Genomic DNA, 53,984 nt, shown 5'->3' with positions numbered 1-53,984 from the left:
GTCGGATAAGATCGAATAATGGAACCCCGTTACCTTATCCTAAAGGTATCAAATACTTTGCTGGCGCACATGTCGCTGTGTCTGCTGCCGGCCGTGATGCCCAAACGCCGAATGCACATGCTCTGCTCGTATGTTCCACCGAACCCGCCCCTTCTCGCCGTCTCGCGGAAATGCAAGTTCAGACGAAGTCGCCAGCCCTATACGGGGTCCGCTTGCGGATTGCCGTCTTGTGTCGGTGTCGCCCATGACCCCGAAGCAGGACTGAAGGCCGCAACTCTCAGAGCTGAACGCCGCCCCCTAATATCCGTGTAAAGCCCCCCCTCGTTGCGTCTATTGCCTTCGTCGTCTCAACATAGGAAATAGCTGGGTATCAATATCGACGCACTGTTCCTATCTGGAGTCTTGATTCACCGGCTTGTATGCCGGTTGCTGCTTCTTCCTCTTGTTGTCCAGTTCTGCCTTGCTGTATATGCCAGCGCCAATCATGGTCACGGCCATGCCCGCTCCGTTCAAAAGATCGACCGTGACGTTAAACAAGAAAATGCCGATTAGGACTGTCAGGCACTGTTTCAAGTTGCCACAGACAGTCATCGTCAGGGCGCCCGCCAGCTTGTTCGTTTGAAATGACGAGACGTTGAGGAGGAATGCGAGGAAACCGTTGCCCGTAAGCGACGCGATGGCCGGAGGCAGCGAGATGTCGCCCGATGCGATGAGGTCACGGAATCCGCCGATCTCGCCCGTGGCGGCGGCGCACGCGAAGGCTTGCAGAGCAGCCAGCGGGGACATGCGCATCACGAACTCGAGAGGTGGCAGCGCGAGCGATCCCGTCATAAATCGGTTCGTGACCACAGTCTGTGTGACAGATGTCAGCGAGGGTCCTCAATCGATTCGTCAGCAGTTCCGAGACATACCTTGACCGCGGCCAGAACAACGCCGAAAATGGTGAGCAGGAAGCCGGCATCGGTGAACGTCATCTCACCAGCCGTCGTCATGGCGGCGCCGATAATGAGGGGGATGAGAGAGAGGTATGTGAGAGTGCTGTACGTGCGGCCATACCACACCCGATAGATAAGAATGGTGAAGATGGGGCACAACATGCGCATCGTCTGATAAAACGGAACTGACACCATGGCGAGAGAGAGGTTGGAGAGAGCGATGTTGGCGGTAAAAAGGGCGCTAAAGGCGACGAGCGCGAGATTCTCGCGACGGCCGAGGCGCGTGAGCTTGAAGTAGCCCATGTGCAGCATGGCATATGTGCCCATGCTCGCAAAGGAGGCGTGCAGACACGTCAGGAGCCACGGGAACGCAAACTGAAGAGAGCCGCGATCGTTAGCACTCATCCACCTCGGGGCCTTCCAAGGGGGAACCAACCATGCCCAAGACGAGCTTGTTGTAGAGAGTTAGGCATAGAGAGAAGAAGAAGTAGGTGCCCAGCCACGTGAACTTTACGGTGCTGGCGATGGAGTACTCGTGGTCGAGGTTCTCGTCCTTCGGGGGTTCCGCCTGGCCGGCGCCGCCCTCGACATCGTGGCCCTCGAGCTTGGAGTCACGATCTTGCTCTTCCGGCGTCAGCAAGGCCACGGGCTCATCACTGTTGCGACGAGCCATTGTGAGCTTGTGAGGCGAAGCCGCGTTCGGAGTCAAGGTCGAGTGCTGCCGGTGATGCCGTCACGGTTGGATGCGGGATGCGGGATGGGTCCGGGCTGCTATGTCGCCGTTCGCGCAAATGTCATATTCCACCGTGCAATGGCGCAACAAATGGGGCGACTGGATGACTCCCGCGAACAGACAGACAAGCCGAGAAGACTGATCTGAGAGGTGAATTTGACGAGGTTGCGGGCCAAGGCGGTCTGTTGCGGTGCACCGTGGAATGGCGGCGTCTCCTCGGACAGGGGCGTGACGCTTCGGATGGCGGCGGGCGGACGCAGCGGACTTTTGCAGGCGAACCAACGGAGGCAACGAGAGGCAGGCGAAGAGTCAGAAGTTTTAACGAAAGACGGTATTCGAAAGCAGACCGGAAGGAGAAATGATTCGCACGAGAACCTGTCGTCGAGAAACCAAGGCGATGAACGAGGTAGGAGAGAAGGTCGATGTGGACGGCGGGCGGACGGAGCGAAGAACGAGTAGTTTGAGCGCGGGCAGGGGCAAGACGACGGGATGTCGACACCTACTTGAATGGGCGAGGCCAGCCATAAGGTACCTCACGGGGGTGTGGCCGGCGACTTGTCAGCGGGTGTGCCGGGCAGGCAAGGTCCAAGGCTAGGGACGATGGGGGAGCCGGAGCAGCAGGGGAGAGACGGCGAGGGTGGAGGGTGGAGGGTGGAGGAGTGTGGCGGCGGGGGGGTCCCGGGGCGTTGGCACTCTCTCAACGATGAACGGCAATGCGCGCGGTCACTCGTACAGTGTGAGGAGGTCCTCCGGGCGGGGGGAGTCTAGGGGTGTGGGAAGGGCCAGCTGGCGCTGATGACGGCTGGATGTGTGCACACGGAGTACCACGAGCACGGCGGGAGTGCTGGCAGAGCCGTTGCGAGACGACCACCCACAGACAGACTCGCCTGGAAGCCACCTGCAATGGATCCCAGTGCGTCGGCTGGCAGGCGGTTGGGCGCCAAGACTAGCGCTGGAGCGGCGCGTCTTGGCGCTGATCGGCCACTGCAGCATCCGATGTCCGTGGTGACCAGGAGGTGAGGTGCGCCGCCGACGCCGCCGCCCGCCATCGAGCAATGGAAGGGAGCGAGCGGCACAATGTACAAGTGCCTCGTGTTCCGACTGGAGCTGGTTGCATCCAGACAGGCATCCAGGCCAGTGGGCTGTCCTGCCCTGCCCTGCCCTGGGCCCGGTCGCTCCCCCCCCAAGTGGCCGCGCGCCACGAATACCGGCTGAATTGAGCTGTGGCCACTGCAGAAGCGTTCCCGGTGCAGTTTGATTTGGGACGAGCGGATAGTGGGGGACGGGGAGTCTTGGCATGCCTTTCAGGTCCCGTTGGGCCCGTTGGGGCTGTTGCAGGCCCCGGACCGGTTCACCTTGGCCCGTTGTTGGCCATTCAGGGGTTGCGCCAGGGAAAGCAAGGAAGACGAGACGGGGCGTCGAAGCGCAGGAATCGCACGACGACTGGAGGCACCAACACCCGACACACGCAAGCACTTGGTACTTTGTACGCCCTCGGCCCTGGTAGTGGTAATAAGAATGAATGATGAATCGCATTTGGATTCCAATGCGAACCAGCACCGCAGTGATCGCACATATGCGGTGCGATTGCGGCTGCGATGGCGTGGCGGGACATGTTCCATTGTCACCGTCTTCAAGCTGAGCCGCCGCCATCGAACGCCTGCTGCTCCTGCGCGTCTACAGTGCTCGTCACGGGGCATCCAGTCGACAGCGGGCTGGGGTCAGCTGCGGCCTGGAAGCAAGTCAGGTGGCAGTTGGTCCAACGTGGTGCAACACGCAGCGCCGCGCCGCGCAGATCTGCGGTCGATACGGAGCCGAACGTGGCTCAGTCCCGCCTCTCAAAGGTTGTCCATGTGCCCGCGACCCCGTTTCGACGTGTTGACGCGAGCGAGCCTCACCTTCCAGCCGTCCGAACCGGTACCTTGACAGTTATGCGAACCAACGAGGAGGGACAATGGGTAAGTTGGGGACCTGGACGTCCACGAGCCCTGTCAGGCTGTGCGGCCGTCGGTCGCTCGACGGACCCAACTTGCATTTGCGGGAGCAGATGAGTAGTACTTTGTAATCACTTGCGTTTTATAGCGCTCTAAACGACGCTGGCAGTACTCGGTATGGAGCTGCAGCTGCCGCGCGCGGACCGGCGTTGGAAGCTTGGAAGCTTGGAAGCTTCGAGGGAAGCCGCGATGGTGACGGGGCCGTGACCGCTCCGCGCATGCACTGTGTCCGCTACTTCCTTCGCGCCTGCTTTCTCCCTCCCGTCCAACCTCGAGTCCGAATATAGCGGAAGATAGGGGAGGCGCGAGAGCTGAGCTCAGCACTGGGCAGCCAAGGCCGGAGCCGGGATGGGTCGCCCCACTCGGCTGGGCCCAGTGCTGATTCAGGCCTTGGCAAGTTCCAGGTTCCCACTTCAGGGCAAGAGCAAGTGCTGAGCGGAAAGTGTCATTCATCTCTCGCAAGCTGCGCTGCGATTGCTTGTGGGTTAGCGACCAGGCACTACTCCCGTTCCACCTCTTGTTTCCATTGCCGCTCAAACTCTGGCCCCGAACGCGGCGGCTCCGAATTCGCTTTGGCCGACTATTTGCCTTGCATTGACTGGCTACCGTACCCGGACATTTTGATGCCCTCAACGTCGCGCGACTTCTTGGCACTATCTTCCCAATGGCGATGGGGTCACCTTTTTTCGATGGAGACACGGAGTTTTTTTTTGGTCAGGCGTCCACGCCCACGGGATCCAAAAACCCCGGTTCGCGGGGAGCCCGGGATTCCATTCAATGTTGTTGATTCATGCACGGCAGGCAGGTCGAGATTTCTTCTTTCCCATGGCACAGGACGTGCACATCTTCTCTTGTCCACCTCATCTGCTCCCGCCTGAGACACGGCCCACGACTCGACGCACTGTGCCCCGCGGCGGTAGTGCGTTGCAGTGTGCAAATGTGAATTAATTTAAAGCTGCCTGCTAATACTGCGCGGTGAGCGGAGTGCCGAGGAGCTTATTGCTGACGAGACATCGAACACGACGAATTTTGGTCGCCCTTGCTGAGCCAAGCCGAGCCAAGCGACCAGCGGGTGGCGCCAGCCATGCGGGTTGGGATTCGGATCCATGACGAAAGCCGCCGTCGTGACGGCACCGTCCGGGGCAAACCCGCCTCCGCCGCGCCCGAACCTTGGAACCTTCCGGCCGGATTTAGGGGCGGTGACGGCACCGACAGGCTCGTGTGCGCAAACGGCCGCTTGTCTCTCGAGCTGTGGACTGAATACGCGTACGACCTAGATGCACGAATGTTCATGGCTTGATATCGCGGAGCTGCCGGTCACCAGCCCCGATCGCTCAGTCGGTGTCAATGTGATGCCCGGACGCTGGTGCGACCTTTGCCCGCTGACGGATGCTGCCGAGAAACGGGCGCCACACCACGGTGTCGTGTGCTCTCGGCGCCACCTCCGGTCCTCAGCACACAGGCCGAAGCTTGAGCAAGCGAGTTGCAGACAAGGCGATGACGGCGACAGCACCGCTAATCGCGCAGCGTACCGGGGCTCGATTGGTTTCACAGCCTGTGAGATCTAGCAGCAGAAGACCGGACAGCCAAGCCAAGGAGCCCAGTCGCAAGCATGCATGCATGTGTTCTTGTCGACCACGGCACGGCCACACTTGGCAGCGCGGAACTGTCGGTCAAGGCGCATGCGAATCCATATGTTTGGCATTGGGGCGCGTATTCCCGGGCTGCCGAAGCCCTTGTACCGGCTGTCTCATACACGTCCCCAAGTTCACTTTCTGTTCCACTCCCGCTGCGACATGTCTCTCGACTCCCGCATTCCGGTCCTCCATCGGCGCTGTCTGGCGGCGGAGTGCCACACGAGGCTGGTTTGTGGCCTGTCGTTGGCTCCTGCAGCCGAGCGTCGGTGCCGGTGGCACAGGTTCCGTCGCCCAGGCACATCGAGGAGTCCGTCTTGTGCCCAGCTGCCAGGGAAACGGTAGCGGCAGTGCTGCCAAGCTGTGCCAGTGCTTGGTACCTCCTTCGTACAGCACCACCTGGCTGGGCTTCTGAACACGGCCGACGTCACTGGCCAAGGAAACGTAACGTCCTCTCATGATCCAGGAATGCCAAGGGCAGCAAGTTGCGCCAGACGAAACTGCCCTGGGCTTGGCTCTCGCGGGGCTAATTTGGTCTCCAGTATATTCCTCATCCGGGGATGCAGGTACTGTGTACTGCAACGCGTCTGTCGGCTTTCGTCTGCCACCCAAACACTCGACCGGGTCGAAGCGCGGCACACAGTGGACGAATGACTGGCGGTAGAATGCCAACGGAAGCAGCGGGGTGGTGACGGCCTTGCGGTGGAAGGACGGTCACGGTATGTGAGAGACGGGCCAGTCAGCCAGTCACTTTCTGTGGCTGCCGGCTGTGGCAGCTGAGGCTGTGATATCGCGCAGATCTGGGCGGCGGCAGCGGGCTACCGGCCAGATCTGGCAGTCGATCTGTAACGCGAGACGGTTGTAGCAATGATGGGATGTCGCGATGCTGCCCTCTGACGGGTGTTGTGGCGCCGGGCCCGGGGCACGCAATCATTGGCTTGCCCATATCGGCAGCTCGAAGACGAGGCCTGACCCCTGATCGGCGGAGACGGTTCGGCCGGAGAGCGGAGGCGTCGATGGCCAGGGCATCATGCCAGCCGGAGTGGCGGCCACGAGCTTTGGACGCAGGGAGGGAGCTGAATGCGTTTGTGCCTTTTTACCGGCGCCGTCGGCTCCGCCTGAGTTCATCCATCGGCCCCTCCATCCATTCATGTGCTCGTTGAACGTGTGGGCTCTCCCCCCTCGGGGCGCCAGGATTTTTACTGTATTTTAGACTTAATATTGCAGGCCTTTGTCAAGGCGTGCTAAAGAATGCGGGTCTGGTCGCGGGCGCATTGGCCGACCTGGAAGCGCATGGCGCCCTGGCAGGCCCCCGGTTATTTCGCACGGGTGGCCGTTGCACGCATCTGATCCACTCACAACCTCCGCCGTCGGTGCCGGGGGCGTTCTTGGCAGCTTCAACGTGCCCCTTGGCGACCTTGACCGAGGCAGAAGAGGTGATCGTCCCCCGGGGATGACTACTATGGCCGGGGGGAGAGAGGCCCTCCCCTTATCTCTTTGGCCAGGCCGGCCGTTTGAGCGCCGCGCCGATCAAGGAGCGTCCGTCACGGGTCCGTCCCGCGAGCGTGCAAGCGAGGGCTCTGGCCAGCCGGGGTGCGACGCTGGGGGGGGATCTGTGGAGGGCAACAAAGGGTCCCTGGGGGAGTACGCAGCGCAACGCAGGCGATGGCTGCTGCAATAGGCAGCTGCGGCTGATCGCCCGTCGAGCCGGTGTATCGGGGCTTTGCTTGTTTGAGTTGACGACGATTGATTGTCTATGGATGGGGCGGCAGAGCATCTCTCTCTCTCTCTCTCTCTCTCTCTCTCTCTCCATCTCTCTCTCCATCTCTCAAGCAAGTGAGCCGACGAGGAACTTCCAGGTTGGAAGACTTGTGGGCACCGGTGGAGGAGGCTGCTGCTCCTGGCCTTGCATAGGGGAGTTTGCTAAGGTACGGGGTCGGCGATTTACAGGCACAGATGCCCAAATTGAGAGGGCCCACCGAGCGGATGCCCGTAGGTCGTTGCAGCTTTATCACCACGCGACCACCAATGTTGGCGCCGGACTCCCGGCATGCCTGCAAACTTGCTACGGCTGCGGAAGGCGCGTTTGTGCGTGCGCTGGGTGGCTTCCTGGCTTGCTTGCTGGCTGGGTGGCTGCGGGGGGAAGGAATGATGGACACCGCCTGCCTGCCTGCCTTTGTCGTGGCACAACGGATAGATCAGTACTGTGTCGTACGAGGGCAACCTCTAGCTGGCTGGGCGCCGTTCCATAAGGTACCGACCTCTACCTAATGTTGAGGTGGATTACTTCGTACATCAACTGCGGCTCAGCATCAGCCGCGCGCCGCCCGGAACGCGAGCTGTTCATGCTGTTCATGCTGTTCATCTCGACAAGGCACGCGAGATGTAGAGTGCGTGCCGCCTCGGCCCTACTGCCTCTGCGCATTCATCCCGCCTCCCGCTCTGCCAGCCAGGCACGCACCGAACAAAATGAATTGACCTTGGCAGCGTCCTCGTCCTGTGCCACCGCATCCCAAGGCCCGGTCAGCCAAGGGAAAATGGCCCCACTGGGGGAACAAGGCCGTCGTTACACACACACGCACACATTCTGCTCTCCCCGACTTGACTGCCTACCTACTACCTACGTACCTCCATATCACTCCTCTGCTCTCCTCTCCCCTCCTCTCTCCAGAGTCCCTTACGAGCATGTTACCGTTACCGTCGCCCATCCATCTCTGTCAAGACTTTCCTTCTCCTGCCATGATCATCGTCCGGCTCCTGCACTGATACCCTCGGGCCTGTGTGTTTGTGCTCTTGTTGCCTGCACGCCTCGCCACCAGGCCGAGTCCCTGCGGTCACCAAGTGGCCTCGTCTGAACTAGGCGTCTCATCGCCGCCGTCTGTCCTTACCTCTCCGTCGCCTTCGTTTGCACATATCTTCTCCTGTTCTTTTCTTGTCTGCTCTCGTCCGCCTCGCAAGCATCCTTTTCCTCCATCATGGCATTATTCACATTTATGCGCCGCAACTTGGCGCTCTCCACATGTATCGCCCTGCTTCTTGTGATATTCCTATTCAGCCATCCGAGGGTGGATGCGGTACGTCGTCTCTGGTAGATGCGAGCGAACCTGGTCCGCTAATATGTGTGCTGTTCAGGAGCGGCTGCGCAGTATGATTCCACATCGACAGAGCGCGTCAGGACAGTCCGAGCGGAACGCTACCAACCCTGAGCATGCTCTCGCGCAGCCGACGGCACTGCATTCAGCACCCACGGGATCGCCCAAAGTTGAAGCAAACGACCCGGGGCCCAAGCCAAAGCTGGGTCACGAAGGCGCCAAGAAAGTCCAAATGTCGCGGCTGCACTACCTGATTCCGGCCAGCAAAGCAAACGTCCAGTTCTGCTACAACATCGTCTCATCGGCCGTCAACAGATACCCTGTCCCCACGCTGCTTGGCTGGAACGGCACCAACGAGTTTGATGCCGCCGTGACACACCTGGCCAAGCTGCGTGCCATGCAACGATATCTCCGCGCCTTGCCCCCGCAGGATGACAAGGATCTCGTGCTCATAGTCGACGGCTACGACATCATCCAGCAGCTACCGCCCGAAGTCATCATCCAGCGATACTTTGAGATTGCGGCCAAGGCCGACGCCCAGCTCGCCCAAAGGTTCAACATCTCAGTCGAGGAGGCCAGGAGGCGCAACCTCCGCCAGACCATATTCTGGGGTCCCGACAAGGTCTGCTTCCCCTTGGACAACCGGGCGGCTCGCTGCTGGGCGGCGCCGCCCTCGACGTTGGGACCGCAGGCCTTTGGGCCGGCTTCGTGGAACGGAGATTTCTACTTTGCGGATCCGCGCTGGTTGAACTCGGGCACCGTCATCGCCCCCATCGACGACATGAGGAAACTCATCGACGCCGCCATGGACGAGATCGACGCCACGCACGACCCCGAGTACCAGTTCCGCGAGTCGGACCAGTACTACGTCTCAAACGTCTGGGGGCTGCAAGAGTACTGGCGATCCAAGGCGGCCGTCAACGGCGGCGAGGTGCCAGGCGGACCCCCGGACCGCGTCATTCCGCCCAAGCGGTCCGAGGGCCAAGACACGGAGTTTCACGTGGCTATCGAGTACGAGTCGGCTCTGTTCCAGACAAGGGCTGGATACGAACCCTTTATCGGGTACTTGCAGTTCAACGAGAGCGGGCTCGCGGCCAACATGAACGTCGACATGTTTGGTCTGGGCGAGAAATTCGTGCCGTACACCATACCCATGCCCGAAAACGTGCACTCTGCCCTCACGAAGCTCTACGATTCGATACCCGACGCACACCCCGGGCAGCTCTCGAGCGACTGGATCCGCACGGTCAACCTCGGGGTAAACTACATCACCAAACACATCTACGGTCTTTGGCACTGCACCGGGCCAAAGGAGTTCATCGACATGGAGTATCCCACGTTTTGGTGGTACCCCTTTGTCAAGTCATTGCTGAAGGCGGCGGTCAAGTCGTCCCAGGCGCATGACCTAATCTCTTTACTGCCCATCGACGGGCGGATGTGGACGGCCAAGACGGAATACCCAGATCGCGATAGCTTGCGCGGAGAATACGGAGGTGCATGGTCGGATGAGGTTCCCGGAGGCAAGTATGTGCCCTGGAGCGAGCTATGCGGCGCACACGAGGAGCTTCTCTTTCGAGGCGAACAGGGGCGAATGCCGCCGCCGCCACCACCACCACCACCACCACCACCACCTGGTCCGCTGGTGAAGCGGGTGGAAGTCAGGCGGCAATGGTGAATTCAGACATGGCTGATGGTGGGTCGTTTCGAACAAGTCATTTGATATACCCAGGAGGATTCATTTGTTATACCCAGAGGTCTGAGGACAGGGCTCGATGCCCGCTCCCTGAACAGCAACAGCAAACTAGAAGGAAGAATGGGTCTTGGCATTATCATGTATATGAGTAGGGCGTTTGGGTAGAGGGGGGCTTATGTTTCTCGGCTCGTTGTCAGTCGGCTGCCGGGCAAGGATGTACATACATGGAATTGGCCTTGGCAGAAGAGAAGAGAGAGTGCGGAAGTGAAGCAGGGACTGGGTTTTTGCCATGAAGGGTTCCTCATACGCATATTATGGTTCCCGCACCTGATTTCGGCAGTGTCCGTGGAAACAAAAAGCGAGTCATGGACAGGGCTGCGACATGTCGTGGTCCAACCCCTCGTTGGAGATTCGTTGATGTAACATTGCGCCACCAGGATGATGCCGGACGTCTGGCGCGAACGAATCCCCACTGCCGCGTCCCGCATCTGCTCCTAATTTACGTCCTGGCCGTCTCTGTCTGCCGGCCGGCAGCAGCCATCGCGATGACGGCCCGTCACAGCCGCGACGGAACGGCCACAAGTGCCGCAGCCCATGCCCCAACCCGGCGCGATGTAAGCGCCACCGGGGCTGCCCGCAGCGTGGGGGAAGGGGGGAAACGATCGCGAACGATGCTAACCGTCAGCTTCATCTCGCCATTTCTCGAAACGGCCTTGCCAGCTTGTATGTAAACAAGTAACTAACGTTAAGTGAGTGAGTGAAACAAGTTAGCAAGCAAGCGAGAGCTGGGGCAGCGAACAGCCCACGTGCGGTCCTTGGCCGGTCGTGATTCGGCGGCGGCGGCGGCGTGACGATCGATGGAGCGAGACACCGGGGCGGAGTAGTGGGCGAGCCAGGACAAGGACATTTGCGAGGCACACACGCTCTGTTTCCTGTATAGTGCCGGACCTAGAACGTAACGCACAGTACAAAGTTTAGCAATAAGTGAACAGGCGGGGGACGGTACGGTCACGGTATGGTGTGCAGACAGAACCCCCCCCCCACCCCGCGGCGGCCCCCGGGGTGCCCTTTTCTCTCTCTTCGTACATACGTATGTACACGTATTAGAGAAGCCTCTTGCTGGGCAGGGCACGGGTTACTGGGTAAGTAGATAAAGGTAGATAAGCAAGACGATGAGGCAGGCCAGGTTGGAGGAGAGAAGGTGGCGCGTGAGTGTAGGCGACCGAGAGTATGCCGACGTAGATATCCTGTGAGGGGCGCGTTGTCCTGCCAGCAGCTTTTTTACCTGATTCTCGGGAAGACGAGATGTCCTTCTTTGCGTGGGAGCTCGTCCAGCAGGTGACAGCAGGCCGGCGCAGACGGTGTTCGCCGGCAGTGGGATGGGACGGAGCGTGAGCAAAACAGCACATCGATCTGAGCAGGTAAATTGGTTTGAAATGGATGGATATTGCTGGTTGATATGGGAAAAGATTCGCTATGCTTTCAGACAAACGACAGCGGGCTCTCGCTCGCAGCGGTCGATACATGGCCACTAATATCGTCGTCTCTTGTGGATATCAAAGTCACGGCGAGGAGACAACAGACACTCGTCGTCACCACCGCCGCTGCCACTACGTCCCCCGCAGCTACGACTCCAGGTTCTGCAGCGGCACGTACCCCTCCTCGCCCTTTCGTCTCTTCCTCATGGACAACATCTCCCTCGCCCAGCCGACGATGCCGCTGCCCGTCGCCCACCGCAGGCGCGTCCCCTTTTGCTCCGCCTCGGCCTCCTCCATCCACCGCGGCCTCCGCCAGAGCTTCAGCAACAGGCTGCTTACCACGACGCTCACGCTGCTGCAGGCCATGGCGAACCCGGCCATCATCGGGTGCATGTGGAATCCCAGCGGCAAGAAGAAACCCATGGCCACGGGCAACCCGACGAGATTGTACAGGCACGCCCACGCCAGGTTCATCTTGATGCGCCGGAAGATGGTCCGCGTCAGGTGCAGCGCCGCGGGGATCCCCATCAGGTCCGTGGGCCGCATCAGCACCACGTCGGCGGCCTCCATGGCAACGTCCGTACCGCTGGACATGGCGATGCCCACGTCTGCCGTCGCGAGCGCGGGCGAGTCGTTGATGCCGTCGCCCACCATGGCCACGATCTCGCCCTGAGACTGCATCTGCTTGATGATGGCCTGCTTCTGGTCCGGGCTGACGCCGGCGAAGACGTCGTCTGAAGAGATGCCCACGGCCGCAGCCACGGCGAGCGCTGTCGAGCGCTGGTCGCCAGTCACAATGGCCGTCTTGACTCCCATGCGGTGCAGCACAGCGATGGCCCCAGCTGCCCCGTCCTTGATGACGTCTGAGAGGCACAGGTGTCCCGCGTACTTGCCGTCGATGGCCACAAAGATGTTGGTCGTCCCCGCAGTCGATGACTTGGCCAGGTGCTTCTTGGCAGCAGCGTTGAGCTCCTCGGACGCCTCAATGGCATTCTCGGGTATCTCAACACCGTTCTCCTGAAGATGACGGACGTTGCCGGCCAGGACTCGATACCGGACTCGCTCGGCCGAAGAGTGCGGCTCCACGAGGGCCTTGACTCCCTTGCCAACCATGACTTTGAACTCGCCTACGCTTCCCGCGATGGCTCCCTCAGCCTCGATGCCCAGCTCGTCCTTGGCAGCACCCAGGACGGCCTTGCCCACGGGGTGTTCGCTGCCCATCTCGGCCAGGCCGACGATGCTCCACCAGAGACGGCGCCGCCAATCATTGTCTTTCCATAGAGGCACCGCCGTCATCTTGGCGACGCTCATCTTGCCGTGAGTAATGGTTCCCGTCTTGTCAAGAACGACTTTGGTAACCTTGGTGGTTCTCTCCAGAGCACCACCTCCCTTGATCAGAATGCCGTTCTCGGCACCGATGCCGGTCCCCACCATCACGGCCGTAGGGGTCGCGAGGCCGAGAGCGCAGGGGCACGCAAACACGATGACCGAGATGCAAAGCTTCACGCACACCATGATCTTGCCGCCGCTAGCGTCCTGAAGGAAGATCTGTGGCGGGTTCGGCAGCACGTGGCTCAACACCATCCAAGACAGGAACGTGATGAGACCCAGGATCAGGATTGTAGGGACAAAGTAGCCGGCCAGCGTGTCGGCCAGTTGCTGAATGGGCGCCCTCGTCGTCTGCGCCTCCTGGACAAGTTTGACGATCTGACTGAGCTGGGTGTCCCTGCCGGCACGCGTGACGCGGAAGTCGACCCGACCGTTGCCATTGACGGTCCCACCAATGACATTGTCACCCAGACGCTTCTGCACGGGCATTGCTTCTCCTGTGACCATGCTCTCGTCGACGTACGTCTCTCCACGGACCATGACACCATCGGCGGGAATCTTGTCGCCGGGCCGGATGATGACGATGTCGCCGACCTGGAGAAGCTCCGTCGGGACAACCCGCTCCTCGTAGGCAGATCCCGCGGGCTCGGTGGGAAGAGGCGTCCTGGGTGTCCGCTGGTGGCTCTCGGGGGACTTAGCCCAGGCCTCGGCGGCCTTCTCAGCGGCAATGGGGTCCGCATAGATGGTCGCCATGGATGGGGCGAGCGACATGAGACGCGACAGCGCCTTGGATGTCTGGCCCTTGGCACGGTTCTCCAAGTACCGCCCAAAGGTGATGAAGGTGATGAGCATGGTGCTCGTGTCAAAGATGGTGCTTGGCCTCGTGTGCGGAGGCACGAGCAGCGAGACCGTCATCGCAAAGACGCTAAAGAAGAAGGCGCACGACGTGCCCAAGATGACGAGAACGTCCATGGTGGGCGCACCGTGTTTGACCGACTTGTACGCAGAAACGTAAAAACGCTTGCCAATGCCGAACTGCACGGGTATCGTAAGGACCAAACATGTCACGTCGCCGAGGAAGAGGCCGGGGATGAGCTCCAGCTTGCCAAAGTCCAACGAGGGGATGCCCATGGGCAACACCATGCCGATAATGAAGACGGGAATGGCAAAGGCGAGCGAAGTCCTAAACGCCGTGCGCCATTCGCCGATCTCCCGCGTCTTTGCGAGCGACTCGAGCTGCGCATTGTTGTCTTGGCTGTCCGCGACCAGCGCGTTGAGACCTTCTGCCTCGATGGCCTCGACGATGCCACGCAGCCCGATGACGGCGGGCTGATGGTTCACCGTGAGGCGCTCCGTTGCTAGGCTAAGGGTCGCGGAGTTGACACCGGGAAGGGCACGCAGCTTCTCCTCGAGGGCCTTTGCCGTGGCTGCATCGGGGCTGCCGTAAATTCGGAACTGGGCAGCGGAGGAAGAGGGGCTGTGGTCGCCCGTGTCGAACTGAGTGGAGAGGACTGTGGCGTCGAAGCCCCTGTCGTCGATGATTTCCGCAATCTTTTCTGGAGAAAGTTTGGTGACGTCGTGCGTTATGACGGCCCGCTCGGCCAGCAGGCTTATGTTGAACTTGAGGACGCCGCCGACGCCCTTGAATCCACCCTCAACGGCCGAGGTGCATGCGCCGCACGTCATGCCTTCAATGGCGACCGTCGTCGTCGCAACGTCGCTCGACGCATCGCCTCCCTTGGCGGCCTTGGCGTCGGGTTTTGCCTGCTCCGTGTCGACAATCTCGGCGCCGAAGCCCCTGTCCTCGATGATTTCGGCAATCTGGGCAGGCGTGAGCAGCGTCGGGTCGTGCTTGATGACGGCGCGTTCGGCGAGCAGGGAGATGCTGAAGTGCTCGACACCGGGCACGTCCTTGAAGCCGCCCTCGACGGCAGAGGTGCACGCGCCGCAGGTCATGCCCTCGATGGCCACCGTCGTGGTCGCAAAGCCGGGCGTCGGCTCGTGGTCATCGTCGCCGAAGCGGCTCGCAGCCGGGCTCGGCAGGTCGGTGGACAGGACTTCGGCGTCGAAGCCGCGGTCCTCGATGATCTCGGAAATGTCGTCGGCGGAGATGATCTTGGGGTCGTGCATGACGACGGCGCGCTCCATGACGAGGCTGACGGAGACACTCCCGACACCATCGACGCCCTTGAAGCCAGCTTCAACGGCCGATGTGCAGGCGCCGCAGCTGGACGGGCGCGCATTAGTAACGATGTTCGGAGGCACCGGAGCTGGTGTCACTCACGTCATGCCGCCCACGCGCAACGTCGTGGTGGCCATGTGCGATGTCTTTGGTGCAAGGAGAGCGGTTGCGCCGGAGTCCCTCGGTGGGACAGCGATGGGAGAGGGAGCCATGGCGGCCGTTGGGCCCTTTATCTGGGAAATTTCTTTGTCCACTGGCCGTCGCGCGGGCGCGGGCGTGCTCGCCGGTGGTTACGAAACGGCCTGCAGTCGGTGCCGTCCGCTGCAGGAGACGCGGGCCGTCTTTCTGTCACTGTCGTCGTTGTCGGGGCTGAAGGCTAGCGCTGTGCCGGCATGGGCATCTCGGAGTTGATCGGCGGCCGAACGCAACTTGATAATCAGATGTCGTGATCCTGCCACAGCAGCCCAGAAGCCCGGCTCCCAGGGTTTTGTTTAATTACGGCTTGCTTCTTCTGCCGGCGCTAAGCAGCAGCAAAGCCGAGAGGCAAGAGAGGAGCAGAAGGAAGGGGAGGGAGGGGAGGGGAGGATCGGGAGGACGAAGAGAGCAAGGGCCTCAGGTGGGAGAAGATGGCTTTTGTGGTGGACGCAACGGCGGGCAACAGTGGAGGGATGAATAGGATCGGGATGGATGGATGGATTGACGGATGGATGGGGACAGCCGGGGGGGTCTGGGACTCTGGCCTGGGTAGGGTCTCTACTTTCTAGGGCGGGCGGGCGGTGGTCACCCGCCGGCTACTGTTGGAAGCGACCTGGAACCTGGAAGAGCCGTGTGAGATCCGGACAGGGCAGGTGCACTGTAGCATTTCGCCTGCGGGCGGGCCTGCCGGTCGGAATGGACGGAGCCGGGTGGCTGCGCGCGCAGGGACAGCGCTCGACAGGGCTCGAGCCGCGGGAGATGCAGGGCTCCCTAGGTGGGGTCTGGACCAAAGACACACCCGGCGACGACACCTTCAGTGGTGATGGCGGTGGAGGACGATGGGTGAAGATTTGAGAGTGAGTAAGCGGATGCACGGCTCTTGCGTTCGGCACACACGCTCGAGGGCCGGGTGGTCGGTGCGATGCGATAATTCGGCGCCGTCCCAACATTCCCTCGACGTTGCGACAGAGTATTTTCGCCTGTCTTTTTTCAACACGCAGTCCCGGTGTTCTAGGTATGGCACAGCTATGCGACCCCGTCCACTGATGGATAATCTGATCAATCGACCATCGGCTCAAAGTCAATCGCCCCAACCAAGTGCCGGCCAGTGACATCCTCCCCTCCCCTCTTGCCACCTTCTCTCGAGGTATTAGGCGGGGGTCAAGCAAAAGGCCACCGTCACTCTCACTGCATGCAGTCTCAATCCTTCGAGACAATAGCAGCCATCCGGCCAGCCACTCAGCAACCTGCTGGCCGCGCCTATGCAACGTACCGCTGACCACGAAAGTCACCTTGCTTGGCTGGGGCCAAACAAAAGCCCTTCTTCTTGGGCCGACTGTTGCAATCTCGTCGCACCTCTTGGCGACCCTCGGCCCTCTGTTTCACATCCAGGACAAGCGGCGCGGCACCACCGCCCACCGCGAACCCTAATCGACAAAGGACGGGGAAGCCCGCTCGGCGCGCTCAAGCCCCTTGGCCGTTTCACCAACGACCTTGTCCGTACTTTGCACCGCACCCCGTAGCTTCGCAGGGACGACTAGTAGTCTGTGTTGGTGAAGAGGGCTGTGAGCCTCGGATCCATTTGACAGCGTGTGCTCAGCAGTCAGACAACAGAAATAGCAACTCAACTGACAGGGCCACCGATACTTTGCGCTCCACCAGCTTACCGTGCCGCTGCGCATACATACGTATCCGTGCCGTAGCCGTGCGGAGTCCACAACCTGGGGGACTAACAGTAGTTCCAAGCATGTCTCGCGTGCTACAGCACCCACGTCGTACCAAGTCTTATCCGCGCCGCCGCCGTGCCTCGTCCGAGGGCCGCTTAGAGCTCACGCTGCAAGCTGACTTGTGCAGCAAGCCCGCGGCCATTGCACAATGCGTCACTTCCGAGACTATATCAGTCACCATGCAAGCGCCTCTGCGCTGCCGTGTTCCGTGTTGTCCGCCCTTCAACAGAGCCGGCCCGCGTATCACCCCGACATGCATTACAGCCCGTCGTCGTGATGGTCCCCCCCACTTCGTAAAGCTTCAATGCTCAAGGCGCCTCGTACTTGACATGTAGGAAATGAGTCTCTGACATTTCGCGAAAGACTCCGAGTACAGGCTGAAGTAAGGCACGGCGCGCGTGGCTTGCCCCGTTTCAGCACTGTTGCAGGCCGGACGGCCGTCGTCGACTGGCCGGCCCCTCGAAACATCGCCAGCGCGCCGTAAACGTCCCAGGTGGCGGCTACTGGGACCCGTTTCAACGGCGAGGCGCTGGCAGTTGCAGCGCCTGGCGGGCAGTCGCGCCTGCGGGAGGATGTGAGCAGATACGTACCAACCTTCCCGCTGATCCCCCGTCCCCTCTCCACCACGGCAGCTGCCCCACAGCGCCAATGCAAATTTGGCGAGGTCGGACCCCGTTCTCAGCCGAGACAGGTGCTGTAGCCCCGCGGGCCGTCCAGCGGGCTTGCAGGCAACACCTGCACCACCTCCAATCCCCCCAGCTCCCACTGCCCGCACCAGAGGCCCGAGCCAGCTTCACCACCACTCAAACACGCCTGACACATCGACTATCACCCACCACCAAGCCAGCCCGTCCTTACCGCTCGCCCCCCAGCCTAGCAGACGAAGGCTCGGTCTCATCGCCCATACGACGTCTTCACCGCTCTACGGTTTTCCCACGCGTGCCAGGGCCAGCAGACGAGTCGAGTCCCTGCGCGCGGCCAGCCCAGCAGGCCAAGGCGAGGCTGCAGCCTGCTCCCCAGCCTGCCACCACCACCCCACCTCGTGCCATCGCCGCCATGGAGCAGACCAAGGCTCTCAACGCCCTCGAGGTACGTCCCCTGCTCCCCTAGTGATATCGTGAATGCCTCACTGTGGCGTGTCTAACCGTGTCTGCTCGTAGCCGTTCCTCGCTCTCTCCAAGTCGGCCACCTCCCCCCGCGCCGCCGCCGACCTCGTCACGCGCGCCACCTCGGCCCCAAACACCTTCGTCTTCGCCGAGCTCCTCCAGACGCCCCAGGTCCAAGCCCTCTCTAGCTCTCCCGAGTACGCCTCGCACCTCGCCCTCCTCCAGACTTTCTCCTACGGCACGTATCAGTCATACCGCGCCGAGTCCTCCAAACTTCCACCCCTCAACGATGCCCAGAACCGCAAGCTGCGCCAACTGTCCCTCCTGACCTTGGCGCGCGACCGGTCAAACCTTACCTACGATGCGCTACAGGATGCCCTAGGCTTGTCATCGGCTCGCGAGCTCGAGGACCTTGTTGTCAAGGCCGTGTACGATGGCCTCCTGCACGCCACGCTCGATCCTGTCCGGCAGGCCGTCGAGGTGACGAGTATAGCTCCCCTGCGGGATCTGCAACCTGGTGCCATCCCTGGCCTGGTTGCCGCCCTCAGCACGTGGTCCGACCGTTGCACCACCACACTTGATGACATCGATGCTCAAATCAATGCCATCCGCGCCAATGCCGTTGCACGCGCAAAGGAGAAGCGTGCCACAGACGACAAGATGCAACGGCTCCTCGGCGAGGTCGAGAAGAAAGGTGACCAGCACGGCCGCGACGGCCTGCCCAGACGAGCGTTGAACAAGCGGTCCATGCTTGAAACAGGCAACCTGGAGGGTGACGAAACTATGGAGCTCGACGAGCCCACGGGAGAAGAGCAGAAGAAGCGGGTTAGTAAACGGAAGATTTAGTATGGGTGGCGCGACTCTTGGGCGATGAGGCTCATGAATAGATCTTTGGGGGCCAGACAGCATGACTGATCACGACGCAGACGAAATATTAGACACAACATGACCATTCACGTGGTGTAATAGTCACTACACTACCCTCCTTTGCTTGCCCATCGCGTGTCAAGGAGATTTTTGAAAGTGAAAAAAGGTCAGCCCTTTACTCCGTGACAGACGCGCAAATATCCGTCGAATGCGAATTACACAGCGTCATGCTGCAAGCGAAACAAGCGATACAATAGCAAGGAAATATGCTCAATGAGGGAACAGCCAGACGCCCGCAGCCTGGCATTCGGTGCACAGGGGAAACTTGAAAACGCTCATGACGGTCGTAAATGGGGTATGAACCCCGGCGCCATCTTCCAGAGATGGCTTCGCGAGAAGGCCGGTGCAACGCCCGGTATAGCAATCGAAGACGGGCAACGGCTCAGAGACGCTTGCCCGGGACGAGAATGAAGAGAACGCAAAGTGCCGCATCGATGAGAGCCGTGACGGCCAAAACCATGACGGCGCGCTTGGCCAGGAGCTGGCGGACGTAAGGCTCGCGGACCCGCGAAAAGTTGAAAGGCGTGTACTCGCTGAGGCCGACCAACGCCATGATTGGATCCAAGGAATACTGATACGACGCCAGGAAATAGACGCCAACGGAGAATGGCAGGATGAGCTGCGAAGATGTCAGCGAGCCAGCTCAGCATACAGTGAAAAGGGAAACTCACCCAGCACTTCGTTGCGCGCGACTTGTCGAGGAAGATGAGAATGAAAGCCGCCCAGAAAGCACCAAACATGGAGACCAAGCCGATTATCAAGCGCATGACCAGTGTCGGCGGAATCAGGTTGCCCAGTGCCTTCATGCGCAGGAAGCCCGGGAAGGCGTCGCGCTCCATGGCCTGGAAGACGTAGTCTTTGGCGACGTCGAAAACTTCTGGGTCGTCGCGGCCCTGCTCCTCAATCGCGGTCGTCACGTCATGCGTGATGGAGCCCGGGAGCGTGATCTCTCGCTCGGCTCCAGGGAGGAGGAACGTGTACAGGATCTTCTCCGCGGACGCTCTGATATCCTGACGATTTACAGTGTGAGAGGGCGAGTTCGAGTCGGTCACGTCGCGCGGACTGCTGAATTTGGGGCTTGGTCGCATGGGGCCGGAGCCGCTCTGGGGCGAGTCGTGGCTTTGGTCCTCACGCAGGAACGCCGACATCTGCGCATCCTGGTTTCGCTCCTTTTCCGTTGAGAACATGGACGGACCGGCTGCGCGCGGCTCCAGGTCGCCCATCTGTTCGAGGATCATGGACGACCGCTTGGAGCCGTTCTTCTCCATGTCGGGCGTAGCGACGAGAACAGAACGTCGAAGTTCGCGCACATAATGACGACACAACGACATGTGTTGCGCTACGTCCAACCTGAGGCACGGTCAGCAAAGGGCCACATCGGACTGTCATCGGCGCCGACTCACCAGAAATCCAGGTAGTCCACCGACCGCTGCTGGTCTCGCATGTAGATGTAAAACGAAAACAAGTCGACGGGCGGAAGCGTGCGCCGGCTGAGCACCTCGAAAAGCGTCGGCAGCCTGTTCCTCGTGAGGTCGGGCTGCGGCGACGGCGCCGCCATGTCGCGAGTATCCGCCATTTCGTCGTCGAGAAATTATCGCCGGTTTCGGTAGGTTTTGTTTGTTGACGTCAGGAAGGATGCAAGCGAAGGCCGGCTGGTTGCTCGATTGATGATGAGGAAAACACGGTGGCTGTCGGGCGGGCGGTCCCACGTTTCACGATGCCTCCTGATAATGGCTCTCGCAATTTGCCGCCTCCTTGGTCGTACCACGCGGCGACGGACAGCCCGGTCCTGCGTGAGAGTTGGCTGTGATGATGCAAAAACGAGCGGCAGCGCTGCGCAGGAGCTTGGTAGCACCGGGTCGTCCGCAGCAGCGGTTGGAATGCAGTCGGCTGTTTCTGAGACCCAGAGGCAGTCGGTCGTAAACAGATTGGGCGGCGTCAAGCGTGGATCGAGCTGCCAGCTGCCGGGACCCCAGTTGAACGAATTGGGTCCAGTCTTGCCAGTCTTGCGGGTACGTACCGATAGCACGTGACTCGATGAACAGTTGGGGGTCCACCTTCGCCTCATTGGCTCGCTACATCCCCACCACCACAATTCGAGCCTGCCCTACGCACAAAGAATTTGCGGAATTTGGCACTCCGACATCACAACTCCTCATCGCCAACCGTGACCAGAGACGATCCGCAGGTACGAGCCGCTCGCCCTCAAACGCCTTTCTCCCTTCGCCGCACGAGTCGTAAAGGTTTCTTGACCTTTGCAATACTCTCTTCGAACAGCACAATACCGCCGCGCCGCAGATCGAGAGACTGACAGAAGCCCAATCCAGAAATGTCGTCCACGACGAAGGGAAAGAAGCCTGCCGGCAAGCCTCAGCGCTCCGCCATTGCGGACGTTGTCGCCCGCGAGTACACCATCCACATGCACAAGAGAGTACGTTCTGGCCTGCGATTGACGACGGACCAGCGACGAGTTGGGACGCATCGAGGCGGCAGCAAAGGATTATGGGCTAACTGCTTCGATCAACAGTTACATGGTGTCTCCTTCAAGAAGCGCGCTCCTCGTGCCATCAAGGAGATCAAGGCTTTCGCCACTCAGGCTATGGTACGACTACCCGACGAGATCCCAACCTCTTGCCCGATTGGCGCCGGCCCAATCCATGGGAGAGGGCACACAAGGAACCCAGAGCCATAATGCTGACCTTGCTCTTCAGGGCACCACCGACGTCCGCCTGGACCCCCAGCTCAACAAGAAGGTCTGGGAGTGCGGCATCAAGGGCGTTGCCTACAGACTGCGCATCCGAATTTCCCGACGACGAAACGACGAGGAGGACGCCAAGGAGAAGCTGTACAGCTACGTGCAGGCGGTGAACGTCAAGAACCCCAAGGGCCTCCCCACGGTTGTCGTTGAGGAATAGAGCAAAAAGACGTTTCTCTGTTGGGACTGGTTCTTCGGGTGTGGCATGGCATTTTGGAGTTGCAACCGGCTGTTCTAGCTTTTCACGCTGAAAATACAGAGGGAAATGTGATCAAGGCTTTGAACCCGAACCACTCTCGCTGGCTCTGTTGCCGATGCGAGCGATGCACCCGACGGCGCTGATGTCAGGACACTACGAGGGCTGGGATTGAAACGGGGGCCGGGGTTATTGGCGAGGGAAAAGAGTAAATGCTTTCTGGCTTGCTTTGAATCTATTGTGATGGGGAACGCCTTCCATCGTCAATAGACTTCGCTTGATGACTGCCACCTGTCTCATGCCCGCGGGAGACAAGAACCCTTTCCAGCTCGTGCGGAACGCCCAAAGCGCAATCCCGAGGCGTGACAGTAAACGACCAAATGGTATACAACCCGAGGACTCCAATTCTCCTAGTGGAACAACAAATGCAATGCCTGACCCCGTCACATCCCGCTACTCGTCCTCAACATCCCGGTGTCGCGCCAGGACCTTGGTCTTGAACTCTTGAGGGTCCTTGTCCCAGAGCTCAGCAGCCTCGCCATTCAAGGGAGACGCGCTGTCGCGGAGAGTCAGCAAACAGGTTCACGCAAGGGCCAACGCGGGTCTTTTGCAGGGACTCACTTGTTGGGCTCGCCGAGCAAGCTCTGCAAGCTCAGCAGCACCGTCTGGATGTTGTAGGCGGCCGTCCACTTGTCCTTGAGGATGTCTAGGCAGATGCGGCCGGAAAAGTCCACGTTGGGGTGGTAGATGGGCGTCTTGAAGAGGACGGTGGGAGCCGCGTATGGGTAGTTGGAGGGGAAGGCGAAGCTCAGCTTGAAGGTCAAGCCGGCGTACGGGGTATCGTCGGGACCTTCAATGGTGGCGGTCCAAGAGAGCAGGTTTCCGTCCGCCGAAGGGAACGCGGAGACGCCGGGCGCAGGCGAGGTCATGAGCGTCATCAGCTCGGTTTGCAACCTATCGCGAGGGCGCGGGTTAGACAACATTTCCGGTACAGGATGGATGAGAGGGGAGTTAGACATGGCCCGGCGGACGGACGAACCTCTTGGTGACGCTCTGGGAGTCGGGGCCCTTGCGGGAGCCATTGAGCTTGGCGGCCTGGACGCTGCCGGGAGCGGAATTTTGGCTGTCCATGGCGTAATCCATAGCTATGCGGCAAGAGGCTGCTCTGTGAGGCAGGGGACGGGGGTTTAAACAAGGACGACGCCGGGATGCAGTCGAGAGAGGACACGGCAGACGAAGCGACGAGTGCCAGGAATTGCCAAGGACGACAGGAGCGGCCGAGACAGCAGGCTGAGCTGAGGAAAGGCGCAGGGCGGAGATGTGGAAGAGCAAGGCAGCTGGCTGGCTGATGGTGGTGGTGATGGGGACGAGGACGGACGGATTGGTAACAAGGGAGAGGAATGCACCGGGGGTGGTCTAGGAAACTCTGTTTTGGGGCGGCGGCGTTGCGGGAGAGGCTCGCTAGGGAAGGCCTGCGTGCGAGTGCGTGCGTCTTGTTTTTGTAGCGTCTGTCCGTCGACAGGTTTCCCTCTCGCTGTTCTCCCTCAGGTCCGGCAGTCTGCCAGGCGAAGGGGCCGGCGTGCTGGTCGCGGCGCATTCGGCGTCGCTGTGTTTTGTTTGCCGCAGCAACGGGACGGGGCAGCGACACGGCCGGGCCAATGAATGGCGGCGGCTGGCCAGGACGTTGAAACCAGGGCCACCTCCCGACTGCGTCAAATCGCCATCCACCCAGTCACAGGGAGCCATCACCCAGTGCGCGGCGGCACGCGTAGGCGGGTTTCGCGGGCACGCGTGGGGCTGGGCTGGGCTGCTGGCTGCCCACAGGTAGGGGCCCGGTGGAGATGGGGTGGCGCTTGGGAGGTGGCGATGGGGCGCTGTAGGCGATGCAGGCACCCGCACGACGTGCTCCATGGCGACGGCCGGCCAACCAACCATTGCGTGTGAGAGCACGACGCCTTGGTGTTAGTGCTGCTCCCTTGTGGACGGCCACACAAGCCACGGCCACCACCAAAAGCAACCCGACACACCACGCCATACACGTCCGGTTGCAGCTTTACGCGGTCGGACGCGCCCCGACGCGACCTCCGTTCACGGTCGAATCACCACGAGATTTCGTTGCAGACGCCAGCTTTGTTGTTTGTACGCGCGCACAGCACGACGTCTCCCCTTATTGGCGGCGCTCCGCTCTCTTCACTGTGTAAGCCTCACACGCGCGCGGGGAGCAGAGGCAAAGGCGTTCGAAGGGCGGGTTGGAAGCGTGAAAGTGAGAGGAGCGAGTTGCCCAGCCAAGATGGTGAGTAACAAACATTCCGTGTGTTTTCACAGCCATTGATGGACGGCTGCCACACCCTTCGGACCGTGCCGGCGGTAATTGTCCTTGGGAGCTGATCTCAGGGTCCGATGGTGCCCATGGTCAGACCCCGCCATGCGCTTCTGGTCCAAGGTGGTGATGCTGCTGCTGCCTGGAAAAAGGACCGCAAGCGACATCCCGGACTTGTCCTCCCATGATCTCACTTGTCAATGACCACTACTGACATCTCGGCACGATGCAGTCTCAACTGGATCCCTTACCACGGGACCTGCCCTTTCGCATCGTCTCCAAGACCGTCGGGCGTGGCGCCTATGCCTCGTGAGTTCTCTCCATGCCCATCCCTCGAGACGCCGCTGCGGACTGACATGTGCAAAACCCCAGCATCAAGAAAGCCATCCCCCTCGACTCGCCGACGCCCGTCTTCGCCGTCAAGCTCATCCACAAGGGCTATGCGACCAAGCAGGGCCGCATCTCGGCCAAGCAGCTGGCCATGGAGGTATCGCTCCACTCCCACATCGGCCAGCACCCCAACGTCATCGAGTGGTTCGCCTCGGGCGAGGACCCCGTCTGGCGCTGGATCGCCATGGAGTTTGCCGAGGGCGGCGACCTCTTCGACAAGATCGAGGCCGACGTTGGCGTCCGCCAGGACATTGCCCAGCTCTACTTCATCCAGCTCGTCGGCGGCGTCAGCTTCATGCACTCCAAGGGCGTCGCCCACCGCGACCTGAAGCCCGAGAACATCCTCCTCTCGGCCGAGGGCAGCCTCAAGCTCGCCGACTTTGGCATGGCCACCATGTTCGAGTACAAGGGCCAGCGCAAGACCAGCTCCACCTTGTGTGGGAGCCCTCCCTACATCGCCCCCGAGATCCTCGCCTGCGGCAGGGCGCCCGACAGGAAAGCACCCGGTGCCAGCAAATACTCGCCTGACCTGGCCGACCTGTGGTCCTGCGGCGTCATCCTCTTCGTGCTGCTCGTCGGCAACACGCCCTGGGATGAACCATCGCCCAGCAGCTGGGAGTTTAGCGAGTACACGCGGAATCACGGCCATAGCACCGACGCGCTGTGGGAACGGGCACCGCCGGAGGCTCTCTCCCTATTGCGAGGCATGATGTCTATCGATCCCGCGAAGCGATTCAGTTTCCAACAGGTGCGCCAGCACCCTTGGTATACTAGACACAACCCGCTCCTCACTGCCGACGGCAAGGTCTCCGACCCCATCCACCTCGCCACACAGATGCTCGAGAACCTTCGCGTCGACTTCAGCCAACGGCCTTCGGCTTCACAAAGACAAGCACCGAGCGTCGATGATATGGATGTCGACACCGGCTTGAATGCCGGCAAGTTTTCATCGACACAACCCGAGACCCCTATAACCGACAAGGACTGGGACTGGGAGCAGCCGGTCCTCCGATCCATGGCCATGCCAGCCTCCTCCCTTCCCTCGCGTGCCTCCGACGCCCGCCGCATGGTGCTCAGCACCCTCGCAGACGAACCCTCGATGTCGCAATTCTCTCACACACCGGGACCGTCCATGTCGTTGACGCAGCAGGCTCGTCGCTTCCGCGACATCTGCCCTCCAGAGTCCCTGACGCGTTTCTTCTCCCACGTGCCTCCTACGCACCTTGTGCAGATGCTCGGGGGCGCGTTGCATCAGCTCAACGTGCCGCTCGGCCCCGTCTCGCCGAACCTTCACGGCAGCCCCATCGCCCAGATCAAGGTCAAGGCTGTCGACGGGCGCCAGCAGAGCCTGCACGGCGAGATCAACATCGACAAGCAGCCGCTGCCCGATGGCACCGAGGTCCTCGACGTGCGGTTCGTAAAGATAAAAGGAGATCCGCTGGAGTGGCGGCGGTTCTTCAAAAAGGTGGTGGTACTGTGCAAGGATGGCGTTTACGTCCCAGAGTCCTAGACGGCCGCTGGGGCTTTTCGTTGCAAGACACACGTCGAAAATGAGGCCATGATGTCGGAAAGGATAGAGTGTAATGAATAGGTAGAACGACGAGACGGCTTTACGAATGCATCGAAAGTTGCGCCTCTATCGTGTCGCTGCGCTATGAGTTGTTCATGAAGTGCATAAGAGAACTCCTGCAGGGCGTAGGTCGCGTTTACTCTTGCCCAGATGTCGTTGACTCATTAGCCTGGTCGGCCCATTCGAACGCTGCGAGCAACAGGTTAGGTTCAAGGACAGCTCGTGTTGAAGAAGTGAAGTCGTCTTACGTTGTCGGCACATGGGGCACTGGCCGCGGGCAGAGTCTTGTTTTATCCACTCCATGATGCAGTGCTGCGGTAGAGACGGTTGTCAACAAGGCCCTTTGCGCGATCGCGATTCAGGGGACGGCATACCATATGAAAGTTGTGGCCGCACTTGCCAGACACTGAGGGAAGCACGGGTCAGCGCGGGGACAGATCGAAGCATGTGAAGACGGCGTGGCTCACGCAGGCTGCAGTCGTCGCCAGGGTATTTGCAGGTCGGACACGTCCCATCAAAGTGGACCTGGCAGATGCCGCAGACGTCGTCTTCCGGGATGTCCCATCGCCAGGTGGCGACGGCGTTCCACTCCTTGATGGTGACCTTCATGAGGGGGACGGGCTGGCGGCGTGATGCTGCCGGTGCCGCTCTGCTGTTGTTGTCGTTGTTGCTGTGTTGACGTCTCCAGTGTGTGTAGGTTAAGTTTACAGCGGTTTCGACAGGCGGCGCTCCACTCGCGACTCACCCTGGAAGCTCCGTGTCGCTCCGCAGTGGGCCCCAGGGTCCCTGGCGTGTGGGCGGGATGATTGGTCACAGCTCCCCTGGAGCTCGCTGGCTTTTGGAGAGGAGAGGTTCCAGCCATCCAGTTCATCCCACCCAAGCCACCCACCGCCGCGTGCTCACCCCGTCAGCACCGATAGCGCCCCCCCCAAAAAGGTGACGAGCGCCAGAAGCTCTCTTTCCTGCCCTGGCAAGTGGTGGTGTCAAACTCAGGTCACGAAGCAAACCTCCAAACTCACCCTTCGCTCCACCACCTCGACACGCCCCGAGGGCTGGCTCTTAGCTCGGTTTTTACCGTCCATACCCCGCATCCCATATTACTGACGGCCGAGCTTTCTTGCGCCCGCGGTGCGTAGGGACGACCCGGATTGGGACCGCCCGTCTCGCCATCACCGAGCTCTCCGTCGTCGGCGCCACCACCGCTGCTTGGACCTGTGCATCATCCTGCAGGTCCGCCGCTGGCCGAGGCGCGAACGACTCTCTACCACGCAGCGCAATGGCATTCGTCGCTGTCGGCCGTACCACGCGAGTAGGCCTCGCCCACTGGGGGCCGTCACGGGCGTTCCGCGCAACCATGGCTTCCCGCCGGAACTTGTCGAGCTACCTGGTTTCCCCCAAGGAGCTGCAAGATGCCCTCAAGAAGAACCCGCCCTCCCCCATCAGCCCGGACCCCCGCGTCATTCCTCTGTGCGCCTCCTGGTTCCTGCCCAACGATGAGCGGACCGGTATCCAGACCTTCCGGGAGCAGCGCATCCCCAAGGCCCGCTTCTTCGACCTCGACAAGGTCATTGATAAGCGCAGCCCCTATCCTCACATGCTGCCCGACGCCAAGCGCTTCGCCGCCGCCATGAGCGAGCTCGGCATCCGCAAGGAGGACGTCGTCGTTGTCTACGACACCAAGGAGCTCGGCATCTTCAGTGCGCCCCGCGTCGGTTGGACGCTCAAGGTCTTTGGCCACCAGAACGTCCACATCCTCAACAACTTCAGGCTATGGGTGGAGGAGGGCCTGCCCACCGAGTCCGGAGAGCTGTACAGCGTCGAGTGCTGCCCCTATCCCATCCCTGAGTTTGACGCATCCAAGGTGGCAAGCTTCGAAGATGTCAAGGAGGTGGCCCAGGACCACAACAAGGAGGGTGCCGAGGGCATCCAGGTCCTTGATGCCCGGCCTAACGGCCGCTTCACGGGCAAGGACCCTGAGCCTCGGGAGGGTCTGTCCTCTGGACACTTGCCGGGATCCATCAGTGTCCCCTTCAGTGTCGTGCTGGACCCCCAAACGAAGGCTTTCCTCCCCGCTGATAAGCTGCGGACCGTCTTCAAGGAGAAGGGCGTGGACCCGGAGAAGCCCATCATCTCCAGCTGCGGCACGGGCGTAACCGCGTGTGTCATCGAGACTGGCCTGGAGGTTGCGGGATACGGTTCTCCTGAGAAGCGACGGGTCTATGATGGAAGCTGGACGTGAGCGCACACCTCGAATCCAATCCAATACCGAAGATGCTAACCATGAGTAGGGAGTGGGCTCAGCGAGTCCGACCGTCGGACAACCTGATCTGGAAGACGGAGTGAGCTGGCGGAGATGGTGGCAGCATGTTTGCGTTCGCAAACCGGGCTATGCGATTGTAATTCAAGTCACGATACCCTCTCCCCTATCCTTGAACTTCTTCTGCGCTTTCGGTCATGAAACCTCTGTCCGTAACCTCCGTTTCATGACCATGGCATCTCGCCTCCTGTTCCCCTGCTTCATTCTCGAACACGCGATCTGTGTATGAAACCGCCGCAGTAGTAAAGAGCATTTTGTTTGCACTCATTGCGCGGTATATGGTACCACCTTGAAAATCGGTCCAATCTGTGACATTGCGCCCAAGTGAAGCGTCCTGTGATATCATAGGCTCACCGAAACCACACCGAGATGCAAGATGACCCACCTCGCTGACCTAGGTGAGGTGGACGTTGACCCGCTTTTCTTTGTGCGTGGTTCGCCAATGAGGCGGCCACAGAAATTCCAGCCACACGAAAAGCCATTAGGGCTCGTCTAACCCAAGCGCACCCGAAAAATTCCCCCAGTGCAGAGAGCGAGTCGAATCCACCCCGCCAGCGCAAAAAGTTACCACCACGCTCCGGATCCCTCCAACCCGCACAACAACTAACACCCGCAGCGCCGCGCCGAATCTCCCCCTTCGACGACGACACTACACACATCAATCAACATGGCTGACCGTGGAGCTCGTGGCGGCGGTTTCGGATCCCGAGGTGGTGACCGCGGTCGTGGCCGTGGCCGTGGTCGTGGCCGTCGCGGCGGCAAGTCCGAGGAGAAGGAGTGGCAGCCCGTCACCAAGCTCGGCCGCCTGGTCAAGGCCGGCAAGATCAACAGCATGGAGGAGATCTACCTGCACTCCCTGCCCATCAAGGAGTTCCAGATCGTCGACAACTTCCTGCCCAAGCTCAAGGACGAGGTCATGAAGGTGCGAACGCGAAGCCCGTGAACCCATCACACACACACGACGGTGGAATATTGGACGCACATGGGTTTACTGCAAGAATTGCGACGCGACGTCCGGGAAGGGGACGAGGAAAAGAGGAGGGTGGAATTACGACGGAACTGGAGGAATTGTCAGAGTTGGAGCGATCGCAATTCTTGCAGTGGCCATGGCGTTCCAACCACCGGAAAGGGAGAGAAAGAACCCGCGCTGACACGGCATTTTGCCATCTACAGATCAAGCCCGTCCAGAAGCAGACCCGTGCCGGTCAGCGCACACGCTTCAAGGCCGTCGTCATCATCGGCGACTCTGAGGGCCACGTCGGCCTCGGCATCAAGACCTCCAAGGAAGTCGCGACCGCTATCCGCGCCGCCATCATCATCGCCAAGCTTTCCGTCATCCCCGTCCGCCGCGGCTACTGGGGCACCAACCTCGGTCAGCCTCACTCTCTGCCCTGCAAGCAGAGCGGCAAGTGCGGTTCCGTCACCGTTCGCGTACGTCTTATCCTTCCCGTCTCTGCACGGTAGCCGGTCGTCTTGGGGTGGTCGAATACACCACCCAAGATCAGGGCAGCAGACCTGTGTGGTTTCCCAGCGGCAAGGCTAACATGTGTTCCAGCTGATCCCTGCCCCCCGTGGTACTGGCCTCGTTGCCTCCCCCGCCGTCAAGCGCTTCCTCCAGCTCGCTGGTGTCGAGGACGCCTACACGTCGTCCGCCGGCTCCACCAAGACCCTCGAGAACACCCTCAAGGCCGTCTTCGTCGCCGTCTCCAACACCTACGGCTTCCTGACCCCCAACCTGTGGAAGGAGACCAAGCTGCTGCGGAGTCCCCTGGAGGAGTTTGCCGACACCCTGCGCGACGGCAAGCGGTACTAGAGGAGAGGAGAGAAGAGCGTGTGGGTGGGACGTTTTTGACGAAACCCGGTGCGCGGAGTCACGATTCATTGTGTTTCATTGCATGGTCGGTTGGCCGGTGGGGGCAACCGATCCTGGCCTTCGAGATATAATGGTCACGGTCTAAATGATTACCAAAGTTCATTCCACCTCTGCTTCTATAATGACAGCCTGACTGACCCCCTTTGAACTCGATGTGATACGCCTCCTTTGCAGTAATATCCTCTCACTCCATCGCCCGATAGGCGGCACCCATGCGGTTTACACTGTTAGCTCCCCGTCCCGTCCCATTCACCAGAAACTCTCCCCGTCGTCCGGCGGCATAACATGCAAGTTCAGCTTCTCCGACCGCACCGTCTTTCCCCCACCGAACCAGCCCCGTTTCGCCGGCCGCGTGGGCCGAGGTGACGGCGGGTCTTTCCTCTTCCTGGCGGCTCCGTCTCGTCGGGCCTGACCTTCAGTCTCGGACTGGGAGAGGTCGCTGTCGCCGCGGTGGCGGTCGAGGAAAGTGGGCTCTCGAGCAAACGACACCGCCTTGCCCTTGCCCTTGCCCTTGTCCTTGGCCCGAGATCCTTGTCTAGGTGAGGCTCGTGTCAGCTTTTCTTTGCACTCTGATCGTGAAGTGGTGCCGGCCTTGAGCCACAAGAAAGGGACCAAGAGCGAATCGAAAGCACACATCCGTCTGACGGCTTTGCAGAAACGTCGGCCCCTAGAAGGCGGGTTGGGCGGGCAAGACTCACCTCCTGATTCCCTGTGTGGGCAGCTGTTCATGCATCCCCTCGCTGCCCTCGACACGACGCCGCTTCGGCGGGCTCTCGGTATCAGACATGCAGCTGGAAGTCGGGCTCGGGGGGAACCGCGCCCTTGCTTCCTCTTCATCGTCACCGTCACCCTGCTTCCCTCGTCCAAACATGCCGCGCAGCCTCGCGCCCCACGACCGCTTCCTTCCGCGATTCGCAAAGTCAGGGTCCAGCTCTGCTCCAGCAGCGTTAGCAACCCGGTCCGTGTGTCTCCAAACAGCAAGTAACCGCAAAAGAAGAGGGGGAGTATAAGAGATGGGAGAGGGAGGGAACTCACGAGATTGAAGCCGCTGCTCGATGCGCTTCCTCTGCAGCGGCGTGTCGCCGAGCCAGAACTCGGCCGGCCCGGGCTGGAACTTGCGCCGCTGCATCGCCCTCTCCGCGTACGACACGCCGGACTCCTCCGGATGGCTCGCCTGGCTACCACCGGCCTTGACTCCGAGCAGTTCCTGCAACGCGAACCGCTTCGTCGCGTGCGCGTCCTGCACGGCGCGCAGCGAGCTGCCCAGGCGGTAGGCGAGCTGCGAGAAGAGCTTCTCGGTCCGCGCCTGGTCGGCCTTGACCTCGCGTGGCTTCTTGGTGCAGGAGGCGAGCGAGCGGAGGTTGCTGCGGGTCGGCAGCTCCTTGACGTACGACGCATCGCCGCCGCCCTTGGCGGGGGCGGCATCGTCCACGCCTGTATCGAAGATCTTGGTGCTGTCCCACAGTTTGATGAGCGCCTCGAGTTCCTCGGCGTTGGCGCCTTCCGCGTCGGCCTTGGCCGCGTTGCCGGAGTCATCCCAGCGGATGCGTTGCTCGGGATGGACCGTGTGCTCTGGCCGGCCGAGCATGGGCGTCTTCTTGTCCTTGACATACGTGCTATACATATCTGGCGTCAGCACCAGCACTTCTTTCTAATCAGTCAAAGCGGCACGCCAAATTGGACAACTGACCGTATGATATTCATCTTGTCCAGCTTCGGAACAAACTCCGCCAGCTCCTTCACTGTAAACGGCTTCTGCCGAAGCGTCGGCGCGCAGTTCAGCGCCTCGAGGAACGGGCCGGCCATCTTGGGGGCCATGTCGCAGAAAAAGGACGACGCGCTGGGGTCGTCGAGCATGGCCTGGACGCTGTCCACGAAGAGCTTCTCGCGCTCGCCCTGGCGCTTCTTGGACGCCCGCGTGTCGGTGGCGGAGGGCAGGCAGAGGAACTCGAGCCAGCGTGCCTCGAGGGGCCGGAGAGCAGGTAGGCTTCCTGTCGAGACGTTCGCGTTGCCGGGCTTTGATCCTACCACGCCGGCTCGTACGTCCTTGATGACGCTCGTTATCAGTGGCCGTGGTGCTCGTCTTGCTGCCTGGAGGAGGATGTCATAGAGGGTGCGGTACTTGACGAGCGCGTTCCACAACTTGCCCAGCTCCAGCATCATCTCATCCGCCTTGGACCAGTCTGCGGCTTGGTCTAGGCCTCCATCCTGATCCTGATTTGGGCCCTTGTCCGCGGCGGCAGGGGCTTTCGTGCGCGACGTGTCCAGGCGCGACGGCTTCACGGGATACTTGCGACCGGCAGCCAGCTCGTCCTTGCGAGACTTCGCAACGTCAGGCAGCAGCGTCTGCCAGGGGTTCGCCCCGACGACGCGATTCTCATACGAGTCAAACAAGTTGAGGCTCTGCTGCAGCGCCGCGCGCTGGTACCCCTTCAGGCGGGCCAAGCTCTCGAACTGGTCGTCGCTGAGCTCCTTGGCAGCCGAGGGCAACTTCGTGCTGCGGTCCTGAGCCTTTCGCAGCACCTTTGCCGTGTGAGCCGGGCCCTTCCTCATGCACTCTTCAAAGTACTTGCTCTCGCACTGCACGACGTTGAGCCTCTTGCCCTTGGACGAGCCTCCCCACAAGCCGGACTTGGACTTGTCGATAGTTTGGCTCTTGGACCAGAACGAGCGGGCGTCGCGGTGATGTCTCTGGCGGTACAGCTCCTCGATGGTGTCGCTGACAGACGCAGAGTCGCTGTCGCGTTTGGCGTCCTTGTAGGTCCACCTCCCGGCCCTCTTGCTCGTCTCGCCAGCGTCGTGGAGACTCAGGTTCGGCACGGGCAGCTTGCTAGGCTTATCCGTGTCTTGCTGTTTCGGCGGCGCCGCGGCCGCGTCCGCCGTATGCGCGATGATTTGCTTGCGGTTGTCGTGGTACTGCATGAAGGCGTGGTGCGTGCGTATCATGACGAGCACCTGCTCGAGGGCGCGGCCCCACGACTCGTCGCCGTTGCGGACGCGCTCGAGGCGGGACGTCATGTCGATAACTTGGGCGAAGCGGGCGCGCCATTCCGGAGAACGGAGCGTGGTGCGCTCGCGGAGGAAGTTTTTGGCGCTCTGGAGCTGGAGCACGGTCTGAGCCTCGGCGTTTTGGACTTGGGCTCGGGCTGGATCCGGGGCGGCGGACGGCAGAGCCGGGTTCGGGGCCGGGCGCGGTGCGCGGACCGTCTGAAGGGTCGGACGCCGAAGAGGCTTCGGCTGCGGGGCCGCCGGTGTGGGAGCTGGTCTCGGTTCAGGGGAAGGCTGACGTGGTGCTGGTTGTTCGGGCTCAGGGGCACGCGCGGACTCCTGTTTACCCATGGACCACAGGAGAACGTCTTGAAGATTGGACTCAGGGACAGACGCTTCGCATACCGGAGGCTCGTGCGACAGTTCCGGTTCGACAGCGGAGGGCACAAGAGGTTCTCCAGGCTCGGGCTCGGGCTCCGGTGGTTCAGACGGCGGAGGCGGAGGCGGCGACTCAGGTTTGGCGATGGACCATACGAGGGGTTGTTGAGGTTCAAGGACGGGCTCCTCGTCGACGGCTTGTTTCGTGGGAGGGGGAGGCTTTTGAGGCGATACCGAGTCCGGGGGCGTCAACACGTCCCGTGGCACTTGAGTGGGAGGAGGCGAAGTCGGAGGAGGTGGAGGAGAAGGTTGTTCGGGGGCCTGGTGTTGTTGGGATGGCAGTACCTCCGGGGCCGGCTCAGGGGCGGGCGGCAACGGAGAGCTCTCCTGCTCAACAGACTCGACCAGCTCCGCCACGTCCTTCTCTGATCCCACCTCTGCCTCCGGCAAGGGGTATGAACCACTGTCGTCCATGGGGACGTCCGGTTCCTCTTGTACAACATCCGGCATGTCCTCGTCTTCTTCTTCCAGGCCCTCATCCACGAACTCCGGGTCAGCAGGCTCGAGCTGGAGTCTCAGCTCCGTCCACGCCTGCTCCTTCCCCGCCTCATCCAACCCCGTGTCCTCGAGGATGAGCAGCTCCCCGATGGCGTTGAGCTCCGCGATCGTCAGCGGGTCCGTGACGTCCTCGCGCTCCAGGACCTCGTCGAAGCTCGCCAGCTCGAAGGTGTCAAAGGCCCGGATGGCCGCGCGCGTCATCTCCAGTTCCTGCTCCGAGAGGGCCGCAAGCTGGGCCTCATCGAGGTCGGGCACCCACGTCGTGGTAGGCGCGTCCCCATCTCCCGTTGCGCGCCCCTTGCTGCGGGCCAAGACACGAAGCTGCTGTGTGGGCGAGAAGCTGCCGCTGCCGTCGCCTCGGTTCGAGTAGTTGAGATACTGATACCGGCAGCCAAAGATCCATGCGATTCTCTGCCTGCAGTCGTCATGGTGGACTAGGAACTGTACAAGGATGTTGTCTCGGAGCCAGATGTTGAGGGCGCGGAAGAGCGCGTTGATGTTGAGGTGTCGGTCTCTGCGCACCTCGGAAGGCAGTTCCGACTCATAGCCGTCAAAGAGGCCCGCGATCTCGCCTATACGGGCACGTTGCTCAGTCAAATACTCTCCGTCTTGCAGGACGTGTGGATATGGGCTTACGGAGGAGCACTTTGACCGCGACAACCAGCCTGCTCTGCAGGACCGTGGATGCCCTCATGACTGTGGATGATCCGTTGAGGCCACAGACAAGTGGTGGAAGAGATTTTGTGTTCAAAACCGGCGGTAGAGGTTTCTCGTCTGACTGAAGTTGTCGATCCCGTTTGGACACCGTACCAAGCAGAGTGTCGCCCTTGGCCGCCCGCAAGGCTCTCTGTTCATCGACGGTGCGTCGGTTTTGAATAAGAGTTGAGCAAAAGCCGAGGAAATACAGCTCCCAAAGCCTTACAACAAGCACATATACCCATATCGCCTCTCTTTGTTCCGTCTTCTTTCATCTTGGACCGTCGTCACGCCTCGCGGCCGACTTACACGGCGGGCCAGGACGTGGTCCGAACGACCGCATTCCAGTCGGAGCGCCACCCCGCGCCGCCACCACCAGGGGCGCAGACAAAGGCCAGCCCACCATTTCTGTCGGGCCTCGACGGTCAAAGAGAACAATGAGCTGCTGCGCCACTTGCCTTTGGGGTGGTGCCAACCGGACAGCTGTCAACTGGCGTAGGAGGTTGGGGAACGACTAGGGCGTTGTGCAGGGTAGCTGTTCCGAGTCCTCGGGAACCGCCAGCTTTGGCCCTCTCCAGGCAGAACAGGTCTCTTTAAATTGAAGTGATTATTGAGACGTATCGTGCCGATTATAAGAGCCCAAGTTTTGTCAAAACAAAAGGTAGTTCTGCGTGATGGTGTCGATGGTGAAGTAGTTTCCGTTATGACTGCGGATCTGGCCAACACGCACAAAAAGTAACTACTGGAGAATCAGAAACCAGAGACCGGGAACCAAATACTGTTCACAAAGACATATGGTCATTTTCGAAAAGGACATGTACACACTTCTGTTGTCGGCGAGCTTCATGCGGCATGAGATCCACGGGGAACGGCAGAATCGCGACACAGCATGGCATGTGGTTGTCCGAATACCCACAACACGAGGCGTCGATGCCTGGAAGCATGTCCAGGTACCTTTGGCCACTGCAACACACGACTCGTTGACACCGATAAGTTCAACGCTCACAAACAGGCAAGCAGGAAGCGGTCACAGCACTTTGCCCCCCCTCGGTGCCTCTCGTGCCGCCGCATCACGCCACTACCGAGCGCCCAGTTCCTGCGCTCCAGTCCCCACGGTCCCCGTTTCCGTTTCCGCTTTCCGCGCGGGTGTCAGACACTTGCGCGCCAGTCCAGGCGGCAGTTGCTCGCCCAACGCGCGGGAACACGCGGGTGGGTTTCTCACCACCCATCGTACCGTGCCTTGCAGCTCTCGATCACAAGTAGCCCAGTCTCCTCCCTGACGCTGTCCCGGGCGAGGAGGAGTACGAGAGAGGAGGGGGAGGTGGAGGAAGAGGAAGAAGCGGTCCCTCGTGCCTGACAGGCACGCATGCACGCAACACGCTCGCCCTCCCTGCTTTCTCCATCTTCCCGGAGCATGCCTGCTGCCACGCGAATCCCTCCAGGGGTGGGACGATGTGCCGGGCGATGCGCCGACGAGTCCCGACCCGCGAACCCGAGCGGTAATACGTAACTTACTACGTACTTTCTTCAGCGACGCGTGCTGCCCTCGCGTGGCCGTCGGGCTGTCACGCATGTGGCTCAATTAAAACGAGCAGATTACCGTCTACTAACTTGGTACGTAGTCCCATGGGGGGCGCCGCGTCCGCCCCCCTCATCCTCCCTTGCGCGACGACGCTGGCGGAAGAATCGACACGTCGCGGGCAGGGCGATGATGAACGAACGGGGTGTGCCCTGCCTTGTCCGGCCCTACTACCTACCCCCTTGGCATGCCAGTCGAGTCCACCATAGTTGGGTCCACCACGCTGGGTGATTGATTTGCCGAGGGAGGAGTGGCAGAGGCAAAATGGAGAGGTTGAGGCTGGGGAGGAGGGGGGCTTGTGAGTGAAGCTCACTCACTCACAGAGCGCGCGAGACATCTGAAAGAGGATCAACCCCCCGGAATTACCCAAGTGAGATGGCAGCACATAACGACACAATCTCCTAGTCTTGCGAGCCTACGAGTACGGTACGAAGCACGTGGGGATAAAAATTACTTACCTTATCATCTCTCATTATTAGCAGATCAAAGCAATGTGACAGGGAAAGAAAGAAGAACAGCAATGTAGGGGTGGGAGGAACATGGACATGGACATGGACAATGGACAGGGACAAGGACAACAACCTCTTTCTGCGGCCCCCCTTTTCGAGAACGGACGAGCGAGCATTGACTCGCCGTTTGTCCACCTGAAGGCCCAATCTCGGACGCGCCCCATAACGAAGGTACATGCAAAAAGTCCAAGGAAACTCCCCCATATTCCCATCGCCAATCCGCCCGCGCTGCTCCCCATTTCGCCCCCCCGAAAAGCATAATCAGATTGTGGTAATGCCCATCCTCATCCCTTTCTGACGAAAATGCTGCTATTAGTTATAACGCGGCGCACATCACCACCTACCCACCCCTCCACTCCACAACTACCTACCTACCTTTTCACTGTCACTAAGTGTCCTTGATTGTAATCAGCGGCGTTATGACCTGCCCAAACGCACACCGCAAGGGCCCATTTCTCTCCTCTTTCACTGACTGCGGCGGGGGGCTTTGCCTCCCTCCTCCTCCTTGCCAAAGGCTTTGATTTGAATTAATCCTTTTTATCAAATAGTCAGGACTTAATTGTTTGACGTCACGGACCTCTCCTGCCCGACCCCCCCTGCCGCCGCCGCGCCCCTCTCCTGAACAAAGGAGCCCAGGCTTCCGCAGATCGAGATCTCCTCCCTTCGCAAGCCAAGCCCTGCAGCCATGCATGGGCTCCTCCTTCCTCCTCCTTCCCAACACGCGCGCGAACTAACTAACTAAACCTAACGCTGTTTGTTACCTGCCCGCTTTACCGCCGCCGCCAACATGCCTTGCTCGCGCGCGGCGCGTTATTATTACCGCCCAGCACAGTACAGTACAGTAGTAGGTACAGTAGCTCTCGCGCAAAACGGAGCCAATGCGGCGCAATTCCCGCTCGCCAATGCCGCCCGAACGAGAGAGTAATCTGCGCCCGCGTCGCAGCACACGCGCTGCCTCGTGTGTTCTGGTTCGTAGCGGACGCGAGAAATGCCTAATCTTGCATCATCATCATCATCATCATCATCATCCATGGCATTCTGCTCACATTCCCACTACTAGCACGAGCCCGCTTGCTTGCACGGCCCTTTTTGCCGGCAAGCCTCCTCCCCTTCCGAGGACCCTCTTCGACGACAGTCCACATCCTGGCAGCGCCCTCCCTCCAATGGTGCATACAAAGTATCCCATAGTAGTATCAGTAGTGGCAGTCAGTAAGCAGCACGTGGCCACAAGAAGGCATCCGTAGACAAACATAGCACCTAGACAGTTATGGACCAGCCAGGAGCAATTAAAGCGCCAGCCTTATTACTAGTCATACCGGGCGGAGCTATCTACAAGGAAAGGGCCTCGAGGGCGAGGGCGAAAAACCGCAAGTCGGTGCGCGCCGGGCCCTCGTCAGCCACAGCCAACACACACACACACGCACATGCATGAATTCACCGTCACTAGGAATACGAGACTTGATATTTGGCAAATTTTTTCTTTGTACTTCTGTCTTGTGCCTGTTGACAGCCTCCGACGGCCAACAGGATGGTATCGCGCGAGACCGTACTACCACCAGCAACAAGCTGCGTGGATTCCCATGTGCCTCGCTGCTCCTGGGCCGCGGATGGCGATGCTTCGCCTGCCGTCCTCGGGCAGCGCAAAAGAATTGTACAGAAAATGCCCTGTGCTCACAGAGCGCCCTGGCCCCCGTACCGAACCTTGGTCAAGTCCGGCACCAGGCCATTGTCTTCTTCTCCCGTCGCGTCTTTTCGTCGCCCCTCAAAGCGGGTATCTCGTCTACGCGACGACACGACACCCCAAAGGCCACTTTGCAATCTCAATTTTTCCTTGTTGTGTCTCAAGGCTGGCCAAGAAATGGTTCCTCCTCTCGCGGGCCGTCTATACCCTTCAAGTCACATGGCGCCCCTTGCCAGGGGTGCCATGTCCTGGGATCCCGCCGCGCATGAGCCGAGTGGCCGTGTATGCAAGGCCTGGTATTCCCAACGTCGCATGCAAAGTGAAATGTGGGAAAAGGAAAAAGGGGGGGTATGATCGGTTGTGCCTCAAAATTTTTTTTGGTGCCGAAAAGACTTGCTGAGTTGGAAATTTTGGATTTTTCGCAGAAAAAGGACGTGAAGAAAGCAGTCGCTAAATGCCATAACGTCGAGGAAAAGTGTAAGCTCTCTGATGCATGCCAATGGCCAGATTAAACCCGAGCGAGTAGACGCGGTGGCGGTGAGCAGCTTCCGCCAGGTCCATGTCCGGGATCGGTTCGTCGATGGCCGTCCAGGTCGCCCTCTGAGCCCATCCCCACAGCGTGAGGACGCTCGATCTCGGTACCATATACGGTGGCCACCAGGTAAATGTCGACCGGTAGGGAGACATCCACCAACCACTCTATTGTTGGTGAAAGCTTTGTTGGTTCGGCATCCCCAGGTGACGTGCGTGTTGCGCGTACCCCGAAGCGTGGTGCTGCTGCGGTGTGGGAGTGACCGGGCACCGTGGCATCGGGTACGAGTCCTTGGGCACGTTGCCGAAGTTGACGCCGTCGGGGGTGATGGGGGGAGTGAGGTAACCCTCGTACGGGTTCGGGCCGTGCGGCTTGTGCGGCGTGCTGTAGATGTTGGACTCTTTGGAGAGGATCTCGGCCGGAGGAGAGGGCGGAACTGCCGCTCGCTGCGCCTGGGCGATGGCGGCGGCTCGTGCTGCGACGAACTCGGCGAGCCGGTGTGAGACTCGGTAGGCGCTCGGGTTCGAGTACTTGCGTGCGAGCGTCGGCGACGGCTGCTCCAAGTACTCCGAGATGAGCTCCGCCACGGTGCTCTCATCATGGTCCAACTCCCTGTCCACCGCCTCTGGTCGCCCCAGGACTGCACGGGCCACGGCCAGCGATGCACGGGCCATGGTCGAAGGCTTGACCGAGACAAAGTCACGGTGGTAGAGCGCAATCTCGCTGAGATACGACGACATGCAATCTACCTCCTTGTCGTCATGCTCATAAGCCACCAGCAGCTGTGAGAAGAAGTCGACGGTGGGGTGGCCGATGGTCCACTCGAGGGTGTTGAGGACGTGCATCTCCATCTGGGTGAACATGCCGGCGTCGTACAGACCACAGCACATGTTGGCCAGCTCCGATATTTGCGGAACCCTATCCTTCTTGTCACCGTACTTGGCGGCAATCAGCAAGGCGGCGCAGCCGACCAACTGGTAGTGGTGCTTGTAGACGACTCTCCGCGAGCAGTACCGGTCCAGCAGGTTCACGGTGAGGAACAGGGTGTCGGGGAGGAGGCAGAAGGCGGCGTGGGCCTCGACGAGGAAGTCGATCAGGTACGGGCGCATGTACCATTGGATCTCTCGCTGCATGTCGATGAGGGTGGCATCGGGTAGTGTCTCATCCTGCAGGGTACATGTTAGCCAAGAGAACACACGCAGACAGCGGCGACTGGGGAGTGCATGCCTCCATCGTCTGCATGTGCTTCAGGATGTCGTCGAGGTAGTCGTCGGCGGCCTGGCGAGACAGCTCGCTGCCAATGACGTCCTGTCTTTGACGGGCAATCATCTTGGCGGCAGCCCGGGCGTCGATGCACGGCTGACGTGGCTGGTCATCCGACTCGATGAAGAACGTCTCGTCGGCGTGTGTGAACTCCATGATGAACTGAGTCGGTCAGGGGATCCCTTTTGTCGAGGCTTGTCGAGTTCAGGTGGGACTGATTAAAGGTGGCTCGGAGGTGCCGCGTGTAGGACGTCAAAAGAGTGACTGACAAAGTTCCCCAGGAAGCTTGAGGTCGGAGACGGACGGTTCAATAAAGGAGTCCGGGCGCGCGTCGAAAGAGTGAGCCGCTACCCCCAAGGAATTAAGGGTATTAGGATATTAATGAGCGTGTTGAAGAACTAATGGAAAAGAGTGACTGTGGCTGGGAACGAATCCAGGACCATGGGCTCGAAACTGGTAGACGGGTAGGAGACAAGGGGTCGGAAGGGAGCCGGTTTAAGAGACGAGGTCGACTATGGAGCTCTGAGAAGGCAAGCGGCATTAGCACGGATCGCGTTGAAGAATCGGATATCCAGTGGCTCCAAGACACAAGCCTCTAGCGGGGCCGTGTTCCCCTCGCGAGCCGCTCCCTTGGAGAGTAGGGGCCTGGCTTTGGCACGGGGAATGTGGTGGGCTGGCACGGGGGGGAGCCAAAGGGAAGGGACGACATACCGTGACGGGCAAAAAGGGACGAGACAGAGGAGAAGAGGCTCAGTCCGTGATTGGCCGGATCAACGAGTTAACGTCTCCGGCAGAGCAATGCACAGAAGTGAGGTCCAACGCGACAGTGGAGAAGGCTGAGATATGCAGCGAGGCAGCACGGCATGCAGCTGTAGAAGGGAGCAGTCGAACGATTAGATCCCACCGAAACCTAATCTCGGGAGGGGCTCCACAGGAACATACCTCTGCCACGTACTCAGCTCATGCACCACGGGGGAGCGATCAAGAATGCCAAGTGCAGTCGAGCGACGCGTCGGCTGCTTGGCTTCTGATCACTTCTGACGAGCTCCTGCAGAGGCAGGGTGCAAGACAGAATGAACGAGAAGACCCCACGTCGGGACCGAAAATCCCCAACTGTAGTTGAACTCGTATGTGTGCGTGTGCAATATCCGTCCGATGCTGGGCCGGATCTCGCAACGTCGGGGAGCGACCGAAGAGCTGAGGAGCAGGTAGGCACACGGGATCGAGTGCCACACTGGACCAGTCTCGGGAAGGGCTGCTCGATCGTCTCGCTGGGTCGACGGGCAACGAAGGGAGCGGGAGAGTGGATTGGCTGGGCTGCAGTCGAAATTCCTCGGTTCGGCGCCGAGGAATTCTGGGGTTGCAGCTAAAGGCTGGTGGAGATGTCGAGAGCAGGCACAGAAAAGCGGTGCTTGTCGAGATGGGGATGAAGTGAAATACCAGCTAAGGTGTTCCTGATTCACTTCGTCTCCCACCTTTTTCTTTCTTTAATATTCCTGCCTGCCGACTCGGAGCGTCGGGTCCCTATCCTTTATAGAGCGGGCCGGAGAGGATGGGGGGATCGGGCCGGGAGAGCGTCGACACGGGGCGTGGTCGCTGCCGGCGGGATTCTCCTCAGTCCAGTTGCCAGGCTCAGTTCCGACCTGCTGCTCACACGGGTCAGGATGAGTTGGAATGGCCGAGGGAATGAATGGACAGGAAAGAGGGAGAAGGGGAAGGGGAGGAAGAGGAGGGAGGTGGGATAAAAAGGTAAGAGGAGGACGGGAGAGAGGAGAAAGGACTGGAGGAGAGGTAGTTTTAACCAGGAGTGCAGAGAACGGGCCCGGTACGAGCTGAGCCAAGGAGCAGTGGAAGCGATGCACATCCAATGCACGCCGCAGCATGGAGCTCACCACCTAGTGGAGGGCCACCAGCAGCGGTAGGCAAGGCAAGGTAGGTACCTGGCAGCGGCAGCAGCAGGAGGCGGAGGGGGGAAGCGGCACCAGAGCCAGAACGAGCACAAGCCCCAAGCACCCGCACCCGCACCAGCACAAGCACCAGGGCCAGGGCCAGCAGCACCACCCGCAAAGCACTGGCTGTTGGAGCGCCCCTGGCCTGGCCTGGTGGGTGCCTGGTGGTGGGTGGTGGCCCGCCCGGCTGGGGCCCCAAGGGCCCGTACCTTAGGTACAGTACGAAAGGAGCAGCGAGGCGTGTGCGCGAGAGCGTGTGTGTGTGCGAGTGCGTCTGTCTCCCGTCCCCTCGGCGCGCGTGTCTGGGTGGGTGCTTCGCGCAGCCCGGGCGTGGGCGTGGTCTGGGCGGGCAGGCCAGCTGCCCTGCTTTGGCAGTGAACCGGCCAGTGACTTGTGCAGTCGTACCGCGTCGCCGGCCAGCCTGTGGGCTGCGCTACTGCGCTACTGCGCTGCTGCTGCTGGGGGCCTGTCGGTCCCATCGACGGGGGTGAGGGGGGTGCGGTGCGCGCGGGCGGGAGGGCCTGGTGGTTGGGCGAGACGAGCGAGACGAGCCACACTGGTGGTCGCGTCTGGCCTGCTCGCTCTCACGCTCTCGCGCGCTGCCTTTGCCTTGCCTGGCTGGGCTGGGCTGGGCTGGTGCCGCAGTGGACGGATGAGTGGGTGCCCACTGGCTGGGCCCCCCATCCAGGTCCGGGGGTGGAAGTGGGAGCATGGGAGGGGGTGCGAGCGAGGGGTGAGGGGGTGGCGTGCACCACCAGCGTGGGCGCTGCTCGCCGCGTCGAGGTTGTGCAAGACCAGGACAGGCCACCGGGGGGTTTGTGGACGTGTCCGTGTGGGCGGTGATTTGATGCATTGGATGGATGGATGGATGGGCGGATAGGATAGACAGATGCAAAGCCAGGGATTCTCGTACTCACCACATGCAACGCGCACACGCTCGTCGTCGCCGACCTTTTGGTTGATTGAGATTTGCGAGATCGTGCTGCTGCAGGGCAGAAACCCCGAATCCGCGAGGGGCCGGTAGGGGCTCTGCGCGAGTGATTGTTGCGATGGAACGCTTCGTCGTATCGTCTCGACTGCTCAAAGCTCCGCGAAGCGTGCGAGCGTGCCAAGAGGTGTTGATTCGATGTGCGATGGATGCCTCGCTCGATTTGTGTCCTTGTCTCTGGTGCGGGTGCAGGTGTGCGGTGACGATGGCGTTGTGCTTGCTGGCCCGCAGTCGGTTCTGGTGCCTTTTGCTTTGTCTTCTCCAGCGGCCTAATTTGGAGGCAGCAGGGGTTCTGAATCTCGTGCCGGGTTTGACAGACAGGCGTCTCTGCTTTTCTGACGAGGAGGCGATGATGTGAGATGGGTAACTGCAGATGGGACGCGGATGCGTGTGCGTGTGTGTGTGTGTGTGTGGCAACGAAGGGGTGAATGGTGACCCTGCGCAAGGCGACGGGTAATGCGCGTTGAGGGTGCGAGTTGGGTGGCCGTTTTGTTTCCGAGCGCGATGCCGTTGAAGGTGCTGTTGCTTGGAGCTCTGGCGGAGCTGGCCTGTGAGTGGTGGATGCCCGCCCGTTGGGGGACCTCCAGCTGCTGGCAGACCACACCACAGGAGGCAAGCAAGCAGACAGCTCTGCGGGCTGCGACCTGCTGTGGGGCCCGGGGGAGCTGTGCTGCCAATTCTGCGTCGACACTCGCGTCCCCTGCCTACAGGCGGAGCTCGCGCTACGGCCAGTGCTTGTTCAGCTGCTACTACCTGCTTCTACGGGACCTCACCTCGCCCGTCACCTCCTCACGTCGTGGTTGGCTGGATGCTGCAGCAGGTGCCGGCTGCCCGTTTGCCAGAGCCCACTGCGGCGTGCTGACGAGAGGCGACGAGGTGAGGTAAGGGATGCTGCCATTCAATCGCTCACATCAGATCATCCAGGCAGGGTGAGACCGGCTGTGCTGCTGCTGGGCGGCCCGTCGAGTGTTGCAGCCCAGCCTGGCATCGCGGCATGGCACGGTTCTGGAGTTTGCACTCGGACTTTAATGAACGAGGAGTCAGCGTCCGCATTCGAGGTGGGGAATCTCCGTCCAAGTGCTTGCCGTGCCTCGCTGCGTGCACTTTGCACTCTGCAGATCGGGTGCATCGACATACATACGATGGTCCCCGTGCATGTGCATGTGCCTGCCTTCTTGCTTTGTCCGCCTAAAACCGCCACACCCGGCATTGCGGTGCGATGAACACCGAGCCCTGGCCACCCGCGCACCCGTTCAAATTGTGCCAGCCCAGTATCGAGATACAGTAATACTCCGTATTAATATTATCCATGGCCCCGACGGCCTTCATCGCGCCGTGGCTGGCCGGCACAGGGCGATGATGGGCCCTGTGCCATGTCTGGTAATCTGCCTCGACCTGCGGCGCACTTGGCACCCCCCCATCTTTCCCCACAGTCAGATCCGAAAGGCCCGTCCGCTGTGCCTGGAGTTCCTCACAATGAATTGTGCCCTTGCCCGCGCGCCCTCGTTTCCTCTTGCAGATCAGCCCAACCACAACCTTGCGAGGGTGCGAGACGAGGTCCCCGGAGTACGGGTACTTGGTGCCTGGTCTTTGTTAGATGACGTTCCAGGTTCTTGTCACCGACGCCAAGTACTCCGTAGCTCTGCGCCGTGAGAGGAGAATACGGGCCTCGCACGATCCGCAAAAGCCACGCAAACTCAATTCTCCAAGCCTAGGACATGTCACATATCGCTCTCCTGCTCGGGCCCCGCGCTGCCGGCACACCGAGCAATCATGGCGAGCGCTGGCGCCAATGCAACCCAGCACTACCATGCTCGTACGTGCTGGTAGTCCATCGTCGTTAGGCTTGCCACGGCGCCGTCGGTAACCCGTTGGACCGGGTCCAGCAGTGCAGGGGTCGCAGCCATCGTTGGCACTCGATGGGGCGGCGTCAGTGGATGAGCGGATCGCGCGATGTCAAATCGCCCGCCACGACCGCGAGCGTTGTGACCGTTGGCCTCGGCGGGAGTCCATGTGACTGCCGTGTCTGGCGAGTTGATGCTGTTGGAGTCTGTTTCACGACGACAGGCAGATTCATTCTTTTGGCTATTGCCGGGCCCGGAAGGTCGCCGGAAGGCCACTGCCTTGTGAGCCTCGAAATGGGCGTCGTCGTGGTCTGGGTTGCTTGTACGAGGATTTAGCGGCGATGGTGCAGCCGCACTTGGTTGCCCACCATCCGCCCTCTGGAGCATGGGGCTTCAAACAGGGCAAAGCCAGCTGCGCCGTGGCTTGCTCAAGGGCTGTTGATGTTGATGCCACATGCATCCATCGGATGTGTTGCGTTGACAGGTGCATAACAGCGGCGAGGAGGCTGGGGGCGGCGGCGGCGGCGGCGGCGGTCCAGACTGGGACTGCACTGCAGAGCACGACGGCGCAGACGTAGGTAGAGCAGCATGATTCTGTGCTGTGCTGTGCTGTGCCGTACTCTCTGTATGCACCCCACGAAGTGTGCAATGCTGCTGGGTTGCGGCATTGACATGCTTCATTCAAAAGCGTGTCTTGCGTGTTCCGAAGCATCTCCTCATCCGCAGGCCGGGGTTCGCAGGGCTCGCAACACGGAGCGAGTCCCCTCACAGGCCCGCCGTCAACGACCAGCCTATGGCAGCGGCCGGTCAGCGACAACGTCAACCCACGGCGTCGATGGTCGAAACTAGCACGCGAACCGTTTGCCTTTGGGGTTGCAGTCGAGCTGGCCAGATCCATGGCCGGTGGCAGCCAATCACGCCGCCAGGACGCGCTTCGGCACGACCTGGCGAGATCCCAATTTACCCATGCGCGTGTCCCGAGATGAGCCTCTCCCGACCAATGGCGGCGGGGTCGAACGCCTGCCCTGCCATCTGCCCTGCCAGCCTGCCCTGCAATGCCTGCCCGCCAGGCCCTCCGGCCGCCGCCTCCTCCAGCCTGGAAGCTCCATGCGCTCCCTCCGCCGACCAGCCTCAGCGACGCCCCGTGTCTCGAGTGCCTGCTCGTGCCGTTCCCTTGCTCGTCCACGACGCACGGAGGACGATTCGGCTTCGGTCCCAAGGGGCGGCCGCCGCGAGGGGGCCTGTGAGCACACGCATGCCACGAGACGAGGCCCCGGCCAGGCGTGCCGAGCGCGTGATTGCTTGCTTTGAGTGCGTGCATCGCGACCCGCGGTACCGAGTATTCCCAACCGCTGCCCAACCGTGCAGGCCCGTCCGTGCAGCAGCTGCAGACAATCTGTTCCATCCAAAATCGCCCCCCTTTCGTTTCGAAATCCTTCTCGTCCCGTGGCGGACGTTCGTACTGCACGCTAGCACGTCGACGGCTCGTTCTGAGAATCTGGCACCCTGATCCCAGCTAGAGTTGGGCGTCACCTGAAAAAGCAACCGCAGTCGCTCCTCGGGGTAAAGATCCTCGCCCAGCTCTGCTGGCCCCGGCTTAGCCGATCACGTCGGCGTCTGCTCGTGCTGTTCTTTGCAGGCTCTGATTACAGTTGATGACGGGTGACTGGTGTTTGCGCCAGTCGACGCAAAACCGGTTGACCGCCATTGACAACAGCCAACAGCAGCGGCAACGGCAACGTACTCGTACGTATGCGCAACAGACGGTGAGTGGCGCATTGCCAGCGACGTGTCCATGTACGCCCCCGAGCCGCTCAGCAATGCGATCTGCGTCTGCGTCTGCGCCCGCTGGCTGGTTGCCCGTGGCGTGCTGGTTCATCGGGCGGACAGTGGAAGCGAGGCGTCCAACATCGAGCCGACGCCATCCCAGACGTCGAGCTCCCCTCCCGCAGACGCCAGCCACGGAACCCGTCTCAGACCATGGAAGGGTATCCCGTGACGGACCACCGCTGCGTCGGAAGTTCAATGAGCTGCATTTCAGCCCGCTGCACGCATCGCATGCGTACATACATACATGCGCAGGGAACGAACGACCTCTGCCCTGACGGGGCGAACCCCGGTGCACGCAAGCAGGGCAGGGCAGGGCAGGGCAGAGCAGGGCAAGGGACGGCAAGGCATCGAGGAACTGGCTGGCGTTGCAGCAGAGGCTGTGCCCGGTCGAATTAGTGTCGACGTTCCACGAGCCTCCCCAATCACGGTCAACCAGACGCGTGTGGAGGCACTGGGGGGATCGCGGCGCTCCACTTCTGCGGCAGCCGGGATCTTGCATCCATCGACCGCACACACGACACGCGAATCAGCCTGTCGTGACGCAAAAGTTGGGTATGATGCGCAGTCAGGGGATGCGGATTGCGAGTTTCGCATGCCCCTTCGTGCCATTGCCACGTCGAGCGTCCGCGTCGGCAATTGCTTTGCTGGATCGTGACTGCTCAGCAGACTGCGGAACAAAGTCATTGTTTTGTCAGGGGAAGGAGCCCCTTTCGTCACAACTGCCAGATCTGTTGCTGATGAAGCCGTGTCGTGACTTGCACTTGCCACCAATAGCTGCCACTGCCACTGCCACAGCCCCAACTCACACCTCGTAGCTATCGGCACTCGGGCGTCCGTCTTCCATCACTCTTAACATTCGTTCAACGAGCTTGTGTTACGCCTACTGCATAGCCAGCGAACGCCTTTACCATCCCGACACAGAAGGCAAGTCAACGAGTGGGCGCCCACGAACCATCTGCAAACGCAGATGTCGTCATTGCTCAGCCAAGTACATACGTACGCACCACTCCGGCCGGAGGTGGCTGGACCCCAACACCACGATCATCACAGGCCCCCTCGCAAAAGTCGCCCCGAAACGTGAGCAAGATCGGCCCCGTCGGCGCCATTGCCCTCGTCGTTGCTAGCTTGATGCCACCTGCACCAGCCGCGCCGAGCGTTCGCACGTTTGTCGTCCGCAAACCTCCCACTTTACGCGCTCTGCCCAATGGGACACGTGGACGCGCACCTGGGATGAAACTCGATCAACGCCCGACCCCAGCAAAACGCGGTGGCCGGATGAGCTAGCGGAGCTTACCTCCAAGCTCCTGGTCGTTCGTGGCGCTGCACTCGCCGGCGCCGTCCGAAGGTGCGGGGCATTACACCATTTTATGTTCGTGGATGGGCTTCCCTGCCAGGCGCCGTCAGGAACATGACGCCCCAACTCTTGTCTGCGCCCCTCGCAGTGCAGCCCCTCCCCTGCTGGTGTCTGCACAGGCCCCGAAGCTTCGCCGCACCTTCTCCCCACACGAGCACAATGAGACGAGAGGACGTCGCCATGTTGCGTCCAGAGGAATTGGGCCCTTGGCCGTCGTTGCATGACCGTCTCATGAAAGGGCTTTGCCTCAATTATCGCCCCCAGTTGGTGAATTAAGTTGGCCATTGAGGAACGCCTCACCTCCTCCGGCCAGAACGCCGATTCACGATTCATAAAGCGATAAGCTCTGCACCTGCATGCATCTTCTTGCTCGGAACCGACCAGCCTGCAGATATGTCAAGGCAGCCACCTTACCCCTCCGGCTCAGCTGCGCCAAGGACAACGACCGACGACGGAGGCCGTGCAAGCCTCTCCTTGGCCGCCACACTGGGCCCGGCGGTCCGTGATGCTGCCGCAACCTTTCGGCCTCGGTCACCCACAGGGGCGGCAGTGGACTGCCCCAGACCTGGTCACGCCAAGTCCCTGTGCCAGTCGCAGCACCTGGTCGGGCTATCAAAGCGAGCAAGCGCACTTGATTGTTGTGTCATTGAGTCTCGAAAGGCGCGACGGTGGCCAAACAGTCACAGCCCCGCCGAACGGACTACACATTGCGAGGAAGATGCAAATGCCAAGTGGCACCTGCCGATGGGACATCGAAATGCGGCCGTCCGTGCTCGAATTGGTGCCTGTGAATTCACAGAGTCTCTTCGTTGATGACCAACACCCACTCGGTGACCAGCTGAACGGCCAGTGAGCCGACTATTGGCTGAGATATCGACGGCAGACATTTACGACGGTCGTGCGGCTCAAGTAGGGGCGGCACCAGCGGTTCCGGCAAAACTCGGTCGGACGCCACGTTTCGATCCAGGAGGGCATGAAGCGAGCGACGATTCGTCACTCTCCACGCTGCGAGTCTGCATTGGACAAGAAAAATTAAATTCGAGCAACGGAGGCGGCCTTGGCCGGGGAACCGCTGTGCATTCTGAGAGGTGTAGGGGTCACATCTCTGGCATAAATTGTTCAGAAACATACCAAGTCGCTCACGCCGAGGATGAGGATGCCTGTTCAGACGACTGTGCAGGCCACGCCTGGGTTGGACAGATGGAGACGTGTGACGTAGGCAATATTCCGTGGTTCACGACTGATCAATTTGCCGGGGCTTGGTGCATCCAGTGTCGGGATGGGCAGCTGCCGACTACTGACCCTAGCTTGCCCCGCAAGGTCCGTCCACGAGGTGGACAAGACGCATCCAACCCTCAGGTGGATTTTCGACCACGGCTGGTCGCCGAGCTGTTGTCGGCGTGGTTTGGGGCGGGCGAGAGGGGGTGAAGCGAACAGTGCTCCTCTGTGCTGTAACCCGCGAACTCTGACGGTGCCGGCGCCCGCTGTCTGATGTCTGCCCAGGCCAGCAAATGCGTCGGCTCGGTTGGTGGCAGGGCCCTCCTGTCCGGGGCTGACCAGATTGGGGCGTCCGTGTCATGATGAGGTCTCCACGGGACGAGACGCAGGGGAACGCCTCAGGTCCGCGCCGCCGGCCAGCCCTGCATCACAAGAAATGAGCTCGGAACGGGGAGAATGTAAGGTACAGCAAAGTGCATACATTAGGACGTGCGCAGCGAGATCTTTAAAGACATGATTCCGACTATGCCTGCAGGCAAAGCAAAACGTCTCTGCTACAGACCAAGGCAGGGGACAAGACAGCTGCGAGCCGGCATACCCTGGCGCATGAGGTGGTCTTTGGCTTGAACGCCTGCGCCGTCGGTCGGTCCAGTACTTCGCACAAATGGTACGTACAGCATGCTGCAGGGCCTGGTTCGGCGCGCACAACTCGAATCGAATGCATGTTTGCTTCTGTGCTCGATGCAGGACAAGCCCGCGCCAGGCAAAAAAAATGAGTGGACTGTTTCGCCCCACCCGCGCGGACCCGAAATGAGGGCCAGAGTAACTTACCACACAATGGCGGCCTATTGTAACGACGGCCTGGGGCGCTTCCCTCTCTTTGTCCCGCGCCGGTGCTGCTCTTCTGCAATGCATGCACATGCATGCATGCAAGCACTCCCACACGGGGTGCTATGTGCCAGTGCCGGTGTCAAGTGTCAGCGTCCCGACGCGGGCGAGGGTTGCGGCGGCTCGCGGGACGCGTTAAGCATCCCCGCTTGTTGGGGGGCAGATTGCAATTACGAGTACCAGGCGCCGCCCTTGCTTCAGGGTCCTCTTATTACTCTAGCAGATGGATCCGTACTGCGTCTGCTTGGTGCCCGGCAGGGGACGACGGCATGGGTCCTCGCGGTACGGTACTTACGAGCACAGGCGATGAGCCCACAAACTCCAATGACAACCTGGCCGGGCCACGAACAGGCCATGACGAGCATGACGCCCTCCTGCCGCCCACTCGCCACCGCAAAGCCCGTCGTCGCAGCGCCTGCTGATCAGCGGGTTCTCGACTTGCCCGTGGGCCGCGAACCATCAGACGCGTGCCGGCAGCAGGCCACGCGCGGCCTCAAGGAAGGGGGTGACTGTCAAACTGTGACGGGGCTTGAGACAGGCCCGGCGCGAGACTGGGGAACCGATCCGGCGGCCCCAGGAGGAAAGAAGAAGAAAAAAATTGCAAATGCCTGTCCGTTGGTTCAACAACCGACCTGGACGACCCCATCTCGCCCAAGCAGATCACCCTGACGATGGATCAAGAGCAGGGCCTTTGACAAGGACCGCGCCGCGCTACGACGGCAGGCCTGTCACCATCGCCCACTCTGCCCCGGGTGTGCCCGCAGGTAAGTTAGTAGGGGTCCTCTTGGGCACAAAAAGTTGTGAGGGCATCGCAAGATGGAGCCGCCCTGGGGGGCCGGACCGCTCCACACCGCATGGGGCATAGCGGGCACAGCGGGTATTCTGGAAGCCTTCCCGGGGCGGTAAGGTGCGCCACAGCACTAATTATGGTTGCACGGGTGGTGCACCGGCCCAAAGGGGGCTGTCATGGGCATGCACGCATGGCGCACAACTTGGTGGGCGGCTGCGCCACATGTCCGTGGCTGGAGCGAATTTGGCGCGACGTGGTTGGACGGCGAATCTTTAATTGTTTTCCTCTTTGGGCGATGCGGATTTTGTGCCAACCTCGCTGGCGTTCATTGGCGACGTCAGCGTTTCATTATCGTTGATACACAATTGACACGCCACGCCGCGGGTTCACCGTCGACAGGGCTTTCGCTGGGGCGGCTGCTGGAGCCCGGCCCTGCCGCAGGTGGGAAAATTGGCCCAGCAACTATCCCAAGGCCGTTGTCCGTCCTCTCGGGTTCCTCGACTTAATGTGCACGCACGAGGATCCCCAATCAAAAAGTACATATATGTGAAGCGTCCATGGAGACGCGGAGCACACCAACCCAGCAATGCCGAGGCGGCCCTCTGGCCGCACGCCTCCGTCCCCGCCTCGCCCACCGCGTCCAGCACGCGACTCGGAACCGCTACTGCACGTCCGATTCCCCATCCCGAAACCAAGGCCCTTTGGGGGGCTGGAGGGAGGGGGCCTCCTCCATACCTGCAGCGCAGGACGCATACTATTGCCAGCGCCCACCGGGTCCTGCCCACCGCCGACCCCGGCAACGACGTAAGCGTAGCCGCGGACGAACCCCTCTCTTTCTCCTTGAGCCTCCGAACTGCGCGGAACGGGGCAAGAAAAATCTTTTCTACCGACGACAACTCCGTGGTTGGGGACGAAAGAGGGGACTTGGATGGGGGCGCGAGGAGAAGAAAGAAAGAAAAAAAAACTTCATCGCGGAGCTGCAGATTTGCGGAGGCGTGCGCAGAGATGGATGGGAGGCACGGCTGGGCGTGTGTCTGATCAAGTCGACCCGCGACGTCACTTTCACTTGACTTGGAAATGCCGTGCACAGGCGTCACAATAGCCCGGCTCTCGCATCCAGAGAGTCGGTCGGTCGCCCGCCCTGCATGTCGCCACCTATTTGCACTTCTGATAGACTTGGGCTTGGCGGTCTCGGGGCGGGCATGGAACACGCAGCCGACGCCGTGGCCGTTGGGGGCCGCCGGGCGCCGTGCGTCAACCCGCCTTGCCTCGTCTTGCTTGCTGCTGGGTCGGGGTGCTGCTGCGCGCTGCTGTGCGGTTGAAACACGGCTCGCGAGATTTGGCTGGAGCCGCGCCACCTCAAGTTTGCTGCCGCTGCTGGTGCCCACCCAACTGGTAGCAGGTCCTGAGGTTACTCGCTGGCTGGTGAGCGAGGGCCCCCCAAGACAGGATCCCCATCTTGCGCGACCCCGTCCGTCAGCCGGGCCAACGGCTTCTCTCAGTCGGGGTCTCACGTCATGCAGAGAGGCGGCGACGACGGCGGCGGCGGCGGCGGCGTATTGCGGCGCATTTGTCCTGCTCGTGTGACGACCTGCGCGTCCCCGAGCGCAGGGCGGAGAACACAATGCACACACACACAGACATACGAAATGTTGCGGGTACCTGACGCAGGCGAGCGTGATGTTTCTCGGGCGGTGCTTTGGCCTGGTCCGGCTGGCTGACTGGGCTCACTTTCAAAGTCCCTGCAGGCACCTAGGCCCTGCAGTCGGGTCCAGTGCCCGTGCCGTGGCAATGATACTGCTCGCTCCGGGGGCTTGCTTGCTGCCAGCCTCCTGACGATCGGGCGGGTACGTGCCCCTCGCACGCGCCCGCGCACCCCCCATCCCTTCCTTCTGGCCATCAACGATCCGATGCCCTGGATCGACCGATTGAAATTTTGTTTATTCGGTTCACAGATTGGTGTCACTTTTTTTTTTCTCTCGTTGCTTGGTTGCTCGGTCGTTGTTCGAACGGATATACGTCGCAGGTCAGTTTCACCCTGATAGGCGTTCGTCCGTTGAATTGCAGCAAATTTGGTGCCGGCGGTTGGGGGCGGCGAAGTACCTAGCGAGTACGCACCTAACGCTCCGTACCCAGTACCAGAACCTCACGCTTTCTCACATTGCATGTCGCGGCTCAATCAGTTCCCTCCGGCCAGCTCTGGCTCGAGCGCATATCCGCCGTCGCTAGTCATATTGACCATGTATATCAGAGCCACTGCAGTGCTTGCGGCTCCGGCTGGAACATCCATGCCCACTCCCCATTCGTCTTGGGTGGCACACCGTGATACCGCGTACGGAGTACTAGGTACCTATACATACCGTCGTTGCCTGACCTCGCACGATATTGAGCCATGTTAGTGCTTCACTCACACCCGTGCCTCACCAGCATCGAGGCAGGAGCGACCAGGTTGTCTGTCTGAGCTCCTGCCTCCGTTTAAGATGCCCCTCAAAC

General features: G+C 60.8%; 13 protein-coding genes across 13 annotated transcripts; 6 read left to right on the top strand and 7 right to left on the bottom strand.

Moving 5' to 3' along the window:
• Window positions 1–390: 390 nt before the first annotated feature.
• Window positions 391–1,608, bottom strand: PLICBS_004580 (UAA transporter; the record flags this gene model as incomplete). Its single annotated transcript, XM_018326059.2, has 3 exons — window positions 391–852; window positions 912–1,310; window positions 1,372–1,608. The coding sequence occupies 3 exons, from the start codon at window positions 1,606–1,608 to the stop codon at window positions 391–393; spliced, it is 1,098 nt and encodes a 365-aa protein (XP_018175811.1).
• Window positions 1,609–8,271: 6,663 nt separating this feature from the next.
• On the top strand, window positions 8,272–10,063 carry PLICBS_004579 (uncharacterized protein; the record flags this gene model as incomplete). Its single annotated transcript, XM_018326061.2, has 2 exons — window positions 8,272–8,370; window positions 8,429–10,063. The coding sequence occupies 2 exons, from the start codon at window positions 8,272–8,274 to the stop codon at window positions 10,061–10,063; spliced, it is 1,734 nt and encodes a 577-aa protein (XP_018175813.2).
• A 1,643-nt stretch (window positions 10,064–11,706) lies between these two features.
• On the bottom strand, window positions 11,707–15,207 carry PLICBS_004578 (uncharacterized protein; the record flags this gene model as incomplete). Its single annotated transcript, XM_018326062.2, has 2 exons — window positions 11,707–15,115; window positions 15,173–15,207. 2 exons carry the CDS (start codon window positions 15,205–15,207, stop codon window positions 11,707–11,709), a joined length of 3,444 nt encoding a protein of 1,147 aa, XP_018175814.2.
• Window positions 15,208–18,048: 2,841 nt separating this feature from the next.
• Window positions 18,049–18,944, top strand: PLICBS_004577 (uncharacterized protein; the record flags this gene model as incomplete). Its single annotated transcript, XM_018326063.2, has 2 exons — window positions 18,049–18,081; window positions 18,153–18,944. 2 exons carry the CDS (start codon window positions 18,049–18,051, stop codon window positions 18,942–18,944), a joined length of 825 nt encoding a protein of 274 aa, XP_018175815.2.
• A 463-nt stretch (window positions 18,945–19,407) lies between these two features.
• PLICBS_004576 (Bud site selection protein, Revert to axial protein 1) lies at window positions 19,408–20,601 on the bottom strand (the record flags this gene model as incomplete). The annotated part of the gene is made up of 3 exons (XM_018326064.2): window positions 19,408–19,644; window positions 19,697–20,375; window positions 20,429–20,601. 3 exons carry the CDS (start codon window positions 20,599–20,601, stop codon window positions 19,408–19,410), a joined length of 1,089 nt encoding a protein of 362 aa, XP_018175816.1.
• A 753-nt stretch (window positions 20,602–21,354) lies between these two features.
• On the top strand, window positions 21,355–21,940 carry PLICBS_004575 (60S ribosomal protein eL31; the record flags this gene model as incomplete). Its single annotated transcript, XM_018326065.1, has 3 exons — window positions 21,355–21,456; window positions 21,553–21,627; window positions 21,737–21,940. 3 exons carry the CDS (start codon window positions 21,355–21,357, stop codon window positions 21,938–21,940), a joined length of 381 nt encoding a protein of 126 aa, XP_018175817.1.
• Window positions 21,941–22,429: 489 nt separating this feature from the next.
• On the bottom strand, window positions 22,430–23,107 carry PLICBS_004574 (ubiquitin-conjugating enzyme E2 11; the record flags this gene model as incomplete). The annotated part of the gene is made up of 3 exons (XM_065600547.1): window positions 22,430–22,532; window positions 22,598–22,930; window positions 23,016–23,107. 3 exons carry the CDS (start codon window positions 23,105–23,107, stop codon window positions 22,430–22,432), a joined length of 528 nt encoding a protein of 175 aa, XP_065456619.1.
• Window positions 23,108–24,522: 1,415 nt separating this feature from the next.
• PLICBS_004573 (Chk1 protein kinase) lies at window positions 24,523–26,196 on the top strand (the record flags this gene model as incomplete). The annotated part of the gene is made up of 2 exons (XM_018326066.2): window positions 24,523–24,605; window positions 24,669–26,196. 2 exons carry the CDS (start codon window positions 24,523–24,525, stop codon window positions 26,194–26,196), a joined length of 1,611 nt encoding a protein of 536 aa, XP_018175818.1.
• A 196-nt stretch (window positions 26,197–26,392) lies between these two features.
• PLICBS_004572 (ubiquitin-protein ligase Anaphase Promoting Complex) lies at window positions 26,393–26,865 on the bottom strand (the record flags this gene model as incomplete). Its single annotated transcript, XM_018326067.1, has 4 exons — window positions 26,393–26,445; window positions 26,505–26,568; window positions 26,631–26,662; window positions 26,724–26,865. The coding sequence occupies 4 exons, from the start codon at window positions 26,863–26,865 to the stop codon at window positions 26,393–26,395; spliced, it is 291 nt and encodes a 96-aa protein (XP_018175819.1).
• Window positions 26,866–27,610: 745 nt separating this feature from the next.
• Window positions 27,611–28,599, top strand: PLICBS_004571 (uncharacterized protein; the record flags this gene model as incomplete). Its single annotated transcript, XM_018326068.1, has 2 exons — window positions 27,611–28,491; window positions 28,545–28,599. 2 exons carry the CDS (start codon window positions 27,611–27,613, stop codon window positions 28,597–28,599), a joined length of 936 nt encoding a protein of 311 aa, XP_018175820.1.
• Window positions 28,600–29,240: 641 nt separating this feature from the next.
• PLICBS_004570 (40S ribosomal protein uS5) lies at window positions 29,241–30,386 on the top strand (the record flags this gene model as incomplete). Its single annotated transcript, XM_018326069.2, has 3 exons — window positions 29,241–29,495; window positions 29,747–30,004; window positions 30,129–30,386. 3 exons carry the CDS (start codon window positions 29,241–29,243, stop codon window positions 30,384–30,386), a joined length of 771 nt encoding a protein of 256 aa, XP_018175821.1.
• A 309-nt stretch (window positions 30,387–30,695) lies between these two features.
• Window positions 30,696–35,064, bottom strand: PLICBS_004569 (uncharacterized protein; the record flags this gene model as incomplete). The annotated part of the gene is made up of 5 exons (XM_018326070.2): window positions 30,696–30,981; window positions 31,145–31,379; window positions 31,482–32,062; window positions 32,137–34,942; window positions 35,007–35,064. 5 exons carry the CDS (start codon window positions 35,062–35,064, stop codon window positions 30,696–30,698), a joined length of 3,966 nt encoding a protein of 1,321 aa, XP_018175822.2.
• A 4,470-nt stretch (window positions 35,065–39,534) lies between these two features.
• On the bottom strand, window positions 39,535–40,786 carry PLICBS_004568 (uncharacterized protein; the record flags this gene model as incomplete). Its single annotated transcript, XM_018326072.1, has 2 exons — window positions 39,535–40,533; window positions 40,562–40,786. The coding sequence occupies 2 exons, from the start codon at window positions 40,784–40,786 to the stop codon at window positions 39,535–39,537; spliced, it is 1,224 nt and encodes a 407-aa protein (XP_018175824.1).
• Window positions 40,787–53,984: the final 13,198 nt, after the last annotated feature.

Source organism: Purpureocillium lilacinum, assembly GCF_023168085.1.
Source record: "Purpureocillium lilacinum CBS 284.36 DNA, scaffold_3, whole genome shotgun sequence".
Lineage (NCBI taxonomy): Eukaryota > Fungi > Ascomycota > Sordariomycetes > Hypocreales > Ophiocordycipitaceae > Purpureocillium > Purpureocillium lilacinum.
Note: the sequence above shows the minus strand (reverse complement) of the source record. Positions and strands in the feature narration are given on the sequence as shown.